The sequence below is a fragment of the Saccostrea cucullata genome, unplaced genomic scaffold (assembly GCF_032062105.1).
Source record: "Saccostrea cucullata isolate Sc308-1 unplaced genomic scaffold, CSIRO_AGI_Scuc_v1 ctg845, whole genome shotgun sequence".
NCBI classification, from domain to species: domain Eukaryota; kingdom Metazoa; phylum Mollusca; class Bivalvia; order Ostreida; family Ostreidae; genus Saccostrea; species Saccostrea cuccullata.
This window is the reverse complement of record NW_026925447.1, coordinates 127,501-193,450: the sequence shown is the minus strand read 5'-3', so window position 1 is coordinate 193,450 and position 65,950 is coordinate 127,501. Positions and strand designations below refer to the sequence as shown.

Genomic DNA, 65,950 nt, shown 5'->3' with positions numbered 1-65,950 from the left:
AAACAATCAGAAATTGGATAAAAAATGTTACGGACATGCACTTTATTTAAAAGAGAATAATTAGTAAAATCATGAGGAATAAATCATTGAAAAGCGTCTTTTGCTTCTTTCTGAGCACCGAGGACATTATTTATTGAACAGCCCACGTACATGCTTATTTTTTTAGTTTTATTAGGTATCATCTTAAAAAAATGATCTACCGTTTATGAAAGTCGGAGTCGCGCAAATCGAAATGGTTGCATTCAAAAACGTGTTAACCAAACAGTGGTACTGGAGCTTGTCTGGTGTTCTACATGGTTGGGTTAGCGAGCTACAATTCTTCAGCTTGGCTTGTTCTTCCCATGCTCTTTGGGATTCTGGACAACTCTCGACGACTTGTATATGAGTCGCATTACAAGATGAAAGGCTGTGACTTGCATTACCCTAGATTATAAAAAAAGAATAAGTGAATATGAGATCGACCGTCTTAAGATAGTAGAAAAAACGCTTTTCACAGTAAATAACAAGAAAACATTGATATAACCATCAATTGTCGCCCGGGATATATATAAAGTAAACAGTGAAACTGAGTTTTGATCATCAAAACGCTTTGATATGTGTGAAAAGGCATGCGTCTTATTGATGAGACGATATTTGCGAATATTTTGAAAACTTGTAGTCGGATTGAATATGTATAGAGCAGCCCGGTCCCCTGGGCTGCAATAGCTTAATGTGAATAGTTGTTTGAAAATGTAAAAATATCCAACTAAATCAGTTTTATATTGAAACTATGTATATGTATTTTTCAAATGAGAACAATAAGATAAAATAACACCATTTAGTCTTCTGAATTGTCACTAAATGGTCTTAAAAGATGATTGATTCGATACCTCTGCCATGCATTGACATTTAAATTCAATTCAGAAGTGAAAAAAAGGAAAGAATGGAAAAAGTATGCTTTTGGTATTATTTATTAAAATGTGTAGATGCTCTATTTTCCCATGTTGATCTGTATTTATCATCATAAAAAAAACCCCTTATGTTAAACGTAAAAAGTTAATTGATTAACTAGGGATTGCCATTTTTGACTATGATACAATTCGAGTTATCTTTCTTCCAATAAAGCGATAAAAGCTGCACATGCACGAAGTCATTGGTTTTTAATGCAGCAGTTTTTTTACCCATTTACACGTTTTATTGACTGAGGTTAGTTTATACTAAACAGATAAAAAAAAAAATCTTGTCAGACACAAACATGGTTAACATTTGTTATTTTTCTCTCTTGTATATTTTAAACAAGTTAAAACATATTTATTTCATTTTGGTTTTGTTTTTTTTTTTTCAATGAGTCTAACCTTTGAAAGATAAGGATGCATAATTAAAAGAACCATACCTAGACACCATTTGATGTAGAACATGGTTAATAACTAAAAAAACCAAAACAAAACAAAATCAAAAGCTAAACATAGAGAGGAAAACTTTATTTGTTTTTGCATAGCAGATGTATAAAATTATCAGCATGCAAGGTATTCCACACAAGCACAATCTTAAAATAGAACCTAGTCATCAAATTTTCCTCTTCTGGATTTTTTATACTCAATAAAAGATCGTTTACTCTATTAGCTACTTTTATCATTTTCAAATAAATATATCGAATATCCAGTAACGTTTAAACAATAACGTATAAATAAATACATGCATTATATCCCTTAAGAACACAATGTACTTTCACTTCATTTTATATCTGGGAATTTATTTAGTTTAATCATATCTAAATTTTTCAAAAATAATATTTCATAAAACATTACGTTAAAAATCAAACAAACTTCCTTTTACCTGAATCGTCGTTGTCAGTTTTATATATTAGGTCCTTTAAGTTTTAATTGTTCATGTGTGCAACAATACTATGATTATGCATGAATCATCACATATTATTAAGAGACCATTTTCCACGTTGCTTGGGACACAAACCACCCACTTTATCTACAGGGTGATTCAATAATAATGTCCTAACTTTTGATGTTGTATTTTTACCTTAAAAAACTATAAACACTGCGACATTTAAGTCCGGACACGACAAAGTCTGGACTTTTAGGTACCCTTTCGAAAAGACCTACATTAGATTTTTTTCTATATTTTGGTGGGATTTTTTATTCTGACCTCATCATGTCAATCTCAACTTCCACATTGTAGTAGTTTTCTCATAAACCTCTGTCAAAACCTAAAATCCCATGGGAGAATGGCGGGATTTTTCATCCCACCAAAAATCCCACCAAAATCCCATGGGAGAAAAAGTACTGTGGGATAATTTCTCCCACATGGGAAAAAAATCCCACGGTTGTTGCAAAAATGGGATTATTTCTCCCACAGGACAAAATATCCCACTAATTGATGTCAATATAGGATTTATCCCATATTTTTGGTATGTGATGGGAGAAATTATCCCACCAACCTATTAAATATATAACAAATCTGAAATTAACCACAATAAGTAAACTTAAGCACCGTTAAGAGTGGTGTTTTATTTCTAGCGCCGAAGAATGTAACATGCAGTATACATGTAGTATTCTCAAAATATATTTTTTTTCATTATCATTTTTTGTTATTTACCCCCCAATAAGGCATATTGTCTTGCTACTGATGATTTGTCTGTCCACCATCAGTTGCCATTCATTTTCTTTGCAGTGTTTGTACACATTGAAATGATATTTGTTATATCTATTATATGAATATCTAGGTCTACGCAGGTTATCTATGTTACAATATATTTCTTTAACTTCTCTGAATGATTATGATTATAATGACAGCTGCTAACATAATTAATTAACATGATTAATGAATCCAAGATATGAACTTCATAATTCTGACAGTACTTTTTACATGTCTTTCAATTAAAAATGTGTCAAAGTCACAGATTTGTACTTCTGTTATTGTGTTTGATACAGTCATATTTCATTATTTGTTCACATGTAACATGCTCCTTCCTAACACTTCTTTCTGATAATAAAATGTGTTTCTTTTTATTTACGCCTGGTTGGTGTCTGTTGAAAGGTGAATTTACCCAAGACTCATATACAGCTATACTATCTGTACCTGTTGATATAATTTTGACCATTTACTGATTTATATACTCACTTGTTAGTTGCTTCACTTTGTGTTGAGATGATAATGGACTAATTCAAGCATGTTAAACCAATATCTCAAAGAAATGAATATGAATGAGACTAAATTGATTTAAATGTACGTGAATTAATCCTTAAAATTTAGTCTTTAAATCAATTATTGACTAAAATCTGATCAAATCACCAAATTTTTCTTTCCGAGTTCTTGCATCTCTGTTGCGACAATTCATCAAATGATGTATTATTTTACTACGATTGCCAAGTGCAGTTGAGATCTCAGATGATTTACAGTCAACTCGTACACAAACCAAGTCGTACTTAAGGTTTTAAAAAATTGAGGAGTCAACTCCTCTACAAAGGTTTTTCTTTATGCCTCTGATTTTTCCTATACCATTATGCGCAGATTGTCTTTGTTTTCCCGGTGTAATTAAATCTGAGGCATCAACTCCTACATATTTTAATATTGTAAAGGTAATATATTATATATTTTAGACAACTAAATTTGACTAATAAACATGATAAACATCACTGCAACAAGATATACATGTATGTAAAATTTTACATTTTAACAGTAGTCTTCTTTTTGTAAGTGCAAGTAATATATGTGGATATAAATGTAACTTGATATAATGCAGATAAGAAAGTTATCTTAAATATTTCAACAACAACAACAAAAATAATATTCCAAATTGGCTTAATATGATTGAGAAAAAAAAAAAAAAGAAATAAAGAAATGGTCATTTAAAAGCAGAGAATTTTTACCGGGTGGTATTTTTATTCCAGGTGAGGAAGGGGCTAATTTTGTACAGGTGTGATTGCCTTGGAGCTAGCAGCTAGTCTACCTGCATGAATGGATATACACAGTGAAATACCCTAAGGTGTCATTAACTAATTATACCTGTGATAGGGATTTTAAAACAACTTTGAATAAGTAGTAGAAAGGCTTCTCAAGTACTAAAGTATTGAATTATATATTTTTTAATTTTAATTTATCACCCCTATCCTTTAAAAAAAATTATTATATCATATACTATAAACTGCCTTTATGAGAACTGACACCATTATGACTCTTAATTATGGATTCTCCCCATGAAAATTTCAGTCCTTTAATATTTAAAAATTATGATTTCAGATTTCGAAAGTTCATGCTTTTATAAGAAAAAAAAAAATCCCATACTTGCCAAATTTCATTCAAAAAATGAAAAAGTTATGACCATTTAAGAGAACTGAACACACCGGTACGACTGACTGCATATAGCTTTGTTATGGATTCTCCCTATGTAAATTTCAGATCTTTTACAATTTATCATGTAAGATTTACATAGTTTATGCCATTGCAAGAAATATAAAACCAATTATAGACTTGCCAAATTTCAGTGAAAAAGGAAAAAGTTTTGACCATTTAAGAAAACTGCATGAACACACCGGTACGACTGACTCCATTATTATAGCTTGGTGATGGATTCTCCCTATGTAAATTTCAGTTCTCTTACCGCTTATCATGCAAGATTTACAAAATTTATGCCATTGCAAAAAAAAAATAAAACCAAACTTGCCAAATTTCATTGAAAAATGATAAAGTTATGACCATTTAAGAGCTAGAACACACCAGAGTACACCTGACTGACTGCATATAGCTTTGTTATGGATTCTCCCTATGTAAATTTCAGTTCTCTTACAATTCATCATGTAAGATTTACAAAGTTCATGCCATTGTAAGAAAAATAAAACCATACCTGCAAAATTTCAGTAAAAAAAGGAAAAAGTGTTGACCATTTAAGAGAACTGAACACACCGATATGACTGCATGACTGCATATAGCCTGGTGATGGATTCTCCCTATGTAAATTTCAGATCTCTTACAATTAATCATGTAAGATTTACAAAGTTCATGCCATTGTAAGAAAAATAAAACCATACTCGCCAAATTTCATTGAAAAATGTAAAAATTAATACCATTTAAGAGAACACACCCTGGTACGACTGACTGAATTTAGCCTGGTGATGGATTCTCCCTTTGTAAATTTCAGTTCTCTTACAATTTATCATGTAAGATTTATAAAGTTTATGCCATTCTAAGATTAATAAAACCATACTTGCCAAATTTCATTGAAAAATGAAAAAGTTATTACCATTTAAGAGAACACACCCTGGTACGACTGACTGAATTTAGCCTGGTGATGGATTCTCCCTTTGTAAATTTCAGTTCTCTTACAATTTATCATGTAAGATTTATAAAGTTTATGCCATTCTTAGATAAATAAAACCATACTTGCCAAATTTCATTGAAAAATGAAAAAGTTATTACCATTTAAGAGAACACACCCTGGTACGACTGACTGAATTTAGCCTGGTGATGGATTCTCCCTTTGTAAATTTCAGTTCGCTAACAATTTATCATGTAAGATTTATAAAGTTTATGCCATTCTAAGATTAATAAAACCATACTTGCCAAATTTCATTGAAAAATGAAAAAGTTATTACCATTTAAGAGAACACACCCTGGTACGACTGACTGAATTTAGCCTGGTGATGGATTCTCCCTTTGTAAATTTCAGTTCTCTTACAATTTATCATGTAAGATTTATAAAGTTTATGCCATTCTAAGATTAATAAAACCATACTTGCCAAATTTCATTGAAAAATGAAAAAGTTATTACCATTTAAGGGAACACACCCTGGTACGACTGACTGAATTTAGCCTGGTGATGGATTCTCCCTTTGTAAATTTCAGTTCTCTTACAATTTATCATGTAAGATTTATAAAGTTTAAGCCATTTTAAGAAATATAAAACTATACTTACCAAATTTAAGTGAAAAAGGAAAAAGTTTTGGCCATTTAAGGGAACTGAACACACCGGTATGACTGCATGACTGCATATAGCCTGGTGATTGATTCTCCCTATATAAGTTTCAGTTCTCTTACCGCTGATCTTGCAAGATTTGCAAAATTGATGCCATTGCAAGAAAAATAAAGCCAAACTTGCCAAATTTCAGTGAAAAATGAACAAGTTATTTCCGTTTAAGAGAACACACCCTGGTACGACTGACTGAATTTAGCCTGGTGATGGATTCTCCCTTTGTAAATTTCAGATCTCTTACAATATATCATGTAAGATTTATAAAGTTTAAGCCATTTTAAGAAATATAAAACTATACTTACCAAATTTCAGTGAAAAAGGAAAAAGTTTTGGCCATTTAAGGGAACTGAACACACCGGTATGACTGCATGACTGCATATAGCCTGGTGATTGATTCTCCCTATGTAAATTTCAGTTCTCTTACCGCTTATCACGCAAGATTTGCAAAATTGATGCCATTGCAAGAAAAATAAAACCAAACTTGCCAAATTTCATTGAAAAATGAAAAAGTTATCACCATTTAAGAGAACACACCCCGGTACGACTGATTGAATATAACCTGGTGATGGATTCTCCCTTTGTAAATTTCAGTTCTCTTACAATATATCATGTAAGATTTATAAAGTTTATGCCATTTTAAGATAAATAAAACCATACTTGCCAAATTTCATTGAAAAATGAAAAAGTTATTACCATTTAAGAGAACACACCCTGGTACGACTGACTGAATTTAGCCTGGTGATGGATTCTCCCTTTGTAAATTTCAGTTCTCTTACAATATATCATGTAAGATTTATAAAGTTTAAGCCATTTTAAGAAATATAAAACTATACTTACCAAATTTCAGTGAAAAAGGAAAAAGTTTTGGCCATTTAAGAGAACTGAACACACAAGTATGACTGCATGACTGCATATAGCCTGGTATGACTGACTGAATATATATAGCCTGGTAAATGTGTAAATTTCAGTTCTCTAACAATTTATCATGTAAGATTTACAAAGTTCATGCCATTGCAAGAAAAATAAAACCATACTTGCCAAATTTCATTGAAAAATGAAAAATGAAAAAGTTAATTATTACCATTTAAGAGTAGATTTCAGTTCTCTTACAATTTATCATGTAAGATTTATAAAGTTTATGCCATTTTAAGATAAATAAAACTATACTTATCAAATTTCAGTGAAAAAGGAAAAAAGTTTGGCCATTTAAGGTAACTGCATAAACACACCGGTATGACTGCATGACTCAGCATATAGCCTGGTGATGGATTCTCCCCATGTAAATTTCAGATCTCTTACAATTTATCATGTAAGATTTAGAGAGTTTATACCATTGTAAGAAATATAAAACCATACTTGCCAAATTTCATTGTGAGAGGGAAAAGTTATGACCATTTAAGAGAATACACCATTGACTGTGTATAATCTAATGATGGATTCTCCAAATATAAGAAGATATTGAAAAATATATTATACATGTATGAATTCTTAGTTATCATGGTTATTGAAATAAGTTGCAACAGATTTTTGAATGAGTCTTACATCAGGGACATAAATACCAGATATTACTAGGTCTCTGCTCACATCCAAATATGTTGAATTTTTCATTAAAAAGATATAATTTTCATGACTGTTTCCATTGGTAATTATACTTGTCAATATAATTATCAATTAATAAAATTTCAAAAAATAGCATCTATTAATAATGATAATTAATATTTTATGTATGTTCATCAATCAACACTTTGAAATGTGCTCTTTACTTGGAAAACTTTTGAAAATAATTTTGAGAGTAGTTACTCTGAAACAAGATATCAGGGTATGTACATACACAATTGGATTAAATAAACAGGAAACGGCACGTGTAATGATCAGTCATGCAGTGTGGAGATGAATTCTGGAATATATGTGTATATCATCGTATAGACTTAAACTCTGAAAGGTATGAGAACCTTCCTTCGGGCAAAATTTCAATATATTTACAAAGATGTGAAATTTAAGGTGTGAAATTCACTGATTTCAGGTTGATTGCTCTTGTACAAAGTTAAAAAGATTTTTTAGAATTAATTAATTGAAAACCCATCTGCAAATCATCTCTTTCATAACAACACTTATAAAATAATTAAGACTGCTTTTCAAGATTCAACACTCCTGCAATTAAATCAATTGTGTACTGCTTTGCATGTAAGCATTCAGTGGTCAGACTATCAATGGCTTCCCCTCTCTCTCTTTTTCTCTCTCTTGACACAGTATAAAATTATTGCATAAGCGGTATGAGAGAGAGAGAAAACATCGCACACGACCGGGAATTTAAAAAGTTTTGATTTGGGTCATTTTAATGAAAATTGTCAGTCGGTCGGGAAAAAGCAACTAAACACTTTATTTGAAAAGATGACATCATTGTTATTTTTTAATCATTCTAGAAAGATCAAGTAAAATGCATACTGAAATAATCAGGCCTCTGAAAGCCTTTTCTGTTTTCTTTTTGGATGGGATGGGGTTTAATATAAATTCTAAAATTTTGTTCCATAATATTCGCAGCGTAATTGACACGTCGGGGGTCTCTTTAGTTGTTGTTGTTGTTGTTTACTGAATTACGAGAAAATGTATAAGGAATATTATTTTTGCTTTCCGTTATTTGGCGACTGTAGATGGTGTACTGTGTACTTTCGTGTACTTTGCTCTTCTTTACTTTCAATATCAATTAATCCAATTACACTATTACTGATAACTGAAATTTTTAGTAATTGTGTATTCTGAAATTCCCATCGCGACGTAGATAATTCAATTTGAAGATTAAACTGTGCTTTTGATGGACTTGAATTAAACAAGCATTATAACCTTTTTTTGTCTCTCTCTCTCTCTTTTTAAAGCAGTATAACCTGAAAACAAGAGGAGAAACACACATACACATTTGAAATATTACATTCCTTATAAACCAAGAGTTCCCCGGGGACAGCTTTACTTACTTAAGATAATTTAAATCAATAATCTATAAATTGTTATTTTTCTATAATAAACTTTCAAAGAAAAAGTTATCGTCTTACGTATTGTAAAATAAAAAAATACATTAGCTATTATTGTTTAGTTTAAAAAATGATTCTAGGTTATGAAATGATCGTATGTATAAATTTTCAAATCTTCATCTTCGATCCTAGAAAGGGACATAACTCTGCAAAGCGGATCTTATAGTATAAGAAGACTAGATCGGATATGAGACATTTTGAAAGCAAGAATTATTTTCATTTATTTTCCCATAAACTTTTAGACAACCTTTAATAGGTTTTTTTCCGTAAATGGCAAAAGACCTTACTTCGAAAATTAATATTGACCACGTATTAACTTAAACTGAACGTGAATTTTTTTATGTTATTTTTCATCCGAGTTGGAATTCACGGAAATTTTATCAAAATTATTGGTTTTATTTATTTTCATAATCTCACATTATGTTTGATTAATATTACAGCAACTATAGAGTTTGGAGTTAAACCTTTTCACCCTTCTTTTGCTAACTCCCGAGAAAAAATATCTACACGCTCCAGATGTAGATTTTCCACTACCATCACTTATTCTTTTTTACTTCTGAACAAACTGACATTTTTTTAATCATTGGCGTTGGAAGCAAATTGAAAGTGGGGGGGGGGCTAAGTGTAAGATAATTTTTTTGTACCTCCAAAAAAACCTGACAAGCAAAAAAAAAAAAAAAAGGAAATGTCTATTTCCCAAAAAAGAAAAATACAATTTAGTGGGGGGGGGGGGGGGGGGGGGGGAGGTTTGAAGTCTAGTACCATGAAATTTTCTTCCAAACACCAACACTTTTACCAATTTTAACCTATACTAAGACATATCTATGGAAAGTGGGGGGGGGGGGGGGGCTAAACTTACGAAGATATGTTCAATGTCTATACTACATATGTAAGTATATATTGGGAAAAAAGTGGGAGGGGGGGGGGCTAAGCCCCCCCCCCCAAAAACCCCCCCCCCCCCGTTCCGACGCCTATGTTAATGCTGAACAAACTGACATTTGAAATAAAATATGTTCAGAGTTCAAAAACCTATAAGGAAAAAAAGATGTTTAATAAATCATTATATTCCTTCAAAAGCAGATCTTAATAAGAATATTTTAAAACTTTAAATGAAAAAAAAAATTTAACAAATTAATTGTTAATAAAAAATTTAAAAAAAAATTAAACACGCTTGCAATCTTTTATATACTTCCTCAGATGAGGTAGAAATGATGAACCATATATAATTTTAAAATCTGAAATAAACATTTTGAAACTTGTACATGTAGACATTGCTCGAAGACGGGACTAGACGCCTATTGTTATGCAATAAATAAGAAATGGCAGGTGTCAGTATGTAGGTGTGGATCCGAATCCTGTAATATACACATGTGCGTGTATGTGTACCCCTCGGAATATAGCCCTGAGGGTGAATCTTACAATAGATTTTCAATCCTCTGTGTATAGAGTGGTTCGACCATGCTCTGTGCGCCGATAGAATAATGTGCCTCCTCGATCTATCATACCTAGTACGCGATGTCCATGCATTTGCAATGTGGAATAAAAATAAAATTAAAATTATAAAATAAAATGTATAAAATTTATTTTATTGTATAGCAATATAGCATGTTGTTATACCATCTGGCACAACTGTCAACACAAAACTTTTATTAATTGATAGTTATTTTTTCAATTTAAAAAAAACATGGAAATGAAAAATAAATCAACTGATGATTCAGGCACGTAGCATCGTTTTTAAAAGGGGGAGCCAGACGATTGTTTTTTTGTTTTTTTTTTAATTATTTGGCCTGGAGAAGTTGATAAGCACAAAATAAAAAAAACATTGCCCAAATACGCAAGTTTCTATATTCGGAAATGCTATTTTGAGGGGGGGGGCAACTTTTTCTTATGCCGACTTCTTACTGTACCATTTTGGGGTATAATATACTGCATTTTCTTTATATTACTTTACCATAGTATTAACTTGGTAGAGGAGGGGGGATTTAGCTGTATTTCAATGAATAATTTTTATAGAAAACTGAGTAATGTTGGTATCTTACATATCCTTGTAACAGTAAATTAATTATGAGAAAAAAAATTAATTAGAACAAGACCAGATTGAGCAGTTAATATACAGTTGATATAAGTAGATTTGAAAATTCCAATTACATGTAGAAAAATAATAAATCTACTGCAGTTGGGTTATCATCTTTTCGGCCTTTTAGTGAACACTAGGTCAAAGTCAATTCGGCCTTTTAGTCCACACTTGGTCAAAATCAAATGAGCGCTTTGTAAGAAGACCACCGTCATGATGATGGAAGTAAGAAGTTTTAAAACTAAACTTTATTTTAACAAGGGTTAATTCACGCAGGTTTTTAAATCAGTTTGATTGATTTAGCGTGTGTGAATTACTCCATTTACATCATCCCCAAAAGTTCCATTGGAATTCTGCTGTCAGTGTCTGAAGAAATGAATATGTGTACGAGACTGGAGTGATGTAAGTATATCAGGTCCAGTACTGGACCTGTATATTACTCAGCTGTTACTAGCCCATTACACTGTGCATGCTATGAATTTGATTGGGGTTATTTCTTGCAAAATGGAATCAAGGATCTCTATGTGGTAGACAGGTAGATATTACCACAGAGAGACTGAAGATTTTTTGGGATGTAAACATGGTCATTTTTTTTTTATAACGTTTATTAGTTTTTTGTCTTACCCAAGGGAGGAGGAATATGTTTTGGCATGGATAGCTTTTTCCCACAAGTTGCAACTTTGTCTGCTAGGATGTCACATATCAGTTAGATTTTAATGTCACATTGTCCCTGTCTAAGGTTAATCAAGTTCAAGTTCAGTGTATTTTTATGGATACTAATAAAAGTTCGGTCTGACATTTGGAATAAATTAAATTATGAAGCCCTAAATGGGGGGAGGGGGATTTATGTTCTTTTATGGGTACTCACAAGGGTGGATCTGATCAACTGCTGCAGTGGTATAGATGTAAAATCTCCCAAACGGAAAAGATTTTAAACAAACTACTATTAAACCATCAACAAACTACCAACAAACTATATTTTTGTCGTTTGTTAAAGTAGTTTGATAGTATAGCATTTAATGAACCACTAACAAACCACTTTTTCTAAAAATAGCTGCAGTGGTTTGTTAGTCTTTCATTTCTGGTGATTGTGATTTCTTTATAGTTTGTTAGACTTGGTATCTTGCAAAAGTGTTTTATTAGTATAGCATTTGCATCTAACCACATGGGAAATTACTTTACAGATGTATTTAGGGTTGAATTATCTAGAATTGTTGAAGTTTCCAAGAACAGCTTATCTCTTTACATCCGGTGTTATAGCTATTTGCGCCAATTTTCAAACCACCAAGCAGGTCAGAAACAAAGGAACTGGTGAAAGGACATTCAAAATGTTATAGTATCATATTCTATAAGATCCCTGACTGGAAAAAGCAGCAATTAACATTATTAAAAGATGGATCTGGATACAAAAGAGGTATTTGATGCACGTCATAAAGTAATTAACCTTCTGTGAAAGTGGATGCGTATGCTTTTTACTAGCTTTGGGTTTTTCATTCATTTTCAGATTGACCTATAATTCCTATACTAGTTTAGATCAGTTATGCATTGGAATATGGGAAGTAGACTTGAAAATAAGACAATAAAGATGTACGTCTTTCAAAGTTGCAATGAGGTCAGAAAAAAGGAAATATTGCAGCTTTTTCCATGCCAGCTGAGGACGCAGGGAAATATTTAAATGTCGATCATCAGCTTGAAGAACATTTTTTGGTGAAAAATACTATGAAGATGTATAGTCACAACATGAAGGAGAATATGTGATAAGTACATGGACATTGACTTGGAATTGCATCTCCTGAACAAAAGGAAACATGTTTGATGTTGCACTTGCATTGGCTAAACCTGTGAATCCTGGAATTTAAATACTCTGAAACAAGACTTGTTGAATATTTCAAAATGTGATTGTTTTAGGTGTTTTCAATTAAGACTTGTGGATTTGTAAAGGAAAATTCAAATCTACAGTGTTTTGCTGATGGATTTGTTACCAGTGATTTGATAGTAGTTTGTTAGAATGGTTTGATAGTAGTTTGTTAGAATGGTTTGATAGTAGTTTGTTAGAGTGGTTTGATAGTAGTTTGTTAGAGTGGTTTGATAGTAGTTTGTTAGAGTGGTCTGATAGTAGTTTGTTAGAATGGTTTGATAATAGTTTGTTAGAGTATAGTTTGTTAGCTCATTTGCATGTGATTTGCTATACTATTAAACTACTTTCAAACCATAGTGGTTTGTTAGTAATTTGTTATAGTAGTTTGTTTGCCCTTTTTTTCCGTATGGGCTCTTATCTTTCTTTTTAAAAAAATGTGAACCAAAAATTATAACGTCAAAATCAAAGAACCAATCATATGATATTTATGGAAGTACCTTATGGAATCATAATTTTTTTTTTTTTCTGTATCATGTGAATTATTCATATTTGGTGAAATGTTGTTATAAAAGCCATGATAGCACATACGACATATTTTGTGAAATATGAAAGACCTATCATATGTCATTAAAATGTAATGTAGCACCACTTTTTTGAATTAGGTCAAACATGAAGGTAAATATTAAGGTGTCAGATATACCATGCACAGAAATATCATGTCACAGATAATGCACATGTAAAATATGAAACCCTATCTCTTTTAAATCAAAAGTCAAAAGGATTTTTGAAAAGTAGGTCATACTTCAAGGTCAAGGTACCATGGTCAAAAATCATTATTAGTTAAAAACATAGTTACATGTACTAGTTCATTATGAAAGGAATTACCACAGGGAATGCATGTATAATCTGAACATGTCGAAAGCCCTATCTCATTTATTCAAAAGTTATGACCAAGGTTTTAAGTTTTTGTGACAGATGAGCAGACCAACAGACTTACAGATGACATATGATTAGATTCAATTATTAATTATCATGAAATCTTGCATTTGATAAAAAGGATGACAAAAATCAATAGAACCACTAACCACTAAAAGGGATTGACTGACCTTGACATGATGTTGCACATACCCGGTAGATGCTTTTTATAAAAATTTAGGTCTTCTTTTAAATAATTAACAATAATTTATATTTAGGAAGTTTAAGTAGCTGACAGAATAAAAAATATATCAAGTTTGACATACATTTAGATCTATTTCAATGCAAAAGCAATATCGATCAATATCGCCTGACTGCATTATGCAGAATGAAAATTCAGTTCTCTAAAGGTCATACGCAACATACCGGTAGTTTGAACTTTATTAGGATCTTCCCTGGAGTTTCAGAGTTTCACTTAATGAAGGACCTGGGTACAATACTTTGAATGTCTTATATGGATTTGTACACCTCTTCTAAAACTATGTTTGATGAAAAAGAAATCTGGAAATTATGTTCTGTAATTATGCCCCCGGATCAAAAGATCGGGGGTATATTGTTTTTGTCCTGCCTGTCTGTCTGTCTGTCTGTTTGTCCTCCAACTTTAACCTAGCCCATAACTATTGAGTGGTAGGGGCTATGGCTTTCATAATTCATAGGTGTGTTACTTGTGACATAACCTTTCTTTGGGTACCACCAAATTTGACCTCTTGACCTTGACCTTGGAGTTTGACCTACTTTTATTAGTCCCCTACCGGGGGGGGGGGGCTATAGGTTTCCTCTGCGTCCGTCCGTCCGTCTGTCTAGTTGTCTGTCCCCGTCAGTCTGTCCCACTTGGTTTTCCATACTTTTTTTTCTAAATGCTTGCAGATATTGAGCTGAATTTTGGTATGTGAGTGTGTCTTAATGAGTTACAGATCAAGTTTGAATTTTGCTTTGCTTCATTGATTTTTGACAGAATTAGGGCATTTTGAATATTTTTTCATAATCGCTTAATTGAGATCAGATTCTAACTGCGCTAACTTCCGATTATCGACAAAAATATGAAGCGAGGAAAGGACGGTGGAGAAATGAGTTGAATTTTCGTCTTAATGTGGATTATTTTATTAGTTTTAAGGCATTTACAACTTGAAAATCTTTCAGTTTTACCTTGGACATGACTTTTGCATATTATAAAATGACATCCAGAAGAAAAAGGGGAACCCGGTAGGGGACATGTATTGCTTATGCAATACTCTCAGAATGCTTGTTCTATTTGCTATCAACTATAACTTTAGCCATAAATTTTGAACAGATCAAGATAGAGACTTCATATATAAAATGCATAGACTCCACTAATTAAGCACTTTCAACTGACACCAAGGACAATGACCTTTTGACCCTGACTGTGACCTATATGCTAAAATTAGATTTTTCGAACTTTCGGTATAACTTTTAAACAATAGGAGATAGAGACTTGATATACTAGTCAAAATTTCTAAGTCCCCAGGCAAGTTTTTGCTTTATACCGCTTTTAAATTGAATTATTTTAACAGTATTACTTAACAAGTAATAGTATACAGGATAATAAAATAGCAAAATAATTTTTCCTCACTTGATTTATTTTATTGAAGCACTTTAACACAATATGCAGAAACGTTAAGGCACCCTAGAATTAAAAATTCACAACGTTTAATACTGCATTATTCTCCATTCAAACGAATTCAAATCAAGACAACCGTTCCTCAAAGAGTTCACACTATTTAAGAAAAACTATTTCATTGAATGTTTTTCCATGTGGATACTAGGTCGTCCTCTAGTTCCGCTAGATACTGCTGCTGGGAAAGCTGTTTCACACTCCGGTCTATCTGCTTCCATACATGCTATTTAGGGTTGAGATTAGGAAGACAAGGGGGCTTATCGAAATTGTCTGTGCCTTGTCAACAATAGTTACTTAACGTCTTCTTACATGTATTCCCCACTTCTCCAGTTTGACATTGAGGGGAGGGCACTTCCGGTTCCGGTTCCATTGATTTTTCCGGATAAACTCTAGGATGATTTTGTGGTGTTTGTTGAAATCTAGCAATTTTTAACGGTTAAAAGGAATTCAGGTGTGCTTTGTAGGTTTTCCGGGTGGTAATTATAAAGGTTTTAAGTAAAATAAAGTCATATTTACAGTGACGAAAAACAGAACTTTTGTTTACTACGACCAGCTTAGGCCATTTCAACTTCACTTTCACATTGTTGTGTGGACATACACCGCATTTTATTCAAACATTTTCTGTTTTTCGTTATCAATAAAAGATGGAGAACACATGGAAGTAAAAAATATTAAGAATAAACCCGAAAAACATATGGAATTTGAACTTCATGCTTTTCAACAAAAACGGTCACGGTCGAGTAATTACACATTCGATTACAATTTTTTTTACCTTGACAGGTAAGTATTGCAAATGAAAGGCATATTTGTAAGCAACTAGTAAATTGAAGTTTAGGTTTTTAAAATTTTGAAAAAATAAAAGTGGGGACTTAGAAATTTTGACAAGTATATTTGGTATGCCTACTTCACTAGTTAAGTGCTTTCAAACGACACCGAGGTCAATGACCTTGTGACCTTGACTGTAACCTTTATGCTAAGAATAGATTTTTCAAACTTTGTTGCTGTGGGGGCACAGTGTTTCACATACACATCTTGTTTTTGTATATTTCTTTGAATAATGCAAACATTTTCACAATTTGATTTTTTTTAAAACCCCTAGTAACACTAAATTAGAAACATAAAGAATTATTGTTCACTTCCAACATATAAATTCTAACATTAATTATAGTGAACATAATGTATGTAAAAACTTAATTGATTTGTTATCCAAATAATGTAGTTTTAATAGTCAAGCTGATGGATGTGATCATGGTGATAGGGATACATTTCAAAAACTGGTGGTAAATAAAGCACCGTAGTATTAAGCTTTGAATGCATTGATAAAAATGTCTTATTTCATCATATTCATTACATGTACCTGGGGTTTTTTTTTTGCCGGTAGGTGGTTATTTCAGTTAGGTTAATAAAGAGAAACATACGAGATGTAATTAAATTTCATTCTTATATATTCATTCATAAAGATGATGAAGATACCCAACATAATGATTAAAAGATAAAGAGAATAAATCAGATTGGTGATCAATATCCAAAAGACAGGATGGTGGATCTAAAGGTAATGGGTTCCAATATTTTCCTTTGTTTATTGCATGGTTTTGAATTTCACATTCACCCCAGACAAATCAAAATGAGTTATTTGTAGGTTGATCTAATTAAGAGGCTTTATCTTTTTGATTATGGCTATTTGATTTCAAACAGTTTGCTTATAAGTCATGTGATATCATGGTCCAAAGTTATGAGTGGTGGATCCAAGGGGAGTTGATATTGAATTTTTAATTACTTATCATGCTTATTGTAGATCATCATAACATATGCAAATAATTATTGCGCATTTATTTAAACATTTAAGTAACCTTTCTTTGTGTGATAAGTGATGGACCAAAGGCATGTATATTTCACCAGTAATTGTTTTGATAGTTGAGGTGGATCCAAGGGGGTGGATAGATATATTTTTAAATACATATATTAAATTTTGTAATGTGTCAAAGGAATCAATAATAATTATGTGATGTTTATGGTTAATTGATTTTAAACATTTAACTTATATATCATGTGTGATCAAAATCTAAACTTATAAGTAGTGGATCCAAGGGGGTGGATATTAATCTTTTTTAAATATTTGTGGTGGGTGCAGGATCAAAGAATATTAATGATCAATGATTGTGGTTAATTTATATCAGCATTTAGCTTATATGTCATGTTTGATCATGATCTTAATTTTAAAGTGATGGGTCCAAGGGGGAGTGGATACCATATAAGTAGAAATTTTAGCGAGGATTTAATTTTAGCATTATTAGCGTGTGCCAAGATCGCTAAAATTGAATATCGCTAAAAATTAATTGCGTTTTATTTGTAATAGCTTCTTTAATGTGCACTTAAAAATCGCTAAAATAACATCTCGCTAAAAATAGATTACCAGTTTTTAAGGACAAATCGCTAGTGTGTGTCTCGCTAAAATTTCTACTTATACGGTATTTATGTTATATAGTAGTTGTGGTGGATCCAAGGGGAGTGGATATTAATTTTAAATACATGTATTTGTGATGGGTAAAAGGATATTAATGATTATAGGCTTATAGCTAATTGATTTCAAACATTAAGATTATATGTCATGTATGATCAAGATCTAAACTTATAAGTGGTGGATCCATGGGGAGTGGATATTATTTTTTTTTTTTTAAATATTTGTTGTGGATTAAAGGATATAAATGATTATGGCTAACTGATTTCAACATTAAGCTTATATGCCATGTGTGATCATGGTCTTAACTTACATTAGTGGTGGATCCTTGAGGAGTAAATTTTTTATTTTAAAATATTTGTGGTGGATCAAAGGATTTTTTTATTATAGTTTTTTAAAAAAGAAGAATTGCTGTCCATCCAAGTGTTTACAGAAGATTCCCACTAATGCAGTTTTTTTCCATCAGGAAGCAGTTTTGGAAACTGGTCATTACTCAACAGAATCAGGAGATTTCAGTATTGTATACAAACAAAGATAAGACAGTGTCACTTTCACAAATTTAAGTCCCCTTTCGGTTGATTGTACTTTTTCTTAACAAATAAAAATCAGTATATCAAACACTCCTCTTCTCTTGGCAAGTCATTTGGTTGAGTTTTCTCTGGCAATAGGATTTGTTTATGACCCTCACTTTAATTAAAATGGCTCTACAAAAGCAGTTAAACAATGGATATATAGCAGTCAGTTTTGCATTGTTATGCCTGTAGATCTGCCTCATAAAAAATAATTTGAATTTGTATATGATTGAAGATAAAATGCTTCATAAAGTATATTCAGACATTGCATTCTTATCCAATTATTCCCATATCTGCTTATTTATTTATCCCATGGGATTAAAAATACCCAGTATTATGTACTTTGCAGGATTTTTAATCCTAAGAAGGGCAAATATGGGATTTTTAATCCTATGTCGCCTATTATGGGAGAAAAAATCCCTCAAAGATTTTTTTCTCCCATGGGATTTTGGTGGGATTTTTGGTGGGATGAAAAATCCCGCCATTCTCCCATGGGATTTTAGGTTTTGACAGAGGTTTATGAGAAAACTACTACAATGTGGAAGTTGAGATTGACATGATGAGGTCAGAATAAAAAATCCCACCAAAATATAGAAAAAAATCTAATGTAGGTCTTTTCGAAAGGGTACCTAAAAGTCCGGACTTTGTCGTGTCCGGACTTAAATGTCGCAGTGTTTATATCCTAAGTTTATATGTAGGTTTTTTTTTCAGAATAATATAATATTAACAATTTATATATAAAAAAGCAATAAATGTAAATCAGACTTTTCTTATTGTGTCCAACTGGGGTACAAAACGGGATATATAAGACACTTGAAAACAACTATAGTTTCACATCCTAATATGAAAGTAAAATAAAAGTTCATGACTAAGTCTATGATTTTAAAAAAAAGCAAAATAGTTGAAAAAGCAATATTAATACATTCATCGTTAGGAAAAAAATGTAGTTTATGTCTCATACAACTTTTTTGTAATATAGCCTTACATAGATGTCTTTTAATCTATTATTTCAAATATTTTATTGAGTAAAGGGGTACATGTGTGAATTTATGATGTTATATCCAAAATTAATGGTCACCTACTTTAGTCTGAAGACTTTACATTTCTTCAAGCGTATAGAGTAAAACAAGATAAAAAGTTATTTTTTCTTGTGCTTTTGCATTGCTCATGTTGCTTTTGAAATTCCCAGGCTCTCTGTAACGGGAATGATTAATTCTAGTATAGATTTTTGCTCAAATAATCATTTCAATGCTATCTATAAATATTACTTCGTTGAAGTCAAAAATAGATATATAAGACATAAATTCATCCAAAAATATATAGATTCATCTATATGCGATGTGGCATCAAAATCTAAACCTACCAAATGTCTCGTGCAGTTGGAAGAGACGGGTTTTTATTCAATTTATAAACAGTAAACTGTACAAAAGTATATGCACTCGCCATAACAGTCTCACCGTAAACACATTAAAACGAGTAAATGTAAAGAATTGCCATGAAGCAAATGGAAAAAAAAGCACTATTCAAGATTAAAGTTCAATAAACAATACAGAAGTGGAGCAGAACATATGTGATATGTGATCTGAAAAGAAAAAATTGTTGGACTACCTTGGCTTGTAGTACATAAAATGTGAAAGAAATATGATGATAACAAACCGCAATCAATCCCAAAAGTCATTTTAAAGGCGGAACATGTGCCACGGAGTAGTATATATCTTAAGTCGACCCGTTTCACCCGCCGCGTGCTTCATCGGGAATGCAAAAAAAAAATATTCTGAAATGCAAGGAGAAAATTGTTCTATCATGTATGCACATCTTATACATGTACATCCACTGTGAACTAGCTAGATATATTTACTTAAATCTACTGATAACGTTTGTCATATATATGAGTTTAGACAAAGTCTGAGTCCTGTTTCATGGAAAACATGCATCGGAAGGCCTCTTTTTTGTACGTTTTTTTTCTTTGGTAATAACTCCAAACATTATACTATCAGATAAAGGTCAATGTAAAGGGTAAATATTTTGTATTTGATTTATACTTGCACAAAAATAAAAGAGGACCAATAATTACGGATTCTATAAACAAACAAAAGTTATATGTTGTCAGTCAATGAAAATATTTTTTTCAGGCTTTATAATGGATGCTGTCCAAATGAGCGAAAGAATTTAGAAAAAGAGTTATGTCTCGGTTAGTATATGTTGTTAGATAGTAAAATTCTAACAATTACATGTAACATAAGATATTTTGTTTATATCATATTGTACTTTTTTTTTACGAAATTAATAATGATATTTCTGATTCCTTTTCATAAAAAAATGTAAAACACCATACCTTTTCCCCTTATACTACTGAAAATGTAAAATTATTGATAAAATGTCTTCCTCGCCGTTGAACAATTGAAAAAAAAAATAATTGAAAAAAAAATCAATTAGCTACTGTTCCTTAAGTGTAGCCAAAAATTACAATCATTTGGTCTTTATTACATTTAACAAACATTATAATTATTTCTTACAAATAATATTTTTAAATGCCAAAATATAGTATCACGAAACTAATAAGCTTGTGTTCAAGGACGAAACTGAGGATCCATATCAAAATATTTTTCCCACAACAAGGACATCTGTGACAGACCTCTTTGGAGATGGGATCAGGTGTCATGGAAGAGTTAGGGTCCCCTATTGACTAATCACCCCTCAGTATATTCCTTGTCATAATCGGAAAAAAGCCGAAAAAATATGTCGTCAATTCAGTGTATAAATAATGCTCTTACAAACGTCAGCATTTCTTTCAATGATAAATTGTTATTGCTGATAAATTAATTGTATCAGCAATATAATTTACATAATGATGAGTTTAAACGAGATTGTTGATATTCATGCTTCATCAACTTGCTTGTCAATAATTTACCTCGTTTTAGAAAATGTTCATACGTAGTGCATGCGCTTGCGTATCGAATGAACTGAGTTACACTGTATATACATTCAGTATGCAGGAGAGAAAGGGGTATTGCATGCGTAAGTTACGGACGTTAACAATAGAAAAATGATTTTCATCATGTGAATCATACGGCTTGGTTGTTAGATTGCCATTAACGTCTTTTTCAAGTAAAATATCCAAGTATGAAAGAGATGTGTCAGACCCTTTAATATCTTTTAAGTCAAGCTCACCAGGATATATCCTATCGACGTAGGAAGGTAAATTGCAGGTATAAAAGAAACGTCGCTATTGTGACGACAAATGACTCTGCTCTGACGTAGAAGGGCATAGATCCCCTAACTCCGAGTCGGTAATATTTTAGCCATATTTCGGCAGGAAAGTTTAAATACACTTGCATTCCAAATACAAATGTATATAAAACTGGAATATCTATTAGAAGTTTAGAGACAGGGATGTAAAAAATATGACGTAACAGATTACATGATTAAGAAAAACATAGTTACATGCAATTATCATGGTCATTAGGGTGATTAGAAATTTTAAAATCCTGTAGACATATTTTACTCTCGGAATGCTCATCAAAAATGAAATCAATCCAAGGTAACAATTTATTTTAGCGTTGTGTCTCTGAATTCTTATATTAACATTAAATCAAAACAAAGATACATGTACACACAAGTAAAAAGAAAGAAAAATAATTTAATGTATAAGGTGTCGAAGACACAGTTTGATCATTCTATTTAAGTGGCAAATTATTGATCAATTTACATTAATTTTTTTTTTCGTAAATTGTTTTTCCGCCATGTAAAATGGGCCCTTTTTAATAAAGTATGTTGAATGTATTTATTTCATTTTTAGGGTTCCAAAATTGGCTCTTTTCATATTAAGGCGTTTGCTTCGTTTTAAATTCGCCGGGTCCCAGTTTTGGTTATAAGAATTTAAATTGTTTTTTTGTGTTCCGCTTTGAATTCGCCCACTTGGGACAAGGGCGAAAGTGGCGAAAATAAAATGAGAACGAATACTTCCTTGTATATAGTATATTTCATTAATGAATAATTAAAATTAATGTTAAGGGGGCACATTTTCATATACAGGATGTTAAAAGATGGCATTTTTATTAGAAAATGATAACACGGTAGGTGACATCTATTACTCATACAATACTTTCAGAATGCTTGTTACATGTATAAATGAATCCAAGGATTATGTATACAATTTATTATAGCTTTCTGTCTCTGAATTCCTATACATAAATTAGATCAAAACAAAGATATACGCATGCCAATAGAATAAAATGTAATTCGATGTATAAGATGTCGGAATATAAGTTTAAGGTTCATGTACACAAAGCATTAAACAAAATATAGTAGAGATCAAATGTCTTTTTGCATTAAAACGAAAACCATTAAATGCAATGTTGTAAACACAAATGCAAAATTATTAAGAACAGTTTGTTTTAAATTAACCATTCAAAAATATAATGATATAAGTTCCTTCAATAAAAATTGTTAAAAATGTACATAAAGATAACATTAGACTTACTCAAGTCTCTCTGTTTTAGTGCTCTCTTTCATACTTTTTGATAATGTCAAACATAGATCTATGTTTGATAACATTTAACTATGACAGAGAGCAGGAGACAGCAATGCAAATAAGAAAAAAGAATTTGTAAAACTATTTATGAAAAATAAACAATAAAAACATAGAGACTTGAGCAAGTCTAAGATAACATATATATAAATTAATTTACATGACACTACAATAAGGAAACACTTTCACAAAAAGCTGCCATCTAAGCTCCCCAATTTATTATAGAAAAGTAAATTCGAGGACCCATGCTTAAATCAGAAAAAAATTCCTAAGCAAAAATATACTAAAAATGCCATAGATATAGAATTCCAAGAACGGATTATCTGGGGCACTCAAAAGTATATTATGTTTTCACAATTTCTTGTTTTCCCTTTTCACGTTGGGTCAGTACTTGAAGATCTATTTTGTAAAAGAACATCATGGATTTCATTTTCCGGATTTGCGATTCCATCACATTCTGTAATACGTTGCACTTTGAAGAAAAAAAGAATACATATACAATGTACAAGCATCAAAACGTTTTGTTTATTGTAGTTCTAATATAAACTAATTAATGGACAAATGCCATGTATTCAACTATATGAACAGATCATTGATTTAATTACCATAGATTTTTCCGTTTTCTTCATTCTTCTCAGCAAATTTTTTTTAGATGCATGGCAAGACCAAGATAAACCTACATTTTAAAAATGAGAGTTAAATGTACAATATTTACAAATACCATTTTAATGTTATTCTTGTTCTAATAATTATGATGTATATATAACACATTTTCGTCTAAAAGATTGATTAAAACATATCGACATATTAACCAAACTTACGTTTTCGGCAGCAGTATAACAGGATCAGTAACGTAAATACACTGCATAAAACCCCTATACTGATGAAAATTACAGACGGCATTGTAGTATTTTGTCTACAATAAAGCAAAGTTCATTACTTTTAAATAAATGTGAAAAATATCAAATTCACAAACTCTCTCTCTCTTTCTCTGTCTCTCTGTCTCGCTCTCTCTCTCTCTCATATATATATATATATATATATATATATATATATATATATATATATATATATATATATATATATATATATATATATATATATATATATATATATATATATAAACTCATCAAACGCACAATGAAGACTTAAAGATAAATGAATAAATGGAGACATGTCCTAAATTTGAGAATAAAAAAGTCTATCCTTTCTTTTTTGTCAGTCTGTCCCACATGGTTAAAAACACTTTTTTCCCTAAAAGCTTGCAGATAATGACCAGATTTATTGTAACTTGATGCGTTACAGATCAAGTTTGAATTTTGATTTGATATATTGATTTTTGAAGGATTCCTGATATCTTAATTTTTATAACACTATGTTTTATTTCTTTGTATCTGACATGAATATTATGTACCTGGTTTTATTCTTTTCATTGCTTTCTGAAGTAGTGGATTCAGTGGATTCAGTGGTTTCTGTCAAAGTTTTGAGTCGTCTTAAGGCGCACTTGACATGTCGTTTTGAACGTTCAAAAGTGTCACAGTCGATCTTGCCTGTTTCAGATTCATTTGATTTTGGAACTTGAGTAATTGGCTGATCATCTTGCAAACTGAATTTAATTGTTTTGTTTGCTTTCAAAGTTGATTGTACACAAGTGGGATCTAAAGGAGAAACCAAATACATGTAGCTAAATACTGCATGTCAGGTGTTGCATAAATTACAACAAAAAATTAATAAAACCAATGTATTTCAAATATTGATACCTGCTTCTATTTAAAAAAAATAGCTGTAGTTTGTAATTTCTTTACTGTTGAAATATAGTAGTATTACAGTTAGTTTAACCTAGAAGTACACCAAACGTTCTTACATTTGCATGTCTCATTTGTGAAGTAATTTAACGGGCATTCTGAACATAACACGTTATAGTCTTCTATTACTCTCCCTACTCCTTCATTGAATTGAGCACAACATCCACCTGAAAAAATGGTCATTATCTAGTTCACTGTTCAGCATGGTATGTAAAATTAAAAAAGGGCATCTTTTTTTCCGTTGACATTCTTGTTTTGCTTTTAAGCTATTTATATGAAAATATCTAGTTTTTGTTTTAGAGAACTTTTTAGCACATTTAAAAATATACAGGTTTTATCAAAATAATGTTATGTTCTTTGTTAAAATATTCATAGTTTATATATATATATATATATATATATATATATATATATATATATATATATATATATATATATATATATATATATATATATATATATATATATATATATATATATATATATATATTATTTCCGCAAGAGTGGAAATAAATGCTTCATTAAAGTTGCCGTAAAACTTGTAAAAATCCCAAAGAAATATTTACTAAAATATGTGACATTTAGAGCAACCAATGCCTGTTTTATAGACGAAAGAGAAGTTGGATTTCAATGATAAAAAAATATATAATGGGCATCAAAATTGGGTACCCTCATTGCCAACAAAAATTATAACAACTCATGTACTGTTCGCCCAATTTCAATGAATAATATTTTATGCTTTGTGATTGACTATAAGACACACAGCAAATTTGATAGACATCACATAGGGGGTATTTTACACTGTATTTAAGAAACGTTTGGCGGTAAAAAAGCTTGATACTCAAAGTTCACCCTATATTTTGAAAAATGAGTGAAAATCACAGCGTGTACGAAAGTCTTTACAATTATTTTAAAATATCAGTAATTGTAGTTATCCAGGTTTGTTTTGTTTTCAAACAGATATTGGAACATGAATCTATTGCTTAAAACCCTAAAAACAAAATTTACCATAAGATGTACTTGATAAAAACGGCGAATGTATGAAAAGTGCTTAGGTATGCAAGAGCACAAAGACAGATTTATATGCAATTTTCTAAAACATTAGTGGTAATGTCAGAATCGAATTCGGAGAGACAGTTTAATTTCTGGAAGAGTCTAGAAAGCATTTTTGGCCAAAAACTCAAAAGATTTTTTAGAGGAAGGACCCAGAATTGGGAATCCACTACATTGAATTTCTTCAAGACATCGTCCAAACTCGCATGCCCCGAACAGTAAAAGGGTTTTTCGGGATAAATAGAAAGTAAATGTTTTTTTCACATTAACAATTTTTGCAAGATCTTTGACCTTTTGAATTGTTTCAATTTCCAAACTTTGAAAAACCACCTTTTAGAAGGAAGAAACAAGTCCGGGAAATCATTGGAGCTGCCATTTTCAGTATATTGAGGGACATACCTAAATATGAGTTCTACAAACGATCAGAAATTGGATAAAAAATGCTACGGACATGCGTTTTACTTAAAAGACATTAAATCATAAAGAATAAATAATTGAAAATCGTCTTTTACTTCTTTCTGAGCACAGAGGACATCATTTATTGAACAACCCTCGTAAGCCTTTATCATCGCAATTAATGCAAAATGACATGCAAAATTTAGGAGCTTTTCAAATAAACATAATTATGCAAACTTTGTGGTATCAAAATCATTAAATGATGTTTTCACACATATCTTTCATTAAGCACTGTAAAGTGAAAATCGGTATTATTTAATTTCAATTTAAAGGTAAGAAACTCCACTACCGGGGTATTATTTCTCATTTTATTTTTTTTTCACATTTACATCTACAATGTCAAATATTTGTCTTGGTACAGGTCAACTAAAAATGATAACACTTAAATATTTTCCTATGCACATACGTTTAAGAAATATCACAATTTTTTAAATCATTTGACAAAAGTGTTTAAAATATGATCAATACTCTTAGCTCTCTGATTTTCCAAGATCTTGCATTGTGGAAAAAAAATCATGGTATGTTCACCTGCATGTGATCTTCCTGGTGAAAATTACGAACATTTACTTCTTGCTATGTTAGACGAAAAGTAGATCAGGAAAATTCAAACTGATTAAATTATTTAGGAAATATATTTAATTTGGACTCTATTAACACTCAGGTGAACAAATATTGTGATTACAATCATGTACATAAACAATCAAATCCAGGGTTTGGAGGGAGGGGGTATCATTACCGCTACATATTTTTTTTATCTACATTACCGTTATACTTAGTCATTACCGCTACAAAAAACGTTACATAACCGCTTCATATACAAGTATACATTACTGCTACATTGCATTAGGTTAGCGAGCCAATTATTAATCAAGGTATGTTTTGCAGCTGTCTTTGCTATTTTTTTGACACATATCAACAATTTTGAGTGTTTGAAAGTCTTATTTTTACCAAAATTATATCAACAGAAAAATTATCCGGCATTCCCACTATTTATCACATACTTCTCAAACAGTATTCCTCCTCTGCATTTTTTTTTCTGAATGTATATTTTCGCTGTTGACATTAGAATGCATGAATGATGCCCGGGAAGGGTGGTTGGTTGGTAGAAGAACTTGACAAGCAATTAGATAAATAATGTACGTGTGCATGTCAAATATACGGTACTTAATTTTCAGAACTTCCAAAACTTTGTAAAAAGATATAAATGTATGTATTTATTTCTATATATGTTTAATGACATATATATTCTTTAATATTTTTTGTGGTGGTGGTGGTGGTGTGAGTGAGGTTGTGTTTGTGTAAGAGGATGTTTGTGTGTGTGTGTGTGGGGGGGGGGGTTGGGGGTTACAACAATATTAACAAGTAATCGACCTTTTCAACACATAACAAAAAGGAGAGTGTCGGTTATACGTCTATTCAATTAATGTTGCATTGTTAGTGGGATTCTGTACCCTTATATGGTTTTGGTACTCCTATATGGTCCGAGTTTAATTTTCAGAGGGCCCTGTACTCCTATATGGTTGGAGTTTAATTTTAAGAGGCCCCTGTACTCCTATATGGTTGGAGTTTAATTTTAAGAGGCCCCTGTACTCCTATATGGTTGGAGTTTAATTTTAAGAGGCCCCTGTACTCATTATTGGTCAGACTTTAATTTTATGGGGGTCCTGCACTCCTTAATGGTCGGAGTTTAATTTTAAAAGGCCCCTGTACTCCTAATTGGTCAGAGTTTAATTCTTTGAGGGTCCTGTATTCTTATATGGTTGGAGTTTAATCTTAAGAGGCCCCTGTACTCCTATATGGTGGAAACAAATTATTAAATATGTTATTTACTTACATTTGAAAATATTAGTAAAAGAGCTACATTTAATTCCTGCAACATTATGTGGTCTGGATTTAATTTCATCTACGTCCAGTAATCCTGTTTGTGACTAAGATCAATGTTGAATTATACGGACCCTATTCCTGTACTTCTTATATGGTTGGCGTTTAATATTACCAGGATATTTCCAGAATACTACCAGGATCCTGTACCACTATATGGTTGGGGTTTAACTTTTGCTGGATCGTGTATTCCTATATGGTTGGAGTTTAATTTTAAGAGGGTCCTGTTTTCCTATATGGTTGAATTTTTATTTTCATAGGCCCCTGTACTCCTATATAATCGGAATTTAATTTTAAAAAGGCCCTGTTTTCCTATATGGTTGTACCCCTTTATGGTCAGATTGTAATTTTAAGAGGGCCCTGTACTCCTTTATGGTTGGAGTTTAATATTAACAGGATCCTACACCCCTACATATATGGTCGGGGTTTATTTTTGTAGGTCCTGCTCTCCATTAAGGTTGAAGTTTAATATATACATGATTGTTTCTGTACCCCTTTGTGGTCGGGGTTTAATATTAACAAGATCATTTACCTTTATATGGTTGGGGTTTAGTATTAACACTATCCTGTACACTTATATAGTTGGGATTTATTAATTAATATAAATATTAACAAGATCATTTCCCCTGTATTAGTTACATGGCTGGGGCTTATATTACATAACCCTTACCCCTAAGGGGTTCGGTTTTAATATTAACAGGATCTTCTACCCTATATGGTTGGGGTGAATATTAACAGGATCCTATACTGCTTTCTGGTCGGAGTTTATTTTAAGCACGTTTTTGTTTTCCTATAATCAAGATAATTTTGGAGTTTTATTTTAGCAAGATCAAACACCAATATATGGTTTGGGTTTTCATGTTTACAGGATACCACCTGTTAAGAGGTTAAGTTTAGCAGATTCCTGTACTTTAATATGGTCACAGATTAATTTTTATTTATTTATTCTTTTTTTTCAAGATTTCACTTCAATATGAATTTTAGTTTTAACAGGATCTTGACACCCAACATAGTTGAGATTATTCTTCAAAATTGTTTGTTCTCCCATCTTTTTTTGCAAATTCTTCTATAGTCATATTTGTATTTTTCCATGATGTATATTAATATTCTTATAAAGGATATATTCAAATACGGTCATATGTTACTTTTGTACATATCTGATTAATTTGTATGGCATTACAATAATGTCCATTTACAATAAACATTATGTTTTGATTTTGCAAAAAAAACAGAGCAGAATAGACTCATTTGTGGAGGAAAAAAAATATTTGAAGAAGGTGAAAGACGATAGTATAAAATACTTTATTTAAATTGATAATGTAATTCTTTCTCAAATATGCTGGAGTTATCGATCTTGTGATATACTCTAGCTTAATTTCAAAAGCATATTCTTATATGGTAAGTTATGTGAATGCCGCAAGATAGAACCAATTGAATCGTTTTGCGGGAAACTGAAGGTGCACAAATATGGAACCTGAGCAGTAATATTTGATTAAGTATAAGTATATTTGATATATATATTTACTCTTTTTTAGTAAACACCATTCAATAGGATAACAAAAAAATTGAGCTGCTATTTTCCGGAGCAAGCGATCTCGGATGAACTCTTACTCAGACCTGGTAAATTGTTTTGTTTTCCAACTAGACAGTCCATAGTCGTGTAATGGGAATGGCTAATCAGAACAAAGAGTTTGGTTCACTTTATACATAAAATGGCCTTGCCCTTATATTAATTGATAAACAATCACCCTTTTTCCCATTTCATAAAAAAATGTAGAGACTTTGCGCTTTCAGTTCCTTTTATAAAATTTCTCTTGGGAGTCTTTTATATAAAATATAAATGAAGATGACCCCCCTTCCGAAGCGATGGCCATTTTGACAATGTTTAATCCCCGTAGACTCCGAATTTGCCGCCGTGTGTATACACTGGTTGACCTCGAAGGTTCGGATGAATTCAGAAAGTTTGAAAAAAAAAATCAATCTAACAATTGGATATAGGTTGAAGTCTAAGGTATTTATTTTTTTAAGATATTTTGCAAAAAGTAATGACGTTCCTGTCGTGGGGCAAACTATATACACGATAACAATCTATCATGCATTATTTTGTATTTACATAGATAAAAATATCAAGGTTGTTCACGGTAAATATGTGGGGAATACCTTTGGGGACGACCATTTGATTCTAAAGGGGGGCTGACAGATTTCCGAAAAAAAAAATCTGTCCCTGAAATTAAAGAAAAAAAATAATCTCTCCTCCACTACAAACAAAATAAATAATCTGACCTTGACTTAAGATATTTAATGTAAAACATACCTTTTTTACATGTATTTACGAGTAATTAAATGTATAAAATCTTCAATTGAATTTTTTTTGTTCTATTTGCTCGCCATTTTAGAAGCGAATTGTTTTTAAAATCAGATTACCAGACTGGACACTTGTAGTCAGTTTATCAACATGAAAATGTGCACTTAGTAGATGTGATGAATTACTTTAAAATACAAGACAATTCTTAAACTCTGCAAAAGTTTTTTTTTATTGTCAAAGAATTACACTTCCCCAATAAGTTACTGGTCACGGTAGCCTAGTGTTAGAGCGTTTGCTACGTGATCGGGAGGCCCGGGTTCGATTCTCGATCGCGGCGCTGCGTCAAACCTAAGACGTAAACAAAGGTAGTGACTGTTCCTTCGCCAAGCACTCGGCACTAGAAGTGAAATTCACGGGTCTTTCGGATATGACCTTAAAAACGTAGGTTCCGTGTCACGGTAGGCGCTGGCACGATAAAGAACCCTCACTGCTCAATGGCCGTGAGTGCCGAGTATAGGTCTAAATTTAATTATTACTCAACGCACGTACATTTTCTGTAGCCTATACGTAGAACACGTGACCTACAAATATACCTTCTTGGATAAATATCAGAGCCATATTAAATAAAACTTACATTGAAATAGTATTCTAAAAAAGTTTTACAATAAATATAAACTTTTAAATAAATGCAGTCATGGCCTTCAAAATATGGATATTTTACATGTAATATCACACTGCCTTAATGACATGTAAAACTGTGATTCTTATAGTTGATAGATAGATAGATGTTTAACAATCGAATTTAAATTGAAAAAAGAATCTCTTTTCAAGAAAAAAAAAGAATCCCGAAATACTTATTCTAATCTACCGTACTCTATTAAAGTTGAGTAAAATCAGATTTTATGAAAGTTTTCTAAAAGGTTTAACAGCACTCTCTGTCTAATTTTTTAACAGTGATATTGTTGGTCTTAATTATTTCCTTCTCAACAACTAGGAGTTACATCATTCATGAATGTGGTATGAAACTGAAACCACTTCAAGTAATTGCACATGAATGGTGCATGACATATCCCATATGTTATATAGAAAAAGAATCTTTTATCTTTCAGGATAACTTGTTAATGCATGTATGGAAATTTAAATTACGTACATGTTTTTTTTTTTTTTTTTTTTTTTTTTTTTTTTGCTTATCTAAGATTGCATACATTTTAACTAAAATCACTTTCACGAATTTTTTCTGCATTATTTGTAATTTACAATCTTATATGTTGATAACTGGTTTTGAAATTAAATATATAAAGTATATAAATTAATGAAGAAATAGAGAGAGGTAATTATTAAATTTTTTTAGCTCATAAGTCAATTGGTTTGGGTTTTTATTTTGTTGTTTAACCTACTTTATTACAATATTAATTCAATTAATTTCTATATGTGTTATCTGATGCATGTAAAGTATATATATATATATTGAAACGAATCTTGAATTTTAAAACACTCTTTAGCTGTTGGTGCTGTCAATCACTGTTTATGAGGTTCCCTTCGAATGATCTAGTGGAATTTAATTTAGGAAGCAAAGAAACATTAATTTCTTTTTTCCGTTCTGTGCACAGTAAATGTTTTTGTTTATTTCTTTGTAATGATTTGTTTAAATTTGTTTTTGACTGCTGTTAGAAATATAAATCTGCGCGTTTTAACAAAACTTATTGCTTCAAAATCCAAGCAAAAATTTATAATTTCAATCGGGTTAAAATTTGTTGATCAAATATAAACAAATTGTCTAGATTTAAGGCAAGTAGATTTTTTTTATTAACAAAATGTACTGAAAATCGATATTCGATTGATGATTTAACGTATACTGTTTAACGTCCCTCTTGAAAATTGTTCAATCATATGGTCACCTACGTCGGTGAAGGGATTCTTACGACCTATGCTCGGCACTTAGGGCCATCGAGCAGCAAGGGTTCCTTAGTTTAACATATCAACGACTTCTGCCTTCCTACGTTTTTAAAGGCAAAACAAAAGGCCCTATACTACATATAAATGCCGTGTGTTTATCGAAGAAACAGTCAATACCTATTCTTACGTCCTAGGATTGATAATCGAACCCGGACATCCCAATCACTAGGCTAAAGCTCTACCACTAGGCTACTGTGATCGGTGACGATATTCGTTATTGATATTGATGCATTCATTGACAGAGTCAAATAAATAAAAGAAATCTGCAGACACCTTAATTTTATACTTATTATAGCCTTCAAAGTTTCTTTCCTACTCTAATAATATTAAATATATCACTAAACTCTTGTGAATTTAATAGTCGAGCCAGTTAGAAAAAAAAAACGTTTTTGTATTTTCTTTATCCTGGAAAATCATTTTTGTTTGTCGGATGTAGAATTTTTCACAAGCAACTTGAATTCTTAGACAATCGACTTGAACGCCTTTAAATCCGATGCCACTAAACCTATTTACATTTTCTCTTCATCATTTAATTTTTCATTTAACTTGTCCTGAATAAATATATATACATTAACTTGAATGGATCTTAATAGTTTATCTGATTTACCTATACCAATATGTGGAAAAATGAACAAAAACGCTTTCAAGATTGATACATTACCGGTGAGAATTAAGCTTTTCTCCTTTTTTTCTGAAACTGTTTTTATATTCAGTTTTATATGACGCTATGGATATCTGTTATGCAGAAACATTTAAGGACAGATAATACAAACATTTACAAACAATAATGGGAAAAAAAACTTAGAAAGAAATAGTTAAATTTTAATAAAAAAAACAAAAACAAATAGAGACAAATCACATTCAGTAAATGTTAGGTGTACACAAATTTCAGAATATGTTAACTTGGTGCTTGAAAGTTTGATATTTACTTTAGGAAATTTTAAGAGCAAGAGAAAAACAACAAAAAATCAGCAATATCATATAGGCTGATTTTTACTACTTATCTTTTCTTAATAAAATTCACCTGGCTTGGTAAATTTTACTTAATTTTGTATTACACTTATCACACCATTGTTTATTCCAGTTTTAAGGAGAAAAAATTCTAAGAACCACCCACTTTTCTAAACTTGTGATATAATATTAAATCTTTATTAGGGAAAATATTAATGTTTGTATTATCTGTCCTTAATATGAAATAATTTATATGGGTCACTTATAAGTGACATTCGAAACTGAAACTTTTCAAGGTACTCCCGACTATTTGCTTACCAACACGTGGTTTCATTGTGTAGTTCCTGTATGAATGTTTTGTTACCATCATTCTTTCCTTGTGTATTCTTTTATAGATTTAAATATATGCCATTAAGGCCAAGGGCCCTTTAAAGGTTTCATTTTTGTATGCTATCTTTTAAAAAAGGCGATGATTTTGAGTGCAAAACTATTTGTTATTTAATTAATACTTTGAAGACAAGAAATATGGAATTTTAAAATAAACCTGTGAAGAAAGATTATCAAGATGAATAATGATTTTAAAAATTTATCCTTTTAAGTTAGTTTTACTGTTAAGACATGCACACACGCAGACATTCATCAACGCAGTTTATGGATGGCAGTTGTGATCTGCATGATTTTTTTGCAAAATTCCTCGCATTTTCAAAAGATTTTTTTCTGTATTACTTGTAAAGTTTTTCAATATTGTTGTCATTTTGATAATCTATTTTATAAAAATACACGTATTAATGAAATAAGCAGGGATCAGAGTTTTTCCTTTCTGATAAGTGATAGATTTAAGATTTGTTTTTTTTTATACAAAGTTCTGATACTTTAACCTATCGACTCGTTATTGATTTTTCATTTAAATTAAACCCATGCTGAGCTATGTTATGGACCAATATGGAAAATGTTATCTTAGCACTTGTATTACTTTACTGAAAAATGTAAAAAAAAAATCAACTTCACTAAAACTCTGTTGTAAAGGTTGTCAATAAAACCCATGTTACATGTATGCAGTCCAGGATCAACCCCCAGCACTTTTCAAAATTTTCACTTTGCAGCTAGGGTAAGACTGTCCGAAAAATATGAAAGGGCTCTTATTGTTGTTACTTTTCCGAACTACCTAGATATGACGTCACAGTAGAGTATGACGTCAAGTTTCTGCATGCTAGCGCTAACATGTCGGGGATAATGTCATATTTTTTTATATTCCCTTAAATGGCGTGTACGGTTTGGATATTTTTTTTTTTATTTCAGTGAGGCTTACTTTGTTGAACATTCGAAATTAAAATAATCTTGTTCCTTTAAGTTGCCTGATATGCAGACATTCAAATCATAGCGGAAAACCTAATTTGAAACGCTCCTCTAATACGCCAGATGACTCAATTAAAATTTATGAATCTGATTTATTTAAGGAATGAAGCTAATTCCAACTTATGTTATCCGATATAACATAACTTGGGGCAGTTTACGCTTTATAAACCGCGAAGCGGTTTATAAGAAAGCGTAAACTGCCCCAAGTTTTGTTATATCGGATAACATAAGTTGAAATTAGCTTCATTCCTTATAATTTAATTTCAGAGTAGACAATTAGGCAATATTTCCTCCGGAAAAAGGCTTCAAATTGAGCATTATTTTAAAAGTAACGTCAAGCGGAGTAATACGTTAATGACGTAACTCATTGTGACGTAGGCAAGTTATGTTATCCAAAATATTATATGTTCCTCCGAATGATGCAGCAAGTGAAATTAAATTATATTTGACTAACATGAGTGATTTACAAGGGTTAATGGATAATATTCTGTTTGAGTTTACAAGAGAAGTTTGACCTCTTATTGAATTTTGCTTGGGAATTGTATGTAGTGAATCCATTTTTTGTATAAAATGCGATGATGGTGGAAAATACCTCTTCTTATGTTGGTAAGTTGAATTTTTCGTCAATTATTTTCTTAAGAAGTAAAAAAAAAATCAGGCCTGCCCTCAGCTCTTTAAGTGTACCACATATCACGATGAATTGATGTATTTTTTACAACAATTTGGTTTATTACTTGTGCTGATGCGTTTTTGTGCAACATCTAAGAATATCAGATATGTCCATCACGTGATCAACAGAGTCAGGTAAGGTAACAGAAATGCTTTACCACGATACCAGATTTAACTCTTTTCTCAATTAGATTTCACATCCAAACAAATATAGCATATTAACATAAAATCAAGGTCGAAATAAAATGTTTATTTTCAATGCGTTTGAAGCCTTTGGACAGCCTCATCCTAACTGCACATATCAGCAATAGATATTCGATACTTCTGTCCAAACAATATAGTTTATATCCTTGCACTTTTGATTTAAATCTCAAATACGCCTATCGTTTTAGCGATTTTCTGTAAGTTCTGCGTCCCTGTCAAAATCAAATGCTACAAGATAAATTCATTATACAGTGTGAGTTATTTTTTTTTTTCGTTTTAATGAAAGATTTAACAAAAACAAGCAATTATTCTTTATTTCATTTAAGCATGTATTAAATTTAATGTCCGTGAATTTAGTCTTTTGGGTCACTCTTGCTGATTTGTAAAGGCTAATGACGTCATGTTATCAATTACTCAACGATTTCAAATGTTGTAACATTAAAAGATATCTAAATTACTAAAAAAAGTAAATTCAAGATGATCTGAACGCATCATAAAGTCTTTAATTTTTCTTTTTGGTCAATTGTTCATTTTTTAATAATGTTACAATTACAGTTCTAGTACATTGTACCACGAATTAACTGCTTAAATTATCTTTTAAAATCATTTTTGCATAATGAATTTCTTTGTTCCAAAAGGTACATGTATGCACTCCTTTTTTTCTGAAAAAATACATGCATTTCGATAACATCTTTCATTTCATTTAAGTATATTGTATATTCTCTTGTTTTTTATGTATCTCGTTAGCTTATAAGTCCCATACAGAAGGAATCTGATAGGACAATAGGTTTCTTATTTAATGGTCTTTACCTCTCTAGATGTTTAAATTTGTTTTCTGCAATTTCTTTTAGCTGGGCTGATTTATGTTATTTGATTGTATCTTGCATTAGTAACAAAGTTGATTTAATGGTTTTCATGGAAGTGTAATGTTTTCCATTTTTTTAATTCGAACTACAAAGCACTACGTAAAAGAGAACTTTAATTGCTATATGTAATGTTATATCCTCATTTTTGTTGGTAAATTAGGCTAAATATTGATTTCATGAAAATATATATTTAAAAAATCAAACATTTGAAGCTTAAAATTTATCAAAACAAAAACTATGTAAGATAGCATTTTATATCCCTTTTCTGCGAAGAGAAGGAAATGAATATTACTAGGAAATTCATATAAAGTCAGACAGTAAGGCGTTTCCTTTTTGCATAAAACCACGTGATCGACTTGTAAATAAATACAAGTTCGACCAAAACGCACTGCATATGTTTTATTTCATTTCACTGAGAGGTCATCCGAAAAAAAAAACTTTTAATCGGAAAATATCTTCTCATTAAGGTAATGTATTGTTTGTTTTTATTTTTATTTTTAGGTAGGAGAATATAGTAAGGAAACATAGCACACACAAACGTTCACATCTTCCACATAGATAATTACATTGTACATCTATATTTCTTTCTTTCTTCTATGAATTTCTAAATGTAATTAAGAAATTTAATTGCTTAAAATGTAAGAATGCGTTCTTGACATTATCCTATGAAACTCTCAAGTAAGCAAGAATATTTCATGTATTCATAAATTCCTCAAAAAAAACATAGTTATAGATAAAACAGTAAAAGCAAATTTTTGCATTTATTCCCCTAATTTTGTGTTTTGGCCAAAAATTTATTGAACTAGAGACGTCCTCATAAAAAAGCTCATAAACTAAAGAAAATCTGATTGGTCTGAATATAGAAAGCCAAAGGTACGTTATTTCGTTAATAATATGAAGAAACATGCTATGGCTTATTATTACGACAATATTGAAACATATTTAAAGGACTAAAGCAAAAATAATAATAAAATTTATTGGAAATTCATGAAAATTTTACTCAAAATTATACTATTTAACAGGATACCACCTTTTGAAACATACGATGGTAAAGGTGATAAAAGGTTTACTTACTTGGACCTAGACAAAATTGAAGCCTTAATTTCTCATTTTACATCTATTTTTACTATTGATGATTAAAACGAACACTACCAAACATGTACAATATGTGTAGTAGCACATTTTGTAAAATATCAATGGAAAACATGAAATATCATTCTTTATTTCAATACTTCCTGTGAACAAAGCTATAGGTCACGACTGTATAAGTCATAAAATGTAAAAATCTACTCTTCAGTCTGTTGTTGAACCACTCACTATGTTATTAAACAGGTCAATGCCAGATAGAGTATTTCTATCCTTCTAGAAAATAGCTTATGTTATTCCTCTTTTGAAAAAAGTTGACCCCTCTTTGGTTTCAAATTATAAACCTGTATCGCTGTTATACCGTGTAGTCAAATTATTGAAATGATTATTTCTTAACATGTGTACAATTGAAGAAAAAAATGAAGATGTTTATCATTATTTTTTGCTTGAACAAAGAATGTAAATGCTAGTAAAAAATCTTTTTAACCGCCTTCATGCTTGAAGAATTGGTTACAGTTGACACTAACCTACTATTATAGGGTGAAAGAGATTTTCCTGTATCAACTAATATTGATATTTTTGCTGCTGTCCATAGATTTATTATTGAAACATGTAGATTTTAAATTGATTTGTTATAAAGGTATATCACTTGGCAATATTAGAATTATTATCTTTAAATGTATTATTTGCATGACAAAATAATGTTATATTTATTTAGAGGAACATGTTAGTTGCAAGAACTTGTTTCCAATCCATTTGACTCGTTCATTAAAATCTAATAGTGTACATGTATGATCTCATAAAGGAGCCCGGAGTTCGAACCAATGTACTGCAAGATTACTTCCGATTAAAATGAATTATTTCTGACACAGTTGAGTGAAAATGATTTGCAAATACACAATATAGTAGTTTACTATTAAATTCAAAAATCAAAAGTAACATTGGTTCCCATTTACAAAAATACTCTCTAAGTTTATTTCTTTTTGGGCAGAATTATGATAACTATGTTTAAAAAATACCTTCAGAAGGCTGAAGGTGAACAAATTACCAACAAATGAACCATCAGATATAACTGAAATTTTTAGATATGATAACTTTTACGGTTAACTATCATTTGACAAAAGAAAATTCCATACATATTAGTTTTAAAATTTGATCAAATTGTTATATCTTAATATTGAGCACTTTTCTTAGGGTAGATCAAAATAGTCTTAAAATAGCCACGAAAACCCAGATTCTTTAAAAGCAGTTTCCAATGTCTGTCCATAGCAATTTGAAAATCATTTTAATTTAATTTTTAAAAAAATGGAGGGGGGATTGGAACCAGTACATCAATGTGTTATAGAATGTATCTTTAAAAAGCCTGAAATATGTTTGTTATTTCTTTTGAATTACAGATGGTGGATTGGATACCCGTTGTTTCCCAGACAAAGTCTGCAGTACAAGCTATTTTTGGTGATTGTGAAGGAGCAAAACGAACCCAGGAGAATTTTTCTAGACAGTGTCCAGTTGTATCTCAGGTGAGATCTGCAGTGGAGGCAATTGCTGGTGACGAGGAAGCTGCACGAGAGACTCAATATGAGTTTGGGCGAAATGTCAGTGGAATAGCTAATGCGATTCCTGTGGTCGGTCATGTTAAAGGCGCCATACACTATGCTGTGGGAGATAATGAAGGTGGAGATAATGCTATGAAATCTGCATCTCGCACAGTCGGTGTAATGGCTGGTGGCGCTGCTGGTTTTGTCACCGCTGGACCACCTGGGGCCGTCCTTGGGGGTATAGCAGGCGGGGATGCAATGGATTTGGTGATTACAGGAGCCGATTCTGCCGTTCATGGTGAATTTAGACCATATGGCTATATCTCCCAGATGGAGGAGATTTCTGAAAACCCGACTGACCCTGGCAATTGGTTTGATACCGTTGCAATGGTAGCAGGAGATGGTGCTTGTGGATATGCAGCAGGTAAAGCGACTATTCCAGCGAAGAAGTTTTTAGAAAAAAGAGCGATTCGAAATCAATTTGAAGCCCAGAGAAACCCTCTTGTTGAAAACGTAGGCATGTCTGATGCAAAGGATTTCGTTAACGCTGCTGATAGAATGAGAGATGTTAGAACAAAATATGATGTTCCTGAAACCAAGCCCCACGTAACAACTGTCGTTCGGGATCTGGAAAATAATAAGTTATATGAGGGTCACAATCAACAAATTAGAAAATTTTGCAGTAGTGATAAATTTGCTGATGCTGAAAAAATGAGCAATTATACCAACCCTGGAGAACCAACAAATTTACAGAAGAGAGTTCCACAAGCTGTACCTCCTTTGAAACGCAATCCAAATTCGTGTGCCGAACAGCGAGCATACCATAAATATTACAAAGAAAATCCAAATGGTAACCCACAGAATACCCATGCTGTCAGTGTTCGATATAATAGAAAGGAAAATGAATTCCAAGCAGTTAGACGGTGCGACAATTGTGTTGCATATGGCGAAGGGATGGGTGAGGTTCCCGGAGATATGATAAATGGTCTACACGTTCCAAATCACCCAGGAATTGGGAAATATTCCTACTACAAGGATGCTGGTAAGGGATTGGCAATAGCTGGTGGGGGTGGAGCACTTGAGATAGGATCGAAATCAAAGAACCATGTGAATCACAAAAAAAAAAATTGAAAAAGAACAATAAACAGTAAAACTTATTTAAACTTGGTTTACTTATTAGTTATAGTAGTTTGGTTTGGAATTTGCATAATAACCTTTGTTTATGTCTTTATGGTTTTTATGTACATTCTTCAGTGTCAACTCATTAATTAGGATTTTAATTGTTTTTGATTATATGTGATTTTCAATTGTGATTTCCTGAAAAAAAGACGTAAAAAATACGAAAAAAATCAATAAGAGCCATTAAAATGCCTATGAATTAAATCTTTTCCCTTAATTTTTTCTATAACAATTTCATATGTTTTTATATATGTATATATTTTTTTATGTATGCTTCTTTTATCTCATACGCTTATTTTAAGAAACAATTTCGTCCTAACACATACCTGAAATGGTAGAATTTTTGGATTTCAAATATTTATATCAAAAGTTGTTTTCTCAGTTATCATCAATTATTTCCAGGTCGGAAAAATAAAATAATAAAATTTATGATTTGTGGTTTATACTTTAAATGGATGGATACTCCTTCATAAGCTGTAAATGGAATGTTTTGCTGTATTTTTTTTTTTATATACATTTTTACATATTTTTGTATTTCGATCTCTTCTCTATTTATTAATTTAGAATGTCAAAATAAAGTGATATCAACAAAAGTAGATTTTTTTTAATGAAGAGTGCTAAAAGTTTGTTAGAAAAATATTTTATTTTATTGGCAGTTATTTATCTGATTACTTTATGGACTTGAACGACTTTTTTTGAGAAATATTTTTTTCACTTTAACTAGAAAGAACAAAGGGTGGTATTGGCTAAAAATGTCGCGTTTCATATCTGCTCCGCTCAAAGCATTTTAAAAAGTGTATGCATTGAAAAAAAATAATGCTCAATGCTGCACCGTTCATGGCAAAATGTAGTTTGAGATTTTACGCGACCTCATTATTTAAACATGCTAGCTACGCGTCCTCTGAAATCGCATACTCTGCATGAAGGTCAATGTTAAGAAGTTTCTATTGTTTTTAATATTTTATTGTTCCCTCTAGGAGCATCTAAGCTCTAGTTGATTGCATAAAAACAGATGTCCAACAGAATTACTGGGTAAATAGGAATTGCTAGAAATATAGTAGTGTCTACTCTGTGGTAGTTCAGCTTACGTATAACAGTTGTGTTGCAGTGGTTATGGTTCTTAAAAAAAGTATCAACAAGATCAATAAATTGTAAGATAAAATGAAAAAGAAAGTTTACATTAGCTCAAGGGAGGGTTAAAGATAAGAAATAATTTCAATTTCATCGTTTACGTTTCATTACAGCGCCAAAACACCGCTTCTTTATTACCCGTCTACAATCTCTCTGTGTGATGTAGATTTATACACAACGGATTGGATCCAAAAAATAGTATTTATAACTTCCAATCAAATGTCAATTATTTTTGCATAGAGTATCAGTAATTCTAATGAAATAAAGGGGCGTGTGGTTTTACTTTAAATGTTATTTATTTAATATGTTTGAGCGGGGAGTGGGCGAGGGGTCCACTTCTAAAGAAGTACATGTATAAAGTACACGCAGTTAACGTGACAAAAATGTCAATATAATAGAATTTAATTATTCTTAAAAAATAGCATAGAAAACTATTCTTCAAGTGAACATGAGGAATTGATTCACTCTTGTCTACACAATGAACTTGAAAAGAAAGTTGTTTTTCGTTCTCCTTCTAATGGTTATTACAATATCTACAAATGAAGACTTAAGGACGCGATTGCAAGGCGTCACGTGATCACGTCATTTGGTGAATAAAAAGAAAATGTTTGCTGTAACTATTTCCGGAATAAGGAGCGTCATATGTTTGCGCTCATGACAAAAGGAGTTTATTTTTCTAAAGTAGAGAAAGAATAAGATATTAAAGATTGTTACGATGCACTGAGTGTGTTGGTGAAAGTTGATCTTTTTTTTTATCTACGTGCATGTTTTACGATTTGACACGTCTATCTATTGTATATCTCTGAACATTGAAACCTATTTCATTTAAAATAAATTTTATTTATATCTTGAGGTTAATATCTTCATTTCAAAACTAGAATCTTATTTAAGATTGTTGTTTATCATAGGATCTTCATCTATACATGTATAGATAATTTCCAATAAAAGAATTAGACGGCGTGGTTTACTAGATACATGTATAAATATTGATGAACGAAGGCGATTTTGATAAACGTGTTACGCCGGCGAAGACCACTTATACCTAGAAGACATAGCTTTAAAAAAATTAATTTATCGCAGAGGATTTGGTTTTCTACTATAAAATCTTTAGCATTTTCCGCAGTGACATCGACCGTGTAAACATACATGCAATCATCGTCGCACATATTTTCTAAACGATTGTTATAAAATGTTAAAATATGCGTCGTATTGAAAAGCAACACTTTTCTTCTGAAAGAATACCAGGGAAGATTTGTACATAAATAAATAAAAGAAATGTGAACTCATCATACTTATGGAAATACATTTGAAAAATGCTCTTTTTTTAATCACATGAACATAGATGTTTTACTCCAGCATTTATCATAAAACGACGGAAAGTTATTTCAATCAATGATTATTTTTGAATCAAAATAGTAGATCTATAGTTTTGACGTCAATTGTGTCATTATGACGTCACAATGGAGATAGCGATCATCCATGTACAGGAGAAAAAGAAGTAGTACTTACTTGAAAAGAATCGGAAGGAAAACTATTTGTAAATAAATGTGAATATTTAGTGAATTAGTGTAATTTGGCCAATTAGTACCGGTATTTATGGATGAATACATTTATTTTTTTTTTAAAAATTAATGCAGTTACAAGTTTTACAAAATAACTTCTTATCATTCAATGTGTTCAAATGTCTGACCCCCCCCCCCCCATTACAGGCCACTAAGAAGAAACATCGCTGAGTGTTCTAAAGCATGAAGTATAAGGCCTTTGAGGACTGTGCACTTTTTTATAATTGTATTATTTATTTATACTGATATAGTAACAAAATGAATGTCTCGGAGATGAAAAACCGAGTTTTAAAAAAGTTTATTTTCGTGACCACTGTCGGTGATAAGTAAGTCATTGTGCTTCACATATAAAATGGGCATCAGCTGCCAGATTTTCAGAGAAGAAAATACAAATAATATTTATTTATCTATACAAATGACCTTTTTTGTCTTTAAACGGATTATGCATATTTAAGGTTCAACAACAAACCATCATATGAAAATCTGTGAAATCTCTTAATATTCTAAAAGGGGGGGGGGTACTAAAATGCGTGTAGCTTCAAAATTAATCTGATTACCTTACTTCATATCTTAACCATAAGTCACTTATAATGACTAGTACAGCATATATTAGTTTTGGTAAAATTCATTGGATAATTTTTTGTCTAGACGTTAAAAACTGCTATTGAGGTGAAAATATTGCTGCAAATTTACAATGAATACTTCCCCAAAAAACAACGTCATTACAACATTTATCAATAGTTTCCAAAACAATTTTTATTATCAATAAATATAAAGCATATTATTGAATATCTGCTGGAAAATATTTAATTTGCTTCACTTTTGTTGCCTGTATGGCATTATAAAACATTCACCTCATAAATATCAAAAGATTGAAAAATGATGGTTACCATGGCAACCATAACTTCCTTATAAGCCTGATGACCATGCTTGATACTTTGATATAATGGTATCATTGACATTAGGAAGGTTATATGTAAAAATGAGAAAAATTAATTGGGCAGAATTTTTTCACGGACCCTTGCAATCCTTTCCTTAAATGGATAAGGAAATTCGATCCCAATTTGAAAATATCAGCACATAAAATAAGTAGGTTAAATGAATTATATATATATATATATATATATATATATATATATATATATATATATATATATATATATATATATATATATATATATATATATATATATATATATATTGTAGAAGTCCATGGTATAGGTTAAGTTATAAATCAAAATTAAATCCAAGATAAACAAACAAGTTTACGTTTAATTTTTTACACTAAGCGCTTTCGCCGTTACGGCTCTTCAGAGTGTAACAATGATAATAAAAACAATACAACTTCGTTGTTATGACGTCGTTATTATGACGTCACAAAGGCAGCGTTATATATTGGCACAGGTAAATGTCAAAAAAGCGCCAAATGTATATAGTTAAACACATGTACATTGTAATAAAATGGAACATTTCTTTAGAGTTAAAATGTTCAATTAACATTTAATTTAGGCTGAAATAATTTCACAAAATAATCTTCCTTGGCCCTCCGTAATTGTTCATTATCTTCTTTGATATATATATATATATATATATATATATATATATATATATATATATATATATATATATATATATATATATATATATATATATATATAAAATTCAAGATGTCCTTGGTATAGGTATGTACATATAGAAAAATAATCCAGAGTTTGGAAAAGATGATCACATTTTATTCGAAAGCGCTTTCGCCATTCGGCTCTTCAGTGGATTTTGAATAACAATAGCCACATGACATGCTAACGTCGTTATTATGACGTCATAATTAAAGGACAACGTTAAAATTTGGCGCAAAAAATGTCCGTAGAAAGCGCCAAATTAAATAGACTTGACACTGTAAATGATACATATTTGCACAATAATAATCAATGATTAATAAATTTTAAAAAATTTTTAAAAAACAATATTAACAGTCATTGATTAAATCAGAACATTTATCTGTTTAGTTTAGGCTTAAATTTATCAATGAAATATTGTTCTTTGGCCCGCCGTAACTGTTCATTTTCCTCAGTAACTTTATAAAACGGAAAGATACTAAAACGTCCTTTACCGCATTGTTCAAAATGTTCGCTGCACGGAGTATTTCTTACGGAAGGGTCCCTTATCTGCTGTTTGTGTACTCTAACACGGTCGGATATTTTATTCCCCGTTTGACCAATGTAATTTTCTCCGCAACCACGGCAAGTCATGCAATAAATGACGTTCTTGGTTTTGCAGTTCATATTATGTTGAACTTTAAAATCTATTCCTGTTTTAAATGTGAATGATTCTCCGATTTGTATAAAATCGCAAGTTCCACAGCGTGGATCATCACATTTGGAAACTGTAAATATTTCCTTTGTAGAGGTGAATTTGGCTTTGGTGAGGATTTTTTTCAAATTTGGCGGTTGTCTTCTACTGTAAATCAAATTCTTCTCCGCAATAAGGTCGTTCAGATTTTTTGATTGTTGAAGTATGGGCAGGCACTGTTTCGTTGTGTTGAAGATGTTGTGATTTTTTGGATTATAAGTGACAACGAATGGAATTTCTGTGTGCATATTATCGGATTCATTCTTTCTGTTCACTTTCCGAAGTTCTGTAATTGGGATTGCTTCGGCTTTTCTTATCGCTTCGGCTATAAGATTTTTTGGATATTTTTGGCGGCGTAGATAAACACTTAATTCTTCTAGTCTTTTTGCCCGACGTTTTTCGTCCGTAACTATTGTACATATTCTTCTTGCCAAATTAAATGGTATATTCCGCTTCGTATGTGAAGGGTGGCAGGAATTAAAAAGAAGATACTGGTGACTGTCAGTTTCCTTGTAGAATAAATCTGTGGAAATGTTGGTGTTTTCCTTTATTATAAGTATATCCAAAAAAGAAAGTTCTCATTTTTTGCGCCAAATTTTAACGTTGTCCTTTAATTATGACGTCATAATAACGACGTTATCATGTCATGTTGCTATTGTTATTCAAAATCCACTGAAGAACCGAATGGCGAAAGCGCTTTGGAATAAAATGTGATCATCTTTTCCAAACTCTGGATTATTTTTCTATATATATATATATATATATATATATATATATATATATATATATATATATATATACTGCACAAATATTAAATACTTTTTTAATTAAAGTAAGCAGAATTTTTAGAAACGAAGAAGTTACGAAAAAAGAAAACTTTTCTTTTTTTTATTTCATAATTTTTTTTGTTAGTTTTTCCGCTTTTAACATTGGTTTTGATTATGTTAAGTTTTGGTGATTTATCTGCCGATATGTGAGCAAGGACAGATAATTAGTTCTGGCACTTCAATATTTACCGTGAATCGCCGACACAAATTACGCTTAATTTTAAATAAACACAGCACAATTAAAATCTATTGCGCTTTGGTGTAATTCAAAGATATGGATATTTTTAGCCTAGATAACCAATTTGCTGAAAATAATTCTAAACATTTTTGCAGACATCGTTTTTCTTGCTTGGAACATCAGAGAAAAAACTGACATTATCGTCTCATCATCAAGCACATGAAAGAATCAGTAAGTATAAAAGTTCTAGATTTTTCCCCCGTTTTATCAGTTTATGCTATGTAATTTATGTTATAATATTTATTTACTTGGTTAAGCTGATTCTTCAAAAATGAGGTAATTGTTGTTAATAAATAAATAAAAATATGGGTTGAAATTATATTGTTTTGTATCATTGTACCAGAAACACGCAATTCGTAATATTTTTGACTTTCATCTATATTCCGATAATTCTTTTTATAAATTATATTAAATAATTTAATTTAAAAATATATATATATGTGTCTATTTTCCTCTACAAAAATTTGAATTTTTCAATTAAAATTTGTATATTCGCCCTTTTGATGTTAATTTGCCTAAAGATATTTTAGCCATATCAAACGATGACAGGTGTTAAAAACCAATTATCTTGGATTACCTGAAATCTCCGGTGATATACATTGTAATTCAATAAAGATCAAGACATGTAAATTTAAAAAAGAAAATAATTTGAAAAGCTCTAAAATTTAGAAAGAATTATTTTAAAATCATGAAACATAAGCTTAATTTCAGAAACTAGAAAAATCTTTTAGAACAATAAAATTTCATCGTGATAACCTGTCCTCTACAAAAATTTGAATTTTTCAATTAAAATTTGTATATGACAATTCTCCCATTGCCACAAAAAGTTTGTCCTCAAACTTTAAAAAAATCACACATGTATAACAGTACAAAATTAAACATATATATGTAGTAAAGTTCAAAACATTCAAAATTTAGTGTTCAGAATTTCTTTGTAGACTTCAGAATTTTTTAACTGTCTATACTCATCTCGGGCAATTTTACTGTTTTTTAGAATCTCGGTTACACACACAGTTCTGTTTGATGGAACGCAGAACGATATTTTCCATTTCATAATTCTCCACAAGCCAGTTTAAATGGGAAACACGTTCGGAAAGTTTCTTAAGGTCCGACACGGCATAGTTTATGTATGTTGTACATGTATACAGTTTTATTTGTTGCTCTTTTTCATCGATGGCCTTTGACTTTTCCTGTAATTTCCAATCCAGAAGTTCGATGTCCATTTTCATTAGCGCTCTCGAATAATGGAGATCTTTAATCACACACTGGACTTCTGTTGTATACACTGATTTTATATTGTCTATGACACATTCTTCAAATTTTAAATCACTAATACTTGCAAACGGTAGCACTCGGAACAATCTTTTTCTGCTGATGTAGTCATGGAGTCGTTCCGTATTTCTTTTCTTCTTTGCATCTGATTTTACAGTGTGGGATGAACGTTCTCCGCACACTCTGCTGAAATGTCCCTCTTGTCCACATCTATGACAGCGTTTCTCCAAGGCGTTGCAAACGGAGTAATGCCGTCTGTTACATCTGCTGCAAAGCGGCGCTGAAACTTGCCATTGTGGCCGGAACTGCATGTCAGTCCAATTTTAAAGCTGGTCCTACTCGGAAACTTCGAGATTTGGGGAATACTCGCTTAGCTTCATGAGAGGTGGTGTTGTACCCGGATTCTCCACCAATTAGCACATCTTTAATGGTTACACCAACCCGATCGACACTCGGGCCGTGCTAGAATAAGACCCCACTAGAAAACTTGAACGGCTTATTGCTCGCTTGAAGAACTTCTCCTGGAGTTCCCTGACGATCTGGCATGCCCAAAGATTCCGTCAGCTAATTTCCTGACGATCCGGCCCAAAGATTCGGTCAGCCACGATTTGCGTTCTTTTCCAGCTACGAGTCTTATTAAACAGATTCAAGACTGCTTATACAAAACAAATTCAACAGTATATATAAGAATTAGAATGTGACATGTGTAAAAAGGACATTTGGGGATAAATAGATAAAAAGTCTTGACACTTGAGTAAAACTTAAAATAATTGAGGGTCGGATTATCGCCCTTTTGATGTTAATTTGCCTAAAGATATTTTAGCCATATCAAACGATGACAGGTGTTTAAAACCAATTATTTTGGATTACCTGAAATCTCCAGTGATATAATTCAATAAAGATCAAGAGATGTAAATTAAACAAAGAAAATAATTTGAAAAGCTCTAAAATTTAGAAAGAATTATTTTAAAAACATGAAACATAAGCTTAATTTCAGAAACTAGAAACATCTTTTAGAACAATAAAATTTCATCGGGATACTATCTATATATAAAATGTAACTATCGTTTACAATAAAATATCAATTCAAAATTTTACGAATTGCTCAGGTATAGTATAACATGTACGGATACCTAACGGTGACAACTAAGTACATGTCTTTATTTATTTTTACATGTAAATACACCTCCTTTCATATCTGTGTCTGAGTTCCTTCGGGGGCTTCTGGGAGGAGTTAATGCTGGACATTCGGGGTTAACTGCAATATAACTGTATATGTTATATGAAGTTTTCACCCATTGCACATATGTCCTAACTCCCAGCCGGGTATTACAAGGAAAGGAGACTAACGTGTTAGGCCCATATACTAACTTGGGGATTTTTTTAATGTATTTTTGTATCAAATTGATGTATGAATGTAATATTGTAAATATAAATCTTCACGATACTCCACTTACGATACAACAGAGCAAAAAACATTTTAAGTTAATGTACGAGGGTTGCTTATTTACTTAGAATGTTTGTTTTAAATTTTTATATAGACCTTGAATTAGTAAAAGTAAATATTTAAAGAGACATTACAGCTCGATTTCCACAATTATGGAGAGTGTTTATTCAATCACTATTTGATTAAATGGTGAAAATAATATCGATGCTGAAAATTTGAAGCATTAATGATCTCTACACCTGGTATCGAGGAACAGCCGGAAGTATCTTTGTTGTTTTTATAGGACCGTCAAAAACTATTACAAACAACAAATTTTTTACGGATAAATCAGATTTATTTCCTTTTAAAACCTTTAGTTTTCGGAAAGGCCATACCTTCAACTTTGCGAGAAAAATTAAAGAAAGTTGCGGTAAAAATTTTTGTTTTATTATTTTTGCGTAAAATGAGCCGTAGTGTCTCTTTAAATTAAAATATACGAGGGTCATTCAAAAAATACGTAGACAATGCTTCTCATCGTCATATGATTATTTCAAGATTATAGATCAACACATTTTCGTAAACATAAACATTTATTTTGGCGAAGTGTGAAGTTTCATTCCATTTGAATTAATAGAACTCATGTTAGCCAAAATTTAAACCAACATGTTTTGTTACCACGGAGCACGGTTAACCAATATTGTAACGTCAACGACAACGCTGAGAAACTTGTACTAATTTTTTTAATTTCAAACACGGTTTGTAGCGTCTTCTCCATTCAAAAAAACATATCCATAACACTTAACACCTAGTTTGCAAAAATTGTACAAATATAGCTTGAATAAGAATGTCATTGTTTTCAAAATTTTTATTTACCATGTACATGTAACTCTATTAATTCTGCAACAGTGAAGCACACATCACGTTCAATGACGTTCCTAACTCTTTTGACAATATTTTTAACTTTAACCTGTTTCTTTGCAGACAATCCATCATCCGATTCAAACTCACTACCACTCAAAAATTGTATTTTCAACTTAATACAAATACACAGATTTTTTTTCATACAGATCCTTATCTATAAGGATTTTTTAAGCTTGTAGAAAAAGTTTCCCGAATGTAAAGTCCAATTTTATTGCTACTTGCTGCTCCGTGACGTCCTCCAACGTCATGGCTTTTTGCCTTTTTTAATCAAGTCCATATGCATTTAGAAGCTGATATCTTTTAAATGGAACTAGATATTACATAACCTGATTTCATTTTAATTAATACAGCAATACTTTATTTAAACATGTAAATTTTATTTCGTTTCAGCTCCATTTATTAGAGATATAGCTGTAAATACTATAAAGTGAAAATTAGAAAATTACTCAATTTTGACGGTGCTCCGTGACCCGATTTTTGCTGTTCTAAATCCTTGGTAATTTTAATAAATATGAGGATACATTCCAATTTTTTTACCAAATTATTTGAATTTGTTGTTAAAATATTTGTACCAAATTTGGATATAATATGACGTTAAATAAAAAAGTTAGGACAAAAATCTACGAACTTTTTGAATGACCCTCGTAGTATGAACTATCTGCAAATTTTAAGCTGCTTTCGGGGAAAATTCCAAGAATCCAAATGAATTTGTGATATCTTTATAACGCAATTGACTTAGATTTTGTAATTTACGGAAAAGTTCTATCTTTATATAAAGTAATGAAACAAAAAATAAGTTCTTATAATTTTATTCTAAAAATTTTCATTGTACATACGCCATATATGGCTTTAAATTTCATTGTAATTTTCTGCGTACAATGTTAAAAATGCTGAATTCATATATCCTGAGTAAAAATAAAATCAAAAAATGAGAATTTGGGCAGATGTGATATACTTTACTTGAAAATGTATTGAATTTAATAATTACAAATAAGTACATGTATCAAAGTAGGAAATTAATTATTATTTTATAGATCTTGAAAATGAATAAAATATATTCCCTGTGATAAATTTTATGCCTTTCTTCGTTGTTTAAAGAAAAAAAATTATAGAATATATGGAGAGAATCATTAATCAGTATATCAAGAATTCGAATACTGTTTTTGTTTGTGGAGTTTCGCTGTGGATTTTATATTTACAACTGTTCAGGTCTCCGTGTGAAGAATTTTTTTTTTACATTTGTTTGTAAAATACTGTGCTATATTTTATGACATAAATGTACATGAACCACACACATGGGTTGGGGGAGCTGTCGATTGCCTCAAAGGATGTACAACCTGAGACAGATCATCCAGTTAACGAGGCTTATACGATGGCTTAGATTAGGACATCGTGTAAAGTGTACAACCTTAGACAGATCACTTTACACTTTGTACTTTATGTATAGTGATAGGTCCTATATCTAATAGGGATGTACTGTGTAAAATAGAAAAATTAGGAGAGTGAACTACCCTGGAAAGGCCTAACTTCGGGTTCCATGTTTCATGGATGGTAGCTGACTCAGATAGGAAATCATGCAGATGTGTACATACCTAAGACAGATCACATCTGCACGATTTAAATATTTGTATAGCTAGTGTTAATACTTTATTTGTAAGGGTGATATAGAATATTCTCCGTTCTATATTTACTCAATTCTATGGAGAATCTTCACACGGAAACCTGAATATAATTATTGATTTTGAAGCAAAAATTCTAATACTTTTCAATTATTTTTTCAGATTTCACAAGAGACCCACCAAGACGTTGCCACCTACCCAGACGTCGCCACCTACCCAGACGTCGCCACATACAGATGTTGAAAACCCCTGTGGCATCTGTAGTGAGAAATCTGAAGGCAAATGTTGTGTTGCCTGCGATATTTGCAATCTATGGTTCCACACAGAGTGCGAAAAACTTCGTCCATCGGATTTCAAATTTTTGAAAGCCAAAGATCTGCCCTACCATTGCAGTCTATGCACAGTAGGAAATGATGGACGATTTGACTTTAAATCAACTCTACAAAGACTGGTTAAGCACAGACAAAGCGAGACAGCTCTTAATAATGCAGCAAGACTAGAAACAATTTTTCTAAGAAGGGAACCGAAATTCCCTCAACTTGAGTCTCAGCCTATCACATTCAACAACTGGGCTCTGAGCAGAGATATGATGACCTCTTCTTTGTTAGGGAAAAACTGAAATGGACCTGTTCCTGTGCAGGTTAAAGGGGATGGAAACTGTTTGTACAATGCCGTTTCAGTAGCTATTTCTGGCCACGAAAATTATGCAACAGAACTCCGACTGCGAACAGCATTAGAACTTATACTGAACAAGAAATTCTACGTATACGAGAACAAAAGTTGCCATCTGCAGTTATGCAGTGAGAGTATTGAGGAAACCATTACAGACAGCCCTTTAAACGGCAATTTTTCTTCTCCCTGGTGTATGCATGCTGTCAGCACAGTGATACGGAAACCAGTGAAATCTGTATATCCAGTTGTAAATGGCCCAATGGACAAATGTCTTGTTCTACTAAACAGAACGTTCGAACCACGAGTAAAGGGACACAAGAATCCTATATCAATCATGTGGAGTGGTCCACCACATCGATCAGGGACATGGACTCCAAACCATTTTGTTCCATTGCTTGACTCAATTCAGGAGACAACGGTGATCGATCTAGACAGTGAGGAAGATTTCCCCCCACTTCCTGTGCTATCTTCCAGACCATCCTCAGACTGCCATCATGATTATAGAGAAGACTGCTCTCAAGAGTCTATTGATGTGCAACTTTCGAACAAAGAGGATAAGCTGGAACCTAGTGAAGTCCCTCCAAATTACGACGAAGATGAAATACACAGTCAAAGTAAAGAGGACTTAAACGAGTCACAAGACGAAAGTTTTGACCAAATGGACCCAATGGATGTAACATCCTTGGAAGACGTAAAGCATCCTTACAGAAACCCAGAAGAGAATTCTTTGCCGGGAAAATTTATGTCTTTGGATCATCAAATAGAGACAATCTGCAGTGAAGATGAAATGCCGACGATGAAAGAAATTCCAAAGGGAATCAAGGAAAATGTATTCTTCATCCTAGACGACTCAGATAATGCCAAGAGAAGGTCGGAGGGGGAAAGTTCAGCATATCCAGACGACTGTGGTGTGTGGAAACAGGGCAAAAATGTAACAAAAGCTGAATTCTTCCTGCGAACCCAGTTAGGGTATCAGAGCGTAAAGAAAGATAAAACTGGGACTTATTTCAGAAAACACAAGGGTAAAAAAGTCCCACTATCCCCACAACCAAAAGAGGAACAAATTCTTACGCTTAAAAGGAAATACTCAACACTTGCTAGAGATGAACGTTACAGAAAAAGAGTGACTTGGTTTGAAAGCACTATGTACGAGGGAGTAGCCATTGCGGAATTTGTGGGCCCTTACCCCGTTGGTCAGAGTAGCATCCATGGAAATTCAAAAGTTAATAAACCGTATCATAGACTCAGTTCACGACAAAAGGAGATAATTAATGCAGGATTAGAAAAGGAACAGGCGCCAAGGCAAATTAAGAGTGATGTTTATCGAGAGAATCCAGAAGATCCTATAACGCTGAAAACAGCAAGAAACGCAAAATACAATTATGAGAAGAAAAAACACCCACAAGACAAACAGAACCTGGCTGATGAAGTTATCAACATCTTGAACAAAAGCTACGAAAACAATTCATTCATTTCGTGTTACCTTCACAAACAGTTATCTCAACTGATGGGAGCCTGAAAATTCCGAAAGTGCCTAACATAGCAAAAAAGCCAGGACAACTCAAAAGGGTTAAATCATCTAAAACAAAGACCTTGACCAAAAAGGCCAGAGTTGACTAACGATGAAAAAAGAAACCAACAGAAAGACAACATTGATGTCAAATCATGCATTGTATTTATTTATTTATTTATTTATTAACAAAAAGTAGAAAATGAAGAAAATATAAATACAAATAAAAGAAAAAAAATATAAAAAAAAAATAAAAAAAAAAATAAAAAAAAAAAAAAAAAAAAAAGAAAAAAAAAATAAAAAAGAAAAAAAAAATAAAAAAGAAAAAATGAAAACAAATTAAGAAAAAAATAAAAAATGGATCCTGAAGTAGAACCACGTCCCCGTCGTAGGATCCGGTAACATTCATCTGACTGCTTTCCACTAGATTGAATGGCTAAGAGTTCTACGCTTATCATATAAAATAAAAACAATTTAAGAATTAATTTTTAGATACAAAATAACAAGTCCTCCAGTCGTTATTTGAAAACAAAACAGAGTTGACTAACGATGAGAAAAGAAGCCAACAGAAAGAGAACATTGATGTCAAATCATGCATTGTATTTATTTATTTATTTAACAAAAAGGAAAAAAATAGAGATAGTCTATATAGAAAAAAATAAAAGAAAAAAAAATATAAAAGAAAAAAATGAAAATAAATTAAGAAAAATTAAAAAATGGATCCTGAAGTAGAACCACGTCCCCGTCGTAGGATCAGGTAACATTCATCTGACTGCTTTGCACTAGATTGAATGGCTAAGAGTTCTACACTTATCATATAAAATAAATATATAACCTTAAAACAATTTAAGAATTAATTTTTAGATACAAAATAACAAGTCTGCCATTCGTTATTTGAACTCAAAACAATGGAAATAGGATCGGGATCGGGATTACCGAAATTGATTACATGTAGATGTGCGGTTTTTCCTTATTTTTTAATAATTACTCTAGAAAATCATGGTTTTAATTAATTTATTTAACAAAATAAAATATATTTGATATATTTCAACTGAATTATGCCTAGTATTTGCTCAAATATATTAAATATAGCTAGGTTCTCTAGAGTTCTCTAGAGTTCTCTGTTTAGTAGTACCCGTTTTCAACACCGGAACGGAAAAATGGAACAGAAAGCGGAACGGAACGGAATTTTTTAATTCCAAAATTTCATAAATGTATACTTAATAAATCCCTGTTCAGTTCTGGATTCAACTTTGAAAGACCGATATTGATATTAGCACTTATAACTATTTTATATGATTTTTCACTGCGGAAGAAAATAAGCCAGAAAAGTTGTGTGAGATACATATAATATTTTTGACCTTGTGATTTAAATTTTGCTCGTTTAAGGATTTTTTTTCAAATATTTAAATTTAATTATTTTTGCATAAAAATATTTGAGAGTGTTACTTTTATCTGTATATTATGGTGTTCTGCAGATTTCAGTCATTTCGCCCGGTCCATTAAATCAAAATTATTACCGGTATAAGTCATTTCATGCCTAAATATATCATATCAAAAGAATTTGATGCATTAGAAATGGAATTCAAACTAACAGAAAAGGGGGGTTGAGATCTTTTACCATGCCAAGAAAACCTTAGCAGTCTGTCTGGAGAGCGAACTCAATAAAAGCCGAATTAACGTTAATCTGTGAAACTCCCCAGAGAGATGTTGGCGAGGCAATTAATGTCAGCAGTTTTGAGGGAGGGATCTTAAGTTTTACTGGGTTTAAAACATAGGTACAAAACTAATTATTTGGAAGCCTCTGTACCCCTTCTTTTTTTTTTGGGGGGGGGGGGGTCATATTTATCAAATACTGTAAGAAAAAAAGTAAGTTAAAGAAAAACAAAATTATTTAATTCTAGTAAACTTATTTGTCAGTAGAAATAAGCTGTCTTTCAATTTTTTACGTAATTCCATATAGTTTTTTTTTCCTGAGCATAAATTAACGTCGGGTACGATGAACATGGTAGTTTTGGAAGTAGCGCGCGTCGAATTATGGGAAAAAGGGGTACCAGATTCCCGGAAGTTGACATCATTTCCTGGTTAAACAAAAGGGGAGAGGAGTACTAAATGGGTAGAGGTATCACACCGGTAATTAACCAATCAAATGAACTTAGTCAAATGTAGGTCCATACATTTAAAATTGATTTTCCTTTCTTTTGAGACGTTTTTCTATTCTCTTCCAAGCCATTTTTACAACTTTGGTACCTGTGCCTATTAAATTTTATGTACTTTTTGAACAGATAAAGGTTTTTGACAGGAACTATTTTTTTCCCGGGAATAGGAGGCTACTTCCTGTGGTACACTCGGAATGTTTATAGACACATTGAAAACACGTGGATTTGAGGGTAGCCCTGTTTACAGATAGAAAAAGTCAGAAAATGCCGTGTAGGTACCGTTTTGTGTGTGAGTGTGTCAGCTAGTGTGACAGGTAATGTTTAACACCTCCTGCTAGATATTTTTTCAAGTAAACAACTACCAATTTTTTTAAAGACTCTTTATTCTATATGGAAATTTACAGTCAAACCAATTACCCGTGTGACGCAACCTGATTGGCTATGTTAATATTTTCATTTTAATGTGAAAATATCACTGAAAGAAATAAATGGTGGAATATATCAAGTTTATTTTCTTTAACTAAGAAAGCTGAAAACCTACGATCCCCGACCCCCCCCCCCTTAAATCGAAATCTGCTGCCGTAAATTGTCTTGCTAGCGTTTGGGGAATATGGGTGATTTGCATCAATTACACTTTTATTGACTCCCACAGTGCGTAAACCGGACGAGATTTCTTGGCATGTTTTCAGGCGCGGATCAGAATTTTTTTTCCAGGGGGGAGGGGGGGTTCCACCCCTAGTCAAAAAAGTAATAATAATAATAAAGAAACAGTACCACTAAGAAATTTCTTGAAAAGCAAAAAAAAAAGTAAATACTTAGCTTTTTCTTGTGTCTGTGTGTGTGTGTGTGGGGGGGGGGGGTGTCTTAATTACTAATGATTTGATTACCACATAGATCATCCGTGTTTCCGAGGAGGGATGACCGTACTTATACTTCAAATTCCTAGGGTGGTCCGGACCCCCCTTACCCCCTCTCTAGACCCGCGCATAATTTGTTTTCAAAGAATATGAAAAAAAATGTTTTATTTGCATAGTGTCGGAACCGGGGGGCTAGGGGAGGGGGCTTAGCACCCAACCCTACCCCCACTTTATTTGCAAGGATAAACATCATAAAGGCATTGAAAATACGTTATATCGCGACTACCAATGAGTACCTCACAGTTATCTAACTTACTACCGCTCTTTTGCGGGGGAGTCGAGAGAAGTCTACATTTCTGGGGGCAAATAAAATCAAGTTGTTTACAGTAGTGACAATCGAATGATTCGAACATATCAATTTTATGAAAATTATAAGAATGTATTCTCGAAATCACTCCACCCAGTGCCCTGCCTCCGGCCTTCGCTAGGGTCTCCGCTGCAACATATAAAGAGGACTGCTTCTCATGAAAAATAATTCCAAGGTATTTATATTGTGGAACGATCTGTAATTTCTCACTTCCTATCCTGAATTCAAACTTAGTGCGAGGTTGACGCCCTTTACGAAAATGCACAACATTTGACTTTTCGTTATTTGCATTTAACCGCCACTTTAAGCACCAATTATAAAATAAGTCCAGTAAAACTTGCATATCATCCTCATTTTCTGTTAATAACACGATATCATCGGCGTATAAAAGTAAAGAAACTTTTTCGTCATTAATTGGAATTCCTATATTTGTTTCTTTAATATTCACTGCTAAGTCGTTGATAAAAATTGAGAACAGTGTAGGTGATAAATTATCTCCCTGGCGAACCCCGTTTTGACTAGTGAACCAACTTGTATGAAAATTATTCAAACGCACACAGGATTCAGTCAATAGATAAAGGCTAGAAATGGCATTATACATATCACCATCAATTCCATTGAGCCTAAGCTTATATTGTAACAGTTGTCTGTCCACCAGATCAAATGCTTTTTGGAAATCTATGAACGTTGCAAATGTTGACTTTCGGTTCTGAATTATACTGTTTAATACAAACACATGATCTACGCATGATCTTTCTCTACGGAAACCATTTTGCTCATCGACTAAAATGGAATTGTCTTCCAGATATGTTTGTAGTCTGTTGTTTAAAATAGAACTATAGAATTTGGCTACTACTGAAAGCAAACTTATTCCACGAAAGTTTAAAGGAATTCGTTGATCTAGTTGTGAACTTTTTGGAATAGGGTGTATAATCGCCATTCTCCATATAGAAGGAATTTTACCGATTTCAGAGCACAGTTGAAATAATTTGTGTAACACTGAAATGATATTTTTTTCATGACTTCATTATAGAGTACATGTATATCTATTCCCGCAGCTTTCCCGTCCTTGGAATGCAAAACAACCTGTGCGACGTCCTCAAGTGAAATATTTTCGTTTAAATACGTGTTTGGTACATAAAGAGGGTCAATCATAATATCTTCTAGCATTTGCTTATGTTGTAATGCAGTGTTATAAAATGAATTATCAAAATTTGAACCACTTTGAGCATATAGATTTGAAAAATCGTTCTACCATTTACGAAGTACTTCATCTATGTCCGAAGTTGTTTCACCGTTTTCTTTATAAATTTCCATCGGTATCACATTTTTCTTTCTAGGGCCAAGTTTGTCTAGCAGATCCCAAAATTTTCTAGGATTTTCAGTTGAAATTTTCTCTATGTCAAGTGCAAGATCCGATCTATACTTCCTTTCATAAAAACGTAACCGTTTGTCAAATCCTTTTTGTGAAGAAGAAAAGTCCAATCTAGCATCTCGTTTCCGTTTATGATCTTTTTCCTTTAGAAAAATTTTTTCCTTATTGCGCATATCTTTCCATAGACTAGTAAGTTCATCATTCCAGTAAGGTTTAGTTTGTCGCAATCTTTTCCGAGTTCGTTTTGAGCAGTCTTTGTGCGGTATTTTCCTCTCCATTTCTTTGACTGTTATTTCACAAAATTTTGAATAGATATCATCAATTTCCTTCTGTGTTTCTCTACAAAGTTCAATATTTCTAATCAATTCTAGTAAGGAAGTTTTCACAAGGTCTGAACACATAAAATCAGGGGGGATGCTTTTTAATTTAAAATGTTTCCGTGACTTTTCACTCAAATTGTTCTCCATAAGTTTATCCGTAGGATGCATTTGTTTAAGTATATCATTTGCTTCAAACCTGTACTGATAGTCAAACACCAAAAATGCATGATCTGGACATTTACATTTAGTTCCTAGAGCGGATTGTATGCCTCTTTCTTCTATAATACTCCCGCATGATACTATTTGGAATTCCGTACAATGTGGTAAAACATCATGAGGTATACATGCATAATCGACAACAGCTTCCCTCTGGTTGAGATGGAAGTGAATCGGTTCGATTTTTCTCCGAATCGTCCATTTAAAACACAAAATTTACTATCATTTAGGAATTCCACGAATGAGTCCCCATGTTTGTTGCAAACAGTATCAATTACGCGTCTGTCGCGGATATTGTCGAATTCACAACTAAAATCTTTGGAATGTTCAATTCGTGAGTTTAAATCTCCGAGAACAAATATGGCATCCATGTCATAATTCAAATAGATTTGCGCCAAAATATGCGAAAAAAACTTTTCTGCATCACGTCCCCAATTAGAGTTTTCTGGGGGGAGGTAACAAGAGTAGACAGCAAACCGAACGTCGGATTCTTTGTGTTTAAATTCCAACCCTAAGATACCTTCATATGACTTGTCATTAACACGAACCATAAAATGCTGTAATATTGTTTTCCTTACCAAAATTCCTACTCCGCCAAATGTTTTTGGTGCACGAATATGCTTAGAATTTCTATTGTATCCAAACCATTCATATTCCTGATCGTTCAAGTCCAATTTCTCATTATCTTTGAGATGAGTTTCATTAATGCTTATTATGTCCGCGTTTATATGTTCAATAAGGGACACCCTTAATTCATGGTTGTTAACCGTCCACCCACCTACATTGATGTGACTAAATTTAATTGTGTGTTCAATAGACCGGGCCACTTCCTATCCAGTGTCCTCATCCCCCAGGTTGTGCTGCACATAATGCGGTGCATTCTTTTCCGCCTGTGTTTTCTTGACAATGCGACCACTAGCAGTAATTCGGTACTGTTTTCCATCTGGAAGTTCGTTTAACAACGTGCGGGCATTTAATTCCAAGATTCTTTCTGTATGTGATTTACTACCTCGAAGATAAACATTTTTGTATTTTTCTATTAATCTGAGTGTCTGTTTTTCCCGCAGAATTTGTTTTTTCTCTTCTAGATTTGAAAAACTTATCTTTATTATCCCTGGCCTTCCAGATTTTCTACTTTTTAAACGAGCTGCTGCTACTACATTCACCGAATCATGAAGACATCTTACCAGATCATTGGCGATTTCCAAAACATTTTCATTTGCCCCTTGTTCAACATTGGTCGCAATTATTGTAACTTCCGGGTCATTTAGCGGATCGGTGCTTGATGCAATACCTGCACAGGCTGTTGGGATTGAACCATTTTCTAATATCGGTCGTTCTATTTTCTCAACTTTATCAAGTCGCCCCAGATGGAATCGATGGACTGTGACAGGACATCGATTTGTTTTTGTTGACTGCCAAGTTCAAGGTCAATATCGCTTTTTATAGCTTTGAGTTTCTCGTCAATACTTGATAGAAATTCATTTCGGAATATATCCAAATTACTATCCAAAGATTTTTGTAACTGTAACTGACCTTTCTGTAAATTCTCGATAGCCTGCCCAATGATAATCATCCGGTCCGTCAAATCTAAATTTGAGTTTTCTGGATTCCCAGTCGAACTCGCCATTTTCTTTGCCTGAGGTTTTGGTGTCTGCCCATCGGATGACTGACGACGACGCTTTTCTGACTCGGACATTTAATTCATCCCGGAAATAACAAACTTTGAATAACTATGCTAGAGGACACACAAAATTTCACAAAATCCCTACACAAAATCTGGTATAGGTCCAAAATTAGTCAAATTTTGCACAGTGCACAAGAAAAACGTCCATTCTCTCCTCACGCATGCGCACCCACCCTTTATATGTATCAGTGGAAAACGGCATTTTTAAAAACAGCTTGTAGAGACAAAAGAGTTGCATTTTTGATAACATATAGTGCATATTAGAATAGAAAAAGAGGAAAAAGATGACTTGAATCCTGATTTAAAAAGAAAAAGAAAATGGGAAAAGGGGGGGGGGGTCCATACCCCAAGTGCCTATGCTCCAAATAATAGATTGTCAAATAAGGAAAGTTTAATATATTTCTTCTGCTTAAAAATGTGACGATTTTCAATCAAAATTTAACGAGAAGAGCCTGCTTAATCAAAAATATCGTTAAAAATATGATAATAAAAGATTGGCTCCTCTCAAAATATATTAGGCTGGTTCAGCGATTGTTTAACGAGGTATTCCACCAGGATTGTTTACTTATCTGTCCTTATAAATGCTACAATGATCGATCTTGCATTGTATTGAAAAGCACATTGCCCCCACCCAACAGACGATTCCTACCTCCTTCGCGAAAGAGTTCCGCTAAGTTAAGTAATCGCGATATCAAGTATTGGGGTTAACCCGTTTTTGTTAGTTTGACGCGCCCTCCTTCAATCAGCTTTCAATTTGCATCAAATGCCTATAGATGAGATGCTTTGTCGTTAAAAAAGCGCTGTTAATAAAATCTAGTTAAATACGTACTAAAGAAAAGCCCAAAGGATATTAAACATTTTGTTTTACCAAAAAAATATAAATATTTATAAGAATAAAACACATTTCTGTGAATATTTTTTCAAAACTATATGGTCAAAGTCATCGTATTTACGTAACTATAGTCATGGAGAACATGTTACATGTAGTTCATCGTATTTTGATTAATGAAGTGGAATTGCAAAATTTAATGAATTAAACTGCAAAATTTCATTTTTTTTTTCATTCTCTATTTTGGCAAATCTCGATCAAAGTTCAAATGATTTTATGTTCCCATCCTGAATATTGGCTGTGGTATGCTTTTACATATATCTTCATATGTGTGAGTTTTCATACCAACTGAACACAAATCCGTGTTTTCGAAATTAACGGAAAATGAAAGTTAATTTTCAAAACACATTCCATCGATAAACAGCAAATCCTAAGGGGCTATTTTAAGATTAAAACAGGAAAATATTCATTTTACTATTTTTCAATGAGATAACAAATATAAATTCTCTAAAAAAAAAAAAGTTGTAAAAAGTGCATTTAATTTTTTGTCACTCTTTTCTTAAAATAATTACTTAATACTATAATGAACTTATATTTGCATTCAAACGAATTTTTATGTCCAAATCAAATCGCCATTTATATTAAATTTAATGGTTTGAAAATGATGGCGGTAATCTAGAGTGTTCTCACAATAATTACAAAATTTGGAGGATTTTCAAACCGTAAAGGCGAGGAAAGAGTTACTTTTGCATCATCTTCATAGAAATAATTTGCGATTGCATGGTACTCTTTTTTCTTTCTTTCTTTCCTTCTTTCTTTCCTTTGTTTTTTTTTTTTTGGACGCATGTGATAAAAAAGGTGTAGTGTAACATGTCACAAACATGTACGACAAAAGAACAAGATTTTTTAATTGCCTTGAGTAATATTTCAGTATTTACAGCAAAAGCTTATTCTAAAATAATGAGAGAAGGACCCCTCTACCGTACCTTGCACTGCAGACTTACATTTTGTGTAGAGAAAAGAGCACGGTGATAATTTGACGCACCCGATGTAGTATATAAAATGGTGCACATGATTTTGGTGCTCGTGATAAAATTGTACACTTCTGTTGATACATGCAATTTTACATGAATCCATTACTGTAAAAAATCCAATTATTTAATACAGAATATATTTTAAATGTCCTTTCGAATTCAAAATACAGTAATGAATGTTTGAAGTTCTCTTGATGACATTAAATTTATATTATTTTAAATATTTTTGATGTGTATTACCGAGACATATATTTTAAAATTAATTGTACAGTGATTCGTACGTGTAAAGCAAAATGTATCACTTAAGAAAGCCTTTTAGTTACTGAATTTAAGTTTGAAAGGTAATACAAAATGTATCAACACAATTTATCTTAGAAAAAAGGAACTCTCCTTTAATTCGCCAAAATTTATCTTTCTGTGGAATTTATGTAAACTCTCTAAAAGCAACCATCTCAATTAGAAATCTGTAATTCTCAATTTACATAAAACTTTACAAATTTTTTTTGCAATTGGCAGATTAATCAAATAGTTTTCATAATAATGTTCTTATATCATGTAATTAAGGGTTAATTGTATTCGGCGCGTTGGCGCGCCATCGCGTCGATCCATCTCATCCCAATATCACAAAAGCATCTTCTCTCTGCATTAAAACACTCAAATGATGGCAATTTTTCCTTGTAATTTAACATAATCAATTATGTTCAAATCGACCGCCTGAGCCCGATTGAATATTTTGTTAGGTGGATCACAGGAGTTCGCGTACCTATCAATTTTACCGAAATTTTCAGTAAATAAAAAAGATACGTAACACCTATAATATTAACACAAGGAGTGCAACGGTTGTCCGTGACGCCATGACGTGACGTCACGGGCGGTCCATATATCCAAAAGGGACAAAAATAAAAAATCATACACAATTAACTAAAGATAACTATATTGCGTTTAGATACAAGTACAAGTACTTGTACCTCCCTGTTTTAAATTTTCTTGAATGTCTACCAACTTGTCTCTGGTTTATTTTCGCATATGACCTCAATCATCTAGATTAGCATTTCAGGCAGTTTTGTTCCTTTTTGGGTAAATGGACGCGCCCGTGACGTCACGTCATGGCGTCGCGGACAACAGATATTTGAGCGAAGTTGAGGAGAAATGTCACCGCTGCTGCTGTAAAACATGAGTTTGAAATCTAATGCATTAAGAGCCATAAAGAATGGTCCCTTCCAAAAAGATTGGTTTGTGTTTTATAATTTTCGATTGAATATTCATTGTGCGACAGCCTTGATATTAAGCGAGGGGTACCCAGGTGACGTAAAATGCGTTGCACTCCTTGTGTTATTATTAAAGGTATTACGTATTTTTTTATTTCCTGAAATTTTCGGTAAAATTGATACACTGTAGGTACGCGAACTCCTGTGGGTGGATGCAGAAACTTTTCCATAGAGGAAGTGGTGGTTCAAAAAGGAAAGTGAAAAGCTCCGAGGAATAGCTGTAGTGATATAAATATATATGTCAGTTTTTAAATAAATTTGAATTTTCCAGGGATCCGGATCCTTTTTGATCCATCCATGCTCTACCACAATATGTGCAAGAGTAATCCGAAATTTACCGCAAATTTTTAGTTGACGCCTACTTTCGATCTCACTCTCTCTCTCTTTCTCTCTAAATACATGACTTTGTATGTATATATATCTCCAAACTTTAACGATAGCATTTATAGAAACTTACTTGAGTACTAAGCTAATTTTTTGTTTTGTTTTAGTACTCGTTGACCCTTTTATAACTTTTCGAAAAAGTAAAACGTAGGTTGAAAACGAGCAAAAATTCATATAAAATATTGATACATTAACCACTCACTATTATTGCTACTTGTAATGATACCAAAGTAAAGTAAGTTTTTTTTTCTAGGAAAATAAAATTAACAAGACCTCTCAGTTAAAAGTGAAAACCGATTTGCTATGGCCATCCAGTCAGTAAGGTTTAGGTACACTTGTACATACAGTGACATCCCACTTACTTTTCACCACAGTTCAGTCACCATTTTACTTTTCTCTTATAGTCACCTTTCTTTTTTTTCCCGTTAGTCACCTTCCAGTTCAATGGCTTTTTCATCGGCTTTCATTGGACAATAATTCAAATTTAACTCTAAATATTTAAAAATACAATTTTTCATATCTTAAGGGTCCTCCACACCATGTGACCTGTGACGTATATAGAGAAAAAATACTTTTACTTCCGGTTTTATCGAAAAAATACCGGAACAAATTGTCCTACCAACGTTTGTAAACAATGAACACATGGCATGATCACGGCCGAAGTGACCGATGAAAACGATTGCGGTATTTTTTAATAAAAGAATAACAGACGTCTTGGATTATGTTCATAAAGATAACAATTCCTAGACAACAGGTACCGGTTGGTATGACGAGAAACGTATAGGTTATTAACACTTTCAGGCTAGGCCTAATCAACCGAGTCTTTTTTTTTTTTGATTGATAGTTGAACATCTTGAAATTTCGGCTCACTAATTTGTACGTTTCAATAATACATTATCTTATTGTGTGTTTATAAATATTGATAAAATAGTGTGTGTATCTAGTTTTCCTCTTTTATTTATGTCCAGTTCAGTGGCCAGTATATTACTAGATATAATATGGTGACGTAAGCGGAGACTTGCCAAAGTTTTTGAGTCCCGAGCAACAGGAAAGATAACTCCGAAAAGGAACTTTGATACCAGAGATTTTGAAAATGTTTTTTCTACATCAGTGCATTTAATTTTAATTCAATTTTTTGAAGTGATCTAATTCATTTTTGTTTCTTCTCTACAAAAGAAGTCCTTGTTGATTTTTCTCGTGATGTATTTCAGAGAAAATGAGTTTTATGTACTTTTTATAAATAAAATAAATTTCTGTAAAAAATGTGTTGATCGATAAAATTAAGTTTTTATGGTTATTCTGTGAGCTTAAGAATATACGAAAGGGTAAGACAAAATTTTTTGTGCTAGGTCTGAATACGCCTTGGAAAAAAATATCTTGAAACTAGTGAAATAATTATACTAAAAAATCAGTATAAATTACATTTTTATCCCTGGACTGTTTTTTAAGGTTGATATGCTTGTTAAAAGTAATGCTCAATAATATGAGAACATAAGCTGTGGGTGTACATGTGTGGAGGACCCTTAATAT

The 65,950-nt window shown here is 32.0% G+C and overlaps 3 protein-coding genes across 5 annotated transcripts in view; 1 reads left to right on the top strand and 2 right to left on the bottom strand.

Annotated features, from left to right (window-relative positions):
* LOC134268867 (uncharacterized) overlaps positions 1-1,936 on the bottom strand; it is a 5,845-nt gene extending 3,909 nt beyond the window's left edge. For all 3 annotated transcript variants that reach the window (XR_009992450.1, XR_009992451.1, XM_062751111.1), the window contains exons 1-3: positions 1,816-1,936; positions 1,335-1,406; positions 201-423 (exon numbers count right to left, since the gene is read on the bottom strand). Coding sequence is in view for 1 of the 3 variants with exons in the window: in XM_062751111.1 (XP_062607095.1) it covers positions 201-423; positions 1,335-1,397 (286 nt within the window). In the remaining 2 variants the exon portion in view is untranslated. The remainder of the gene's footprint in view (positions 1-200; positions 424-1,334; positions 1,407-1,815) is intronic.
* Positions 1,937-23,230: 21,294 nt separating this feature from the next.
* LOC134268874 (uncharacterized) lies at positions 23,231-25,080 on the bottom strand. Its single transcript, XM_062751115.1, has 5 exons — positions 24,957-25,080; positions 24,507-24,750; positions 23,914-24,008; positions 23,698-23,768; positions 23,231-23,564 (listed from the first exon to the last, which is right to left on the bottom strand). Exons 1-5 carry the CDS (start codon positions 25,078-25,080, stop codon positions 23,436-23,438), a joined length of 663 nt encoding a protein of 220 aa, XP_062607099.1. The 3' UTR covers positions 23,231-23,435.
* An 11,922-nt stretch (positions 25,081-37,002) lies between these two features.
* LOC134268873 (uncharacterized) lies at positions 37,003-40,349 on the top strand. The gene is made up of 2 exons (XM_062751114.1): positions 37,003-37,061; positions 39,078-40,349. Exon 2 carries the CDS (start codon positions 39,078-39,080, stop codon positions 40,347-40,349), a length of 1,272 nt encoding a protein of 423 aa, XP_062607098.1. The 5' UTR covers positions 37,003-37,061.
* Positions 40,350-65,950: the final 25,601 nt, after the last annotated feature.

Coding starts and splice junctions, on each gene's coding strand:
- LOC134268874 (XM_062751115.1), bottom strand. CDS start 25,080: ATGACCATTTTTTCAGGTGGATGTTGTGCTCAATTCAATGAAGGAGTA. Junction 24,009..24,506: donor AATGAAAAGAATAAAACCAG/GTACATAATATT, acceptor GCTTTATTGTAG/ACAAAATACTACAATGCCGT. Junction 23,565..23,697: donor AGAAAACGGAAAAATCTATG/GTAATTAAATCA, acceptor TTTTCTTCAAAG/TGCAACGTATTACAGAATGT.
- LOC134268873 (XM_062751114.1), top strand. CDS start 39,078: ATGGTGGATTGGATACCCGTTGTTTCCCAGACAAAGTCTGCAGTACAA.